The sequence below is a fragment of the Carassius carassius genome, chromosome 18 (assembly GCF_963082965.1).
Source record: "Carassius carassius chromosome 18, fCarCar2.1, whole genome shotgun sequence".
NCBI classification, from domain to species: domain Eukaryota; kingdom Metazoa; phylum Chordata; class Actinopteri; order Cypriniformes; family Cyprinidae; genus Carassius; species Carassius carassius.
The window spans coordinates 13,117,816-13,189,904 of NC_081772.1; the positions used below are offsets into that span (position 1 = coordinate 13,117,816).

Sequence of the window (72,089 nt, forward strand, 5' to 3'; positions counted from 1 at the left end):
TCAGGGAAGGCCTTGTTTATTTCAGCAGGACAATGCAAAACCACATACTGCAGCTATAACAACAGCATGGCTTCGTCGTAGAAGAGTCCGGGTGCTAACCTGGCCTGCCTGCAGTCCAGATCTTTCACCTATAGAGAACATTTGGCGCATCATTAAACGAAAAATACGTCAAAGACGACCACGAACTCTTCAGCAGCTGGAAATCTATATAAGGCAAGAATGGGACCAAATTCCAACAGCAAAACTCCAGCAACTCATAGCCTCAATGCCCAGACGTCTTCAAACTGTTTTGAAAAGAAAAGGAGATGCTACACCATGGTAAACATGCCCCGTCCCAACTATTTTGAGACCTGTAGCAGAAATCAAAATTGAAATGAGCTCATTTTGTGCATAAAATTGTAAACTTTCTCAGTTTAAACATTTGCTATGTTATCTATGTTCTATTGTGAACAAAATATTGGCTCATGTGATTTGAAAGTCTTTTAGTTTTCATTTTATTAAAATTTAAAAAACGTCCCAACTTTTCCGGAATTCGGGTTGTAGATGATAGATCGATAGATAGATACATAGAAGATAGATAGATAGATAGATAGATAGATAGATAGATAGATAGATAGATAGATAGATAGATAGAAACAATTAGAAGATAGATAGATAGATAGATAGATAGATAGATAGATAGATAGATAGATAGATAGATAGATAGATAGATTAGCATGTTGTTAACATGATTTTAGCATGATTAGCATGTTGCTAGCATGTTTCTAGCATGATTAGCATGCGACTCGCATGTTGCTATCATGTTTCTAGCATGATTAGCATGTTGCTAGCATGTTTCTAGCAGGATTAGCATGTTGCTAGCATGTTTCTAGCATGATTAGCATATTGCTAGCATGTCGCTAGCATGTTTTTAGCATGATTAGCATGTTGTTAGCATGTTTCTAGCATGACTAGCATGCGACTAGCATGTTGCTAGCATGATTAGCATGTTGCTAACATTTTTCTAGCATGATTAGCATATTGATAGCATTTCGCTAGCATGATTAGTATGTTTCTAGCATGTTGCTAGCATGATTAAAATATTGCTAGCATGTCGCTAGCATGTTTCTAGCATGATTAGCATGTTGCTAGCATGTTTCTAGCATGATTAGCATTATGCTAGCATGTTTCTAGCATGATTAGCATTATGCTAGCATGTTTCTAGCATGATTAGCATATTGCTAACATGTCGCTAGCATGATTAGCATGTTGCTAGCAAGATTAGCATATAGCTAGTATGTTGCTAACATGATTAGCATATTACTAGCATGTTTCTAGCATGATTAGCATGTTGCTAGCATGTTTCTAGCATGACTAGCATGCGACTAGCATGTTGGTAGCATGTTTCTAGCATGATTAGCATATTGCTAGCATGTCGCTAGCATGTTTCTAGCATGATTAGCATGTTGCTAGCATGTTTCTAGCATGACTAGCATGCGACTAGCATGTTTCTAGATAGATATTGACAATTGACAATAGACAATTGACACTGAGGCCGAGCTTCACGAGGTGATTGAGTAAAACGGCCCTGTGGTCCACGAGCTCCGCTCGTGATCGGGCCAGAACCAGCCAGTCGTCCAAATAATTCAGCACTCGTATGCCTCTGAGTCTGAGAGGAGCGAGCGCTGCATCCATGCACCTCGTAAACGTACGAGGAGCTACGGACAAGCCGAATGGCAGGACTGTAAACTGGTATGCCTGGCCCTCGAAGGCGAATCTCAAATATCGCCTGTGGTACTATCTGTATTTGAAAATACGCGTCCTTCAGATCTATTGACATGAACCAGTCCCCTCTGCGAACCTGCGCGAGGAGCTTCCTGGTCGTGAGCATTTTGAAACTGCGTTTCATCAATGCCTTGTTCAGCTGTCTTAGATCCAGTATGGGCCTGAGACCCCCGTCTCTCTTGGGAACCAGAAAGTATCTGCTGTACAGCCCCCCCTCGCTTTGAGCTTGAGACACAGGCTCTACAGCCCCTTTGCTCAACAGTTTTGATATTTCGGCCCGAAGTATGTGTGCTACTTCTGTTTTGACCGTAGTTTCGACGCGCGCTGAAAAGCGCGGTGGGCATCGAGAAAACTGTAGCGAGTAGCCTCTCTTTATAATGCCTAGCACCCAATCCGAAACCCCTGGAAGCGCTGACCATGCATCTGCATGAATAGCTAAGGGCTGGATGCGAAACGCGCTCTGTTGACTGGGCAACGGCGGCGCTCGATTGTGCTGCGTATCTGAGGCGGGGAGCGCGCTGATCACAGCGGGCAGATCGCTCTTCCTCGACCCCGTTCTGCCGCTTAACCGACTGGGGGGAGGCTGAGCGGGTCCTGTGGGACTCGACATATCTGCGAGTAACCGTGGGCTGCATGTGTGCACTTTTACCACTTTCAACTCGCTGTCTGCCTGTGCAGAATGTACGTGCACGGGCCTCGTTTTTACAGAAGCCCCGCGCCGTATGTGACATAGTGTATGTGGGCACTGGGAAGTGGGCACGTTTACTATGCGGCGCGCTCGACCGATCTGTGTCGATCTTATGCGCGCTAGCCCTGTGTGCAGGGCTGTGCTTACATGTGGAGATGGGCACTGGGTAGTGGGCATCGTCACTGCATTTATAGCACCATCGGCCGTGGCCGGACGAGCGTACACGGGTTTCGTTTTTACAGAAACCACATGACGCGTGTGACATAGTAATTGTGGGCACTGAGGGGTGGGCACGTTTACTATGCAGTGTGCGCGACCGACTTGAGTCGACATTATGGGCGCAGGCCCTGTGTGCAGGGCTGTGCTTACATGAGGAGATGGGCACTGAGGAGTGGGCATCGTCACAACATTTATAGCACCATCGGCCGTGGCCGGAACACCAGAAAAAACACTCTTTTTGTGAAACATCTGGGTAGCCGTGATAACGGCTTTTGTGTGCAGGCAAGCGGGCACTCGTGCAGGCTTGCGCATTGCAGAAGACACTGAGGCAGTCACAACTCTTGGAACTGCAACAGCGGCGCGCTTGGGTGAGAGCTCGGCCGCAGCGGAACTCGAACACCGGCGCTTTCCCAGCAGTGCTAGGATGCTTTCGGGGCTTCTGGCTTCACCGCAATCCTCTGCCGCGGCTCCCGCGGCACGGGGCGACTGCTTGAAGAGCGAGTACGGGGTCCCGAGCTGCGTTGCTGACGCTGTCGCGATGACGCAGCAGGAGGCGGTGGGCGTGACTGAGAGCTCTGTGGGGCCGGTCTAGAGCGGCTAGCTGCAGAACTGGAGCGCTTCGGCAAGAAGTGCTTGAACGCCTGCGAAGCTTTCTGGTCCTCGGCGAATCTCTCCACAAACTCGTTGACGGAAGATCCGAAGAGGCCGGCAGGAGTTAGCGGCGCGTCAAGGAACGCAGCGCGCTCAGACTCCTTGATGTCAGAAAGCGTCAGCCACAAATGCCTCTCAGCCACCGTAGCGGAAGCCATAACCCGTCCCATGGCCTGTGCAGCGGACTTAGTAGCGCGGAGGGAGAGATCTGAAGCACTCCTTAGATCCGTGAGACAGATCGCTTCAGGTCCCATCTCATCCAGCTTGCGGAGAAGATCGCCCTGGAAAATCTGTAGCGTAGCCATGGTGTGTAATGCAGACGCAGCCTGCCCAGCAGCAGAGAATATCCGTGCGAGCAGCGATGACGTCATGCGGCAGGCTTTGGATGGTAACGCTGCCTTAGTCCGCCGTCCAGCAGAGGGCGGGCAAAGGTGCGCTGCTATAGCCTGTTCCACCGGCGGAAGTGACCGGTAGCCTCTGTTCTTAGCACCGTCCAGTGTGGAGAATGCTGGCGAAACAGATGAGCGGATTCTCGCCGAGAATGGAACGTCCCAAGCTTTCGCCACTTCTTCGTGAAGCTCAGGAAGAAAAGGGGCATGCTTTGAGCTTGAGGAAGAGCGCTCATCTGGAAGATAGCTACCATCCAGCCGGGAAAGTGAAGGGGGCGCTTGTGCAGACCACTCGAGGCCGAGGCTCGCCGCGGCCAGCGAGAGTACATGCATCAGCTCCTTATCGATATCCCCCCGTCTGCTGGGCCTCTGAGCAGCGGGCGCGAGATCCACGGAGCTCGCCCAACCCTCACTGCCCGAAGCAAGCAGAGAGCACATGTCTTCTTCCTCCGACGCGGGCCTGAGATCCACTTCCTCAGATGACGCGTCGGCCAGCAGCGGACGCTGAGCATCTGGAAGCGATGCAGGGGAGGCCGGCGAAGCGGAGGGAACCGGCGAGCTCGGCCGAGCTGGAGGCGGTTCTGGTAGGTGCTGCGAGCGGCACTTCTTACGGCGCTGCGGCGCAGCGGATGATGCAGGCTTCGAGAAGGATGCCAGGCGAGTCCTCAGAGTCACCATAGGCATTAACTCGCAATGAGGGCATCTGCCGTCAGCGAGCGCGAGCGCTGCATTGTCCTCACCCAGAAAGGAGACGCAGATGACGTGACGATCTCCTTCGCTGAGCGGGGCTCTGCACGAGCCGCACGAGGGTATCTTTAAAAAGACACAGCTCTTTTGTGAATGTGCGTCGCAGGGCGAACACACACACAGGATATAACAGAATAAGGATGTAAAGGATATGGGCGCCGGATAGCGCAGCAGGAACGGCAGTGGAAGGCGGCGATGCCAGCGGCTTCAGGATGGCTCGTCCTGCTGATATGCTCTTCCAGACGGCACTTGCTTCCTCGTGATCCAGCAATGCGTGAGCTTCGCTGAAGAGATGAAAAATCAGGTGAGTCAGCCTTTTCGAGCTCCTTTTATAGGTTGGGCCACACCCGTTTCGGCGGGAAGTGGCAAGAAGGGCGCGAAGCGCCCTTATTGGTCTGATGTTGCATCAGCCTGCGCTCGATAGGCTGTGCAGTTGCCGCAGAACAAGCCAATGAGCGAACGAGCCGTCTCGCCTATGGCTGTGTACTGCTGCAAATGCGCTTTACAAAAATACAAAATTAAGGATAATTTTTTGCTTCAGTATTTCCTGAAAAGAGACTTTTCCCGTAGCGTCTTAGCTAAGACGCAGTACGAGAGAGCTCTCGTAAGAGAACTGCCACTGCTGCTGTTTTCTAGCAGCTCTTTACTATATACTTAGACTCGAAACGCTGGGCTGGAATTAACTCACAATATACAATGTAATCTGAGAACACATAAACCATCTATTACTTATTCAGTAGAAGAGTGCATTTTGACAGCCAAGCATACACATTAAGCTTCTCAAATGCATTCATGAGGCCAGTTCATAATGTGGTAATGGATGTTACAAACATACTGTAAGCATAAGCACAAAACAGCGCCACCAAGTGGATAATCAAAGAGTAACACGAAAGCGCATAAATAAGATCAGGTAGGCAGTGTGCTTTGCGCTTCCAACAAACAAGCAAGAAGAAATACATGCACACGGATAAAACATATTAGATTGATTTTCCATTTGCAAAATCAATTCCATTTCCTTAACAATTATAAGGTAGGTAGGCCTGTAATACAAAGAGTACAATCAATAAACCCAACAAAGTTTAGTACATTTTACATTAAATGAGCAAATCAATAAATTTGCAATATTTAAAGTAAGATTTGTTTCATTAAAAACATTCCTTGGTTCTAATGAAGGGCCCTTTTATTAAACAGCTTCTGATGTCTTAGTCAGGTAGACTGTTTACCCAATTTGAACGAAAAGTTCCTTCCATGCTAAAGTAATTTGGTTGGACAAATACAGAGCTTGTATGCGTCACAGTAAGCGCCACAAGAGGTTTCCAGGCATCTAGAGATGGTTTCCAAAACCACAAGCTCACTGGCTGCAAAGGCAGTCGAGCTGTTGGAACATGTAGGCATTAAAAGGATTTAACCAGACATAAACTAACTTGAGAGTCTGAGATAGGGGCTGTTTGGGCATTTTAAGAAAATAATTTGAGCAAAATACAGGCCATGTATGGGATGGATGATTCTGTGCTGATATTTAAAGTTCAGCATAGATGTGGCCTAACAGCATTTGTGCGCATTTCCTCTGTATAAATCCCTAAAACAATCTCCCCGGCACTTAATCTGATTCGCAGAGAGTGGTACATAAAAAGCTCCCCTAGAACTTTGGGTGAAATAATATGAGAAATGTCACCATCTAGAGGTTAGTGAGGGTACTATCCTTCAAACAAACAAACAAACACACACTGTTATTGTTAGGTCAATGTGTTTTGATTCTGTTTTCCTACAGACCTATACAGATCGCTTCTTGTTCCAACTTTGCAGCTCAATTTCAGAGAGCTTCTAGAGGGCATGATGATTATTATCAGTGCAGCTACTGAACATAATAATATATTTAACTGCCACTGCATTTCACATGATAACACAGGCTGAAGAAATCGTCAAAGCAATGCATTGTCACACACAATGCAGAAGCATGATGTTCAAGTTGACAAACTAATATTGCTTGCTAACTTTATTTTGACAAGTTAAATAAAACTATAGAAAACTAATTATTTAAATTAACTTTTTTATTATTGTTGTTATTATTAGTTTGTCAGGGGTTATATCCATGCAAGCTACTGTGTTTGATATGGTCGGATAAATATAGGGATAAAATATGGGATGGGTTTGTAATGATCATTTGCATGGCAAATATTACGCTGCCATTACCCAACAACCAGAAGGTTGTAATAATTCAGCAGGCAGCCTGTAGTCTGACCACAGAAAATACTTCATATGATAAATTTAAATTGTCAGATTAAACAGTTAACACACCTTAAAAGACATGTTTTGCATTCATGTTCATGAATTTTCCACGAATCTAGTTTCAAATGCATCACACAAATCACTAATTTTTGAAACTTTTATTTTTTCTTAAATCCAATAATGTATAAAACACTGAAGGATTTAAAAAAAATGTGATCAAAAAACAATATTTGCATATATTACTTGCAATATTTCTACCACACACAAAAAAATATTTTCACTAGGTTTAGATCACAACACAACCAAAATACATTGTTGAACAGCCAGTGTAAATGTCAAAGCTGTTTGTCTGTAAACTAAAATTACGTCCTTGCTTTGGTCCTTAATCATAATTATTTTTATTGAAAACTGATCACAAATGTAACTACCGATGAAGAATACAAGTAAGCCGCATAAACCTCACTGTAACACAGTCTTGATATACTTTTTATACAATCTATACATTAAGTCGTTAAGCTGTGTAAGCCTGAATAGGTCAGTTTACTTGAATGGGACAACTTATTTCAGAAAGAAGCGTAGAGCACCAACTGTCTTTTTAGCCAGATTGCCTGCTCTTAATCCAATCATTAACTGTGTTCAGATTAATCTGTATTATCTCATGGCCACGTTGATGGTTCATGGATCACAGCTCCAAAAATCTACTCTTTAGCCTGTATGAACATCACATGATTAAACATGAAAAACACAAAACCGTAAGAAAAAAACAATCCGACTTGGCTATTTCACAAGATACAGATCGACAAAGCAATTGTTTATTAATCCAAACGTTATAAATTACCCTACGCCCTTGTGCAAGCATTATATGGCATTTCCACATTCGCATCAAGCCACAATAATTCTATAAGGTGTGAAATATTTGAAATGTTAAGACCTCTTATAAACCCATTTAAGCTTTAAAAAAGATGGTCCCTAAACAAAAGCATATAGTTTGATTGCTCCGAACAAAAACTGCATAGGCTGATAAGAATTGTATACCATGTAATCCTTGTTAGAAACAGATAGCTTGTGTACAAACTGAAAAATTTTATAAATCTGTTTATATAACATGAATATCTTTGGGATATTGAAATAACTACACAATAAATGTTGTTTTACTCCATGAAACTGTTCACGTCAAACACACTAAATTAGGGCTGAATTTACAACAGTTTGCATAGATTTCTGGCTTTTGTAATAGTTACGATTTAGCAATTACAGCTAGCTGAAAGGCATCAACAAGAGTGTTTTTCTTTGTTATTACAGTATTTTTAGTGTTCTGGTGCAAGGAGGGAAAAGTGCCCGCATTCTATTAGCAATCTATTCTCGTTTATTATCTCAGTGCTTAAAAAGAATAGTTTGTCTAAAAATGTCATTTTCCCATGCTCATGTCATTCCAAACCTGGCTTTCTTTCTTTTGTGGAACAGAAGAAAATATATTTTAAATAATGATTTAACAGTCCCCCCCCCCCCCAAAAAAACAACACTGGACCACACTAACTTTCATTGTATGGAGAAAAGAAGTTTATAAAAAGCAGATATTTTTCAAAATAATCTTTTTTTTGTGTTCAACAAAAGAAAGTCAGTCATAAAGTTTCGTAACAACATAAGGGAGATTAAATTATGCTGGAATTTCCATTTGGGTGATCGATCCCTTTAAGGGCATTTGAACATGGAGGATTATGACAGGTAACGTCACCAGAGCTGCTTGAAATAATGAAAAAAATGGAAGCTGTATGTGCTTGTGTTCACTAAAAAAGCACCACCAATAACATAAACAAATGACCCCTCTGACAAAAGTTATCTTAAATACCAATGATAAACTTGTGTACCATCATTAAAGCTTCGTGAACAGATATTAATTATTGGATGTAAAACTATTAGCCTTGGGCCAGTTTCATAACTACAGACCTATATAGCATTTTCAACTGAAACACCACTGATAGTGTGATTTAGTCAATATCTAGACTTAACCAGTGTCTGGATATCCATCTCGAAGCATAAGAAAATGAAGACAAATGCTTGAGGCACTATATCCCACCAGAAACATCTAGCATCACATCCAGAATTTGCATACACATGGAAAGTGCAGTTGTAAAGGTTACAATTGGTGCATAGATTTGTTCTCACATTTACAGTATGGCTTATTTCAAAGAATCAAGGGCTGCCGAGAGAGAACTCTCATTGTCTCTTGGTGTGCTTGGAGTTGTAGTGGCTCCGCATGTCTTTGCGGAGACGGAACTTTTCTCCGCAAACGCCACAGATGTACAAATGCACATCCATGTGCTTCTCCAGATGTTCGCCGCTGGGGAAAATCTGGAAACACACCTGGCAGATAGTCTCTCCGGCAGACAGATGAGAGATCATGTGTCGCACGTGATCGTGTTTGAGAAATGTACCCTGATCACACACGGGGCAGACGTACCGCGCCATTCCCTTGTGCATGTCAGTGTGCAACCGCAGCTGCCGCTCGCGCAGAAACTGTTTCCCACAGGTCTGACAGGTGAACTGCTTTTCCTTGGTGTGCACAGTGTAGTGCTCCCGTAGATGACACCTTTGGTAAAAGCCTTTGCCGCAAATCGCACAAAAATGCTTGCGCCGATGGTCTGGATCACCACTGTCTTCCAATAGAACAGGCCGGAATGGCTCCTGCTCTGGACAAGTCAAAGTGTGCTCCACTGCAAGACTTTCACTTTCAAATATCATCCCACAGAGTGGACAGCGAAAGCCCAGGTCAGCGCCTTCCAGCAAGCTTTCCTCCATAGCCTCAGCATCTTCAAGTAGAAGCGAATCCTCACCTGGGGAGTCCATCTCGGCCCCCTGGGGTTCACCACATCGCTCTGCATGCTCTTGGAGCTGCCTGCCTTTAATGAGCACTTGGCCGCACCTTCCACAGGCACAGATATGTCCCATATGGCTGGATATGTAATGAGCAGACTGATCCTCCTCCGTCAACAGGGCTCCACACAACTCACATGGAATGCATGCGCCATCTTGCTTTTCTTCTTTGATCCGCTGCACCTTTGGATCAGAGATTAATAACCCTGTGCTTTGGTCCTCCATGGCAGATACTCTGGCCTCTTCCTCGCTGTCAAACTTCAGCTGGTCTGCAAGATTGTCTTTGTTCACTCTGGTACGAACTTTGCAGCTCCCTACATTATGGTTCCCTACCTTTACAACTTTTATAGTTTCCAAATCGGTCTCAGAATCGTTGTCTCGCTCCACTTTAATGGTTATATTCCTGGAGAAGGCAGCTTTATTGTCCATGCCAGTGGCAACAGACCTGATCACCGTCTCTGTGTCCGCCTTATTGTCTGGCCAGTCCTCTTCACCCTTGCCAATGGTTCCGTGCTCATCCGTACCCTCTGAGGTTGAGCTCTCATCTTTTCCGGCATCGCCGTAAACCTCTTTGCTAACTTTGGATGTCTGGAAAGCTTTACGATTGGTGCATGTGAGGATGTGTTCAATGAGAAGCTTTTCACAGCTAAACACAAAACCGCAATCGTCGCAAGTGTATGTACGGCCAAAGCGAGGACGTTCTTTCATGGCAGAGCTTCGGCCTGATGTTCTCTTCCTTAAGTCACATGGCTGGTCTACTACGGTCTCTGAGTGTGGCGGAGGGTGTGGTATGACCACATCTTCAGCAGGCCTGACAGTTGAGATGTTAATGGTCTGACGAGCAGTTGTGGTTGAGGCTTTGGGTGCGCATTCATTCTCAGAAGGGCTTGGTCGCTGCTGCTCAAACATTCGAACGCCGAACATCATCTTGCTTCCCATCACGCTGGATGAGGACGAGGAGCTGGTTGATGAAGAGGATGATGCAGAGGACGAGGGTGTCAGATTGGATGTTCGGATGTCTCTGAGGTCCTCAAGTGAGTCAGGGATGTAGTACATTTGTAGGTAGACCATAGATGATTTCAGCTCTTCAAATTCATAATGATCCATGACGATTCGGCCTAGGTACATGAGCTGCAGGATGAGATCGAAGCATTCTGCGGTGATCTGCATGTTGCTGAGATCAAAAAGCGCAGTCCCCTGCTGATCCCGGATGAACATCATTCTGAAGTAAGAGCTGCAGGCTGCCAGCACAGCCTTGTGGGCCCTGAAATAAATGTCCCCTATAGCAATGCAGCAGTCACAGAGGAAACCCCACTCCCTTTGGTTGTTGAGCTGCTGCAGGACATGCTCACTGTGGCTTGGTCTTGCCATTACCCTGTAAGGAATCGTAAAGAAAAACGTAATACATCAGCAAGACACAGGTTTGAGGAATCTTTTTTTTTTCCTTCTTACAGGCGCCCTTTGGCCATGACTATATCATGATAATATCATGACTATTATGTATTGATTTGCAAAATTAAGAGTTGGTCTAACTGTGGAATGGAATGGCATGCAAAGATCTCAAAATTAGGGATGTAATGATTCACTCAACTCACGATTCAATTCACAATTTTGATTTCACAATTCACGATTTTCTCACAATATTCTTTTTTTAACAAAATGACAAACAGAAAAAAAACTTTTTTTGTGAAATTAAAATATAATGAAACTAAATTAAAATTTTAAAACAAACTTCAAATCAAACAAGTTACACAAAATAAAAGAAATCTCTTAATATAAAATATTGTTTTTGTGTCGCCGTCCGAGCTGATAAACGGTCCGCACTGAGCAGCGCAAATGAGTAACACGATTTAGTTTCGCTTTCGTTTGCCATTTGATGTTTCTCATATTAAACAGAAATTGCAACACTTACGAGTTGAACAAATTGGTGGTCATGCCATTGCGACTATTCACAAAAATTACTCGCTCCGGAATAAAAAAATGGTCTCGAAATGGTCTTTGTCTGTGCTCTTTACATTTCCATACATGCAGCATGAGTAGTTTTCAATCTAAGTTATACTGTATAATTTTGAAACCTGAAGCAAAAACAAAATGGTCTGTCTTTAGTTTTGTGAAACTATACTACATAAAACATATCTGAATAAGACAAGCTGAACGAGATGCAGATTCACCCTCTGACAGCAGGTGGCGCTGCAATGAACAGCAATGATACAGTGTTTCCTGGGTTACCACTGTAAACAAAGCAGAGCTTATGAACACTACTTTAATATGCATTGTTCAGAGGCAAGATGAAAAGAAAATACCACGTATTTTTTCTAAAGATAGTAAGTTCCTCTCAGAGACACATTTATATAAACTTCTTCTCCAACTGTATCGTTTGGCATCTCAACTGATTTGAATGGTCACATATTTGAATCGATTTTCAATACATCCCTACTCAAGATACATTTTTTACAATTTTACTATTTTTAACTTAACATGTTGCTTTAAAAACACAACATTTCAGGACAGGACACCCAAAAGCAGCCAAAGATGTGTGAATGCATTTAAAGCACAATTAAAACAATATGGTAATATTGTGGAATATTATTGCAATTAAAAAAAAAAAAAACTATTTTCTACTTTATTATTTTATATTTTATTTATTTTTGTGATGAAAAAGCTAAATTTCCAGCAGCCGTTACTCTATTTTTTATTTTATTTTATTTATTTATTTTTGGCGATTTGGGGGTTCAATAAATGTTTCTTATTATTATAACAGATAAATACAGTTGTGCTGCTTAATATTATTATTTTTTTATTTGTGTGGAAACCATGATACTTTTTAGGTTATTTGATGAATACACAGTTCAAAAGAAAATAATTGATTTGAAATCTATTGTAACATTATACATTTCTTTACTGTTACATTTGATCAATTTAATTTTGCTGAATAAAATACATTTCTTTTTCTTTTCTTTTTTTATTTGTGTGGAAACCATGATACTTTTTAGGTTATTTGATGAATACACAGTTCAAAAGAAAATAATTGATTTGAAATCTATTGTAACATTATACATTTCTTTACTGTTACATTTGATCAATTTAATTTTGCTGAATAAAATACATTTCTTTTTCTTTTCTTTTTTTAAATCTTATTGACTCCAAACTTTTGAATGGTAGTTTATGGAAGAAAAATCTAGATAAAACAAAAAAAAAATAAAAAAATAAACGATATGTCTTGTCAGTATTGGATGTAACACAAGTCTACGTAATAGCCTTTTGCCAGTTAGCCAACAAATATAAGTGGAAGGTAAGACAATATTTTAATATATTAATAATGATAGGTTTAAATATTTTAGGTGTGATTATATTCCTTGCTTTATTATTAAAAAAAATTATTATTATTATTAAAAATATCATTCAGAATAAAATAATAAATATCAGACAGCAGAAGATAGAAATTGTGTTCATATAATCAATAAGCTTAGTAAGAGTTGGTTTAAATAGTACTTGTTTCCGTCGTTCAGCTCCATTATAAGGCCAAACAGAGAGGTTTACATCCCGCCCTCGCGTTCTCATTGGCCTATTTTAGAGACATAATCATGCGGGCGTTGTAGCTGTCAATCATACCGCACTTAAAAGTAAAATTAAACTACTTGGACAACATACAATAGATCTGACCATACGATTATCCTCAGTGACAACATTAAGTTTTTAAAGGATCTGTTACTTAAGAGACGGTAGAACAGAATATATCTAACCAATGTCGTATGGAGATCTCTCACGCAAGCATGCAGTGCCACCCCCGCGCAGCTTCCCGCACATACGCTATGAGCTTCACATTACTGCAGCTCGTGTTTACACGCAAAACACACTGAAAATACTCACCGGCGGTAATGGGCGCTAACTTGTAGCGAACGACAGAATTCAAGTTAAAACACAGAGCGAAGAAGTTCCACCTATTTTGCCTTCGTCCAAACGAAAACTTAGGACGAGAATAGCTAATCTCGAGGGCGAAGCCCCTTCTGTGTAGCGCGGATGAAAGAACTTCCGCACAGCCGCTCTGCGAGCTCTATCACCGCACTGAGATCCGGCCCCGCTCACGCAAATCCAGCCCGCCCCAGCACGCGCAGCACAGTGAAAATGCAACCAAACCATGTATGAAAATATGCTCTTCAAGACGAGCCCTCTCGGTAACATTCGTGCTGAAAACGAAATAGAATAATGTTACATTGCATACGTATAGCTCATTTTCCACAATAACTACTTTCAAATCTTTTTATGTGTAGGCCTATAGATTATATATATATATATATATATATATATACATATATATATATATATATATATTATATAAAAAAAAACAAAAACAAAAAAACATCGCTTTCCTCTGTATTGCTGGCATTACCATCATGCCAAGCATTTTAGAGAGCTGAATTTCTGCAACAACAACAACAAAAAAGGTTGTTGAGAATTGTCATTTCTTGTTTAAACATCAGAAATGTCACTATTTTTGTACTATTTTTTTTACATCACAGCTTTTATAGGTCATTAACATGTTTTAGTTTAAAATGTAAATTTTTACATAATTGCAATTCTCAAAATCCACCTGGTTAGATCTTTATTGCATATATGATAAATGTTGGGAAACAGATAAGTTTAATTATTATTTAAATTATAATTCAAATTGGTAAAGTTGTTCCTACATAGGTGTGTTACAATAAAACAAATTCACGAGCGCCTCAGAAGGTCTGTCAGACCATTTAGCAAAACTGACTCTGCTCTCTCGTCTAGCCTATGCACGTTGTCATACTTCATGCATTTCGGTTCAGTGACTTTTCCCACACTAGATAACTGCTATAGTCTATTTATATACATGCGCCTTAGTCTTCCTTCGACGTAAAAAAACAAAAACGCAACGAACGTGCATGTAAGTACGAGCAAAGCGTTTGCATCGCATGTTTCCACTATGAGTGTGTCTGGACCAGCTAATGTACAGTACGGTCACGTGACGGATAACAAGCTAAGCCGTAAATCGCTTTTAGGAAGAACCGCGAGTCCATAAGAGAATTTTTCTGCTGCAACAAACGCGAAACTATAGTTGGTAAGAACGCATTTTTTTTGGGACCGTGTTAATGCATTATGTCTGTGCGTTGGTGCATGCATGTTTTGTTGGCCAAGGTGCATGAAAACGTACACCGTTTCTTCGACAACACTTGATCGGTGTAGACCAGACGTGTGAAAATTATGATTCTGTCGTGGGACAAATCTGCTTGGATTCTGTACATGCAGATCACACAAGCATGAATTAGATACACCCTCTTTTGTGTATTATCCATCCATTTGTGACATTTTCCTATGCGACGAACAATTACTGTTTGTAAATGTCCTTTTGTGTAATAATTTTAAGAAATCGCTCTCAGGTATTGTGATCAGGTCGACATACAATGATTTTAAAATGTTGCACTGTAAACATTACATACAAGCCAGTCGTTGCTGTCTCTCCGTTCATATTATGGAAAAAAAATATAATAATACGATTCTGCTGTAGATTAAGTTCTACATTACGAAAAACGTACAATGTAGTTCTTACGGATTTTCTGAATAATATGTTTTATGGGGAATGTAAGAATGCCATTTACCAAAGCATTGTCATAGTAGGTTTCACTGAGAAAAAAGGGAAATCCTATCCAGATGTAAACAGCTGGGTAGTCTCAAAAATATTTAAAATATTATGTCTATTTTGATCGATAGAGGCCGCCAGTTACTCATACAACTAAGGCTCTTCAGAGACTCATTGGTTGATTCTGGCACTTGCTAGTTCATCATGTTAAGAGACATTTGGGACAAAAAAAAAATTGTCTGAGAAGACAAAAAGGAGAAATCTAGTTTAAAAGTATATGCCTTGGTATTCATAGTGGTTTCATGCATTTTTTTTTTTTGCAATTTATTTTAAAAATAAAAAAATTGTCAAATGTACAATATTAATATCAATAAGTTTTTCATAGAGTTGCTGTATTTCACCTGAACAAAACATGATATAGGTAAATGCTAGTATTATTAATACCTGCTTATAACATACAGCAGAGTAAGCTATTCAATTTATGCATAAGAATTCATTTGTTTTGTCTTTGATTTTGTAAAAGGTTGAGATGGACGTGTCTGGCCACAGTCTGTTCCTTCTGCAGCAGTTGAACGTCCAAAGGGAGTTTGGCTTTCTGTGTGACTGCACTGTTGCCATTGGTAACGTATACTTCAAGGCTCATCGTGCAGTCCTTGCTGCCTTCTCAAACTACTTCAAAATGATCTTCATCCACCAGTCCAGGTTAGTGAATGTTTCTTGAAGACTGAAGGGTCACCCATCATGCTTACATATTCTGATTATTAAGTAAGCATGGGGAGGAAGTCAAGATAGATTGATAAATATTAAAGGTTTCATAATAATAATACAGACCAAATGTTTGTTATTAACCATACTTTAAATGATTAATACATAGCTGATTTTATTTTTGATGACTTTCTTGCTTTTTCAGTGAGTGCATTAAGATCCAGCCCACAGATATTCAACCAGATGTCTTCAGCTACCTGTTACACATCATGTACACAGGCATGGGTCCCAAACAACCCGTAGACCAGGGCAGACTTCAAGAAGGTATCAAGTTCCTCCATGCATACCAGCTCTGCCACAAAACAGGTGAGGGTGGCCCTGATGCATCCTCTGAACCCATCCGTATGTCCAACCTGTATGGCATCCAGATCTCTTCACAGTTGGCCAGTAAAGAGAACTCGGGCCTGAAGGCTGGTGGTTCACGGGACCCTGAGGATGGCCGCTCCAGCACTAGGGCTGATCGCACACATGGCCGTTTAGCTCTCGCTGTAGGGCTGGAGGGAATTACATCTGAACAACAGCCTCAAAGCTTCCGTGCCGCATCCTCAGTGGCCTCGGGGGATGACTCTGACATTTCGGCACGGATAAAACAGGAAAGAGCAGAGGAGGAAGAACAGGAAGGTGACAAAGAGCCTTGCTCTCTCTCCCCAGCTCAGGTGAGCCCCTGTCAAACAGGTCTATTTAAAGATGGCCCTCTAGCCCTTTTATGCCCCCGGTGCGGTGAACGCTGTCTGTCACCTGAAGGCCTACAAGAGCACCTATTTACCCATGCAGCCTGTGCCCTCGAACCTAGTGGTCTAATGGAAGGCCCTTCAGAGGACAAAACCGGGGAGCAGAAGTCCCTAGAGGAGAGGCCTCCTCACAATGAGCGCATAGACTCTGGCAGTCTGGAGGAGGCCTTACGGCAGAGTCAGGTCCTGGCAGATGAGCTGGCCGTGGAACTCAGACGAGGTAGTGGGACTGGATGGAGCGGCAGCCCATTGGCAGCCTTCAAACGAAAACGAAAGATGGCCTGTGCCGTCTGCAACCTTCGCTTCTCGCAGAAGAGCCAGCTGCAGGAGCACATGTTCGCACATGTGGGCAAGCCACTGCGATACCATCGCTACAGCCGCTTCTGCGGGCAGGTGCTCCATGGCTGTGAGGGCCAGCCTGATATTACCACAACCACAGGAGAGGAGGCAGCCAAGGACACTCAGGATAACGGCAGTTCCTGCTACTCACTGGACTCTGAGGTGTCTCAGGAGAGTGTGGACGCAGTGACTGTGGAATGATGTAGTGTTTGACATATAGTCATGCAAACACACAATGACTGTTAAATGAATATTCTGGATTTAGTACAAGTTAAGCTCAGTCAACATTTGTTGATTACAACAAAAATTAATTTCCACCTGTCCCTGCTTTTCTTTTCTTTTCTTTTCTTTTTAAAAGAGCAAAAATCTGTTACAGTAAGGAATTTACAGTAGAAGTGAATGGGGATAATCCATAAATGTAAAAATACTCACTGGTTTAATAAGACATAAACAAAATATGTTAACATGATTTTAATTTCGGGAAAAATATATTACCTTTTCTGTGTAAAGTTGTATCTAATTTTACAACTTCCATCACAACATAAAGCCCAGTGTGTGGAACTTCCTCCAGAATTGGTCCCCATTATATTACATTCCAGTATGCCTCTCGGTTTTTGCTTTTCAAAATTGTCAAAATTTCTTTGTGTTAACAACATTATTCTTTAAATTATGTTGATTGAGCTGAACTTCTATTAAACCCAGAATTTTCCTTTAACAAATTTAGTTTTCTGCCTCAGCACTTCTGTCCTGTCACAAAAGTCCTTGTAAATGTTAAAACATAAGAATTTTGTTTAAAACTTAGTGTTGATGATTGTAGTGTTGTTGTATAATGATGTTGCTGACTCTTGGGTGACTGAACACTTTTGGATCAATTATATATTAAAAATAAGGATAAGATTGACAAGCATGTGCGTGTGAAACTCAAATAGCACTATTAAGTGCCACATTTGACCACAATCAAAATATTTATTTTCAGAGGCCTGCTTAAGATAATAATATGATTATTTTTGACCTAATGAGTGAAACTGAGCATAGATTCTAAACGATTTCTTCCCTAAATCGAATTTCCTATCCAAAACTGGTTCAGTGCCTTAGAATATTTTTGCCAAACATCTCTGTAAAGAAAAGCACTTAAACTATTGCTCAGCCAGTTGAACCAAATCCAGCAGTCTTTCATTTTTCAAGTTAACAGTGAACAGTGCCTATTTGTGCAAAGTTGTCCAAGACATCTACGCAATCATAAAAATCTATCAAATGAATGTGTGCAACTGGTGCTTTTCTAAAAGCTTTTTGATATGTTGAAAGACTTGTCACAAACACAAGAGTATAATACAAGTTTGCTAACAGTCTTACTACATAAATTGAGACATAACTAGAGAGATGGGACAATGCCACTGTAAATGTCTAATATATCACTTCCTGACAAACAAAACAATGGCACATTCAGTCATGTTTCAAAAGCAGACAGGTCATTTTCAAAAGCTGAGACATGACAAAATGTTTTATTTAGAATGATTTATCAATTTCAAGACATCACTGATGGTATACATGGTTTCTTTGTGCTGTATTCGAACTGTCAAAGCACCACTTTTTGCAGTTATATTCGTTGAATAATTGAGGCTGGTGTAATGTGATGAGTATATTAAATCAGCAAAACTTGCATTTGTGTTATTTGTGTGATGTGTGTAGTGTATTTAAATAGTCCCTTTCAATTTCATTCATTATCATCACTCCGTGCCACTGTGTGATAATGTGTTTGGGTATTTTTTTAAATAAATGGCACATTGAATAAACTGTGTTTTATAATGCATCTGCTTTGGTCACTTGTCATTGGTTTCATTGGCACTGATTAGGGATTGTGTACCCCAAATTAAAATTCTGTCATCATTTACTCACCCTCAAATCATTCCAAACCTGCTGTACGATTTTATACAGCTTAGAATGCAAAACATGATATTTTGAACAATGTTTAATGCTTCTGGTCTATACAATGAAAGTCAGTGGGGTTCGTTGTTGTTTTGGTCCCCACTGACTTTCATTGTATGGACAGTAACATTCTTCAGATTATCCTCTTTTGTGGTTTGCAGAAAGAATAAAGTCATACAGGTTTGTAATAACATGGGGATGAATAAATTATGACAATCATAACTGACCATCTTGTAGTAACATCTTATTGCCACAAGAGAGTAGCACATAGTCACAAAAGCAAACATTATCTCTGCTGCCAACTCTGAGTAATCATCTTTAAGCGTTTCTCCCAAGCTTGTTATGTACAGTATACAGTCACTTAACATAACATCTAACAATTTCACTGTAGGCTTCAGTCAGGACCTCATTTAAATATGAAAAGAACATCCAATGTGCACACCTGGGTTCTCAGACCACTTATTTTCATAAAAACATTGCCCTTAATGTTGACAGAATGGAAAGGAGTTTCACACAACATATCATTAGCATGTGGCTCAGTGCCTTCTCAGATTCATGTGTGGGATATTCATTGCTATAGAAACTAGACTGCAATGACATGGGAAATAATATTGCAGTATAAAAAATATGAACAATAGAAGGTAACATTAATGACAATATGAGGTTAATCATGCAAGTACAAATTTACAGCATTAAAATTACATAAAATTACAAACTTTTCCACAATCTGACATCAGTTATTTCAATTATCATAACAAACATTCCCAAAGTTTAAACAGACTGAAATGTCATCTGACATTTAATCATGTGAAATTCATCTTCTCTTTTTTTCAGGGTATACATAGCTTTATTTATAGCATCTTACAGAAACATGAAACTATTTGCTGAATAAAGAATATGAATGTGTGTTTACGCATGGTCCAAACTTATCTGATTATGCTGCTGTTCGATTGTGAGTTGCTCCACAGCACCACGAATGGCTGCTTGCACCATAGAAACTGCCGTCTGAATCAGTAAGGGCTCATTACACCGGCTGTGGTCCAGTTCAGGAGACACATTTACTTCAGAAGGATGTAGTGTGTTGTTTATTCTTAAATGTTGCCAGGACCCATTCATGGTAAGACCATCAAAATATGGTGCCTCATTCATGTTCTCTTCCTCTGATGAGTTTGCATGCTCTATAGTAATCACTGGCCTGCATTTGACACAAGTTTTACTAGGCTTCTCAATTAAGACTAGCAGTTCACCAACTGATGATGTGCCTGGAAACTCAGAGTCGAAATTACGGCCACTGGAACACAATGGAGGAACCTCAGAATCCAAAACACTAGATTTTAACACCTGCTTTTCATCTTCATTAAAACTAACATCTTGGTCAGGACGTGTTTCCTTCACATCCATGTGGCCAGAATCGATGTTTCTGTTAACGCTTACTTCTGCACTGAATGTAAATGTCTCTGGAACACTTTTCACTTTTATGTCTTGTTCTTCCTTTTGGTTCTCTTCTTTTGTGATACTGGAAATGTCCAAAGCAGCCGCAGGTGATTGATTCAGTTGATCGGTTACTTCTGTGTGTGACGCACTGGAAGCATTACACTCAAACTGATCAATAGGAGATGCTTTCTTCCTTCTTGGAAAGATTTGGTAGATCTTTTTAAATGTCAAACCTTTTGGTGCCGTTATCTCGTGAAAAACCATGCTATTGTCTTGCTCTCTACATCCCCTTCCTACATGTAGATTTACATTGGATGTGGTAGATCTCTTAGAAATGGGCCACACTGAGAAGAATGCCCTAGTTTTACTTTTCCCATTAGGAACTTCCTTGTTTGCACTCAGTTTATTCTCATCCATGGAGTTACACTTATTGTGTTGAGCTTTGTTTCTGTTCTTCTTTGTTTTTTGAGGATTCAAAGTCTCGTTTTCAGTTCTATCTGATTCCTCCATCTTTCCACACCTAAGGAGTGAGGAAAACGTCCTTTTAATGGATGATTTTGAAGTGCTTCTGGTTATTTTTGTTTTACTTTCCATATTTTCATCTTTGATTTCACTCTGCTCCAATGTTACAAGAATTCCTGAGGTATCTTCTGGAGCACCTGATCGGGATTCCTTCTCCTCTGAGGGTTTTTGTGGGCTGTGGTGGGTAACAAGTGAGGACTGATTTCCATCATTTTCTTTATAATTATTCTCTGCTGTGCCATCACAACTTTTAGCATGTCTTTGCCTTCTCTGAGATTTAACTTCCAGTTTCTCCGTTGATTTTGACTTCCCCAGCAAAAGTCTCGGGGGACCCGTCAGTTTTCTTTTCAAACCCACCCTCTCCTGACTACTGGATAATTCTGTCTCTTGTGTGGACATGGTTAATCAAAAAGAACCAAAGTCAATAATAGTCTACACTGGCAATACTGGATCAATTATACAAGTGGGTGTTTTCTCCGTTTACATACTGTCAGCTTAAAGATGTGGCGATGCTGCAAACCAACACAAAACATTGTTTTGGTGAAGTTAAAGGTTTTCTGTATTCCACTTGTTGGTTGAAACATATTTATTACTTGATTTGTCTTCAGTGATGAGCTTTTTGATATATTATTCATTTGAAATGTTAATCTTTGAGTATATTTTGATCATACTCATAGATGACACATGAGCTGTGCAATGTTTACAGCACAAACAACATGAATACACACTGGGTGTGACACCAGTGAAAAGTCTCTTTAAAAACATCCTTTATATAAAGAATTCAGTAGGCGTTTTGCTAACAGGTGCTAACAGTAAAAGTAAACTAAAAATATGATTAAGGGCAAATAATAACTTCATTTCCCAACACTTTTTTTTAAAATGATAGGCTACAGGAATAAATATAGCTATCTCAGTATAAGTAAAAATTCGAAGACTATTCGGATAACACCATATTTTGTTTGTGACGTTTGTAAATCTGTGACGAATGTAAACGGTCATTACTTTTACATCTTAATCTTTATGATGATAACATATAACTCATAACAGCAAGTTAACTTTGATTTAAAAAGTGCTACAACAACGTACGAATTCATGATAAGTTAAAACACCTACCTGTGAAGTGGAGAGCACGACGTAAACTATTTTCACTGATGAGATTCAAAGAGTGTTTATGAATCCCCTCACAGATCTGCGCGCTCAGAGACTTGAGCCAACACACAGCGTGTTACGCGCCTATTTGTTTCCATGACGACCAGCAGATTGATGGTTTATGTGAGCCAGAGCCGTGAGCGTGCAGAGCATCCATCCAATCAACACAGAGGAGCCTCTGCTAATGTGAACATATTATTGATATCCATCATTGCGACCATACACACTCGCCATATACAATTTACTAACAAAGTTATATTTTCTATGGATTTTTTCCCCTAACAAAATTCTAATTAAAATTAAATTCAATAAAGATCAAACAATAAATCAAACTCTCAAAACAACTGCTCAAATGAGAAACCAAATGCTCAAATGCAATTTCATTTCCTCATTCGTAGAAGCACGAACTGTATCAAAAATCAAATTAAAAATAATTTGTATTTGATGGGCTATATATTTTTTCATTATCAACCCAGTATAAACCTGTCATAATTAAATCTTTAATTCAGTTCTCAAATCATAAATCAAATGCGTTTACACTTTGTCTAGATGATATTTTATTTTATTTTTTAAATAATGATTGACATCAACAGAGAGAGACTACACTCTAAAGAATATGTTTTTTTAACATTCATGGAATCTTTCCATTCCACACAAGGTTCTTTGTAGCGGATATAAAATGTCCACTACAATGGTTAAAATGTTCTTCACACCAAGAAAATATTATTATTATTATTGCATCACTGCACAAACTTAAAAAATCTAAAAATCTGGGGAAATCGAATCTGGCTTTAAATGAAATGTCCGTAATGAGCAGATGGCACACAGAAATGAATTCTCATTTGGAGGCTTGCTTGATGTTTGCAAAAGACATATGTCCAAATATGACCTATGACCTGTTATACCCAGAGTCTAATTTATAGTAGATATATATACTGACATAGAGTCAGTAGCAGACATTTCCTTAGGGACCTTTTAGTCGTACAGCCTTTTTATCATTCAGGCATGTTTTAAACTTCTTCAGAAGAGGGATTGCCTCTTTCACTCAGGATATATATAACAAGTCTTGACATCTCATGTATGTAATGTTATTTCAAGCTCAAAGGCAAAAATGCTAATGCTCAGTGAAGTGAGGTCCCAGAGGTCTGAGGAAAATATGCCCTTGAAAACCCCACCAGAAAATAAAAAAATGTACTCAACAAAGCTACCACAAAAGTGTATTAAGGCCTGGCAGTGTTTACTCGGATTTCACTTGAATAGGCTGCCTCATACTGATAAACCTGGTGGCAATGTCCCGCTCCAACTAACCCCTGAATCAAACAGGCCAGATGCACACTCAGTATCCCACTTGGCAAATATGGCTCTATTTTCATGGTCACAGACAGACCCATTCAACATTCATTTTTCAACGCACAATGTGCTAAAATATGATAACACCTTTTATTTTAGGATTTTCTGTAAGTGTCTGGATACAATGGTGTTTAACATGTCTGTATGAATGTATTAACATTTTAAACCATATTAAAACATAAAAAAACAAGATGGCAATCATTTGTTAAAATAGGACCCCAAAATGTTGGGTTTCATTTTAGATTAGCTCGTATTCAATATCAGCACAGCAATTTATGTAGCATTTTTAATGGTATACACACGTTTTTTTCCCCATAGAAAGAAAAAAAGGTTTCCCAGTCACACAGCATCGGATAACTGTAAGAGACACATTGGCAGTGATCAATGACTAATGGACGGCAGCTATGGCTGTTGGGTAACATGTATTGAAGAAGAGGCTAAAAATAAACTGGACTAGCAAGCTGGACAAATATACAATTATCTATTTATAGACAACAATCAGGATGGCAGCTTAGTATCTATAGCAACTAGAAACTTCATTAAAAGCTAAGCCAAGATTTTATTTGACTCAGATAAGATAGCATATAGAGTAAACATATAGACATTACACAAGCTCATAGAATCAATCTGTCATTATCTATGAACTCAAATGTGGCTTTCAATAATACTGGCAACTTAGCATAAACAAGCTGATAAGAAAAATACTGACAGACAATTGGTTTTAAAGCGCAGTCATGGCTAAAAATATCTTATGGATCAAGAAGCACAGCATAATAACTGTGAGATCTGGAGATTTACACTTAACACATACAGTTAAAAAGACATTGATAATTAGTTTTCACTGTACATAAGACATTTTATAGCAAATAAAAAAAGCAGCTGTAGTACATGTAAAACATGAAAATATTCTACATTTTATCATATGGTGCTAAAATTTGGATGCCAATGATTTGACTGAAGAAACTTTAAAACTTGTTGGTTTTAAAAATCATTTAGCATGTTAAAAAGAAAACTGTTTCTTTCCAGTTATTAAAAGTTTGATTGACCATTAATCAAACCACTTTCAGCTTGCCCATCTTTGCAAGTAACCATTGAGCTACTTGCTGTCACTGTAAAGGTTGTTGCCATGGAAACAGGGCCACATGGGATCATCCATTTCTGTATTTGTCTGTTGGAGAGTTTGAAGAAATAAGTCAATCTGGTGTAATCACAAAGGAGTTATTTTAATGTCTTAATAATATAGCCCATTACAAATCAATCAAAAGCTAACTAAAACAATAAACAGAAAAAGAATATTAATACAACAGTCTGACAAGCTAAACAAAACCATGCTGAGCCAAGTTAACTACATATGGAAATTACTGCTACCCTGAAGAGCGGTTTAACAAACTGACTTACATTTGTAATCTGTAATGAACATAAATGTATAAGGTCACTTGGACCACCAGTGGATTTTGTTGAACAGCTCATGTTCAGCTCAGGCATGCAGCCTAGCAACGTGTCTGGATAAAAATATCCACAACATGTGTGACCAAATATTCTCTTTTTCTTGTTTGCACTGTAGACTTAACCGATGAGCGACTGACTGAAGAGTACAGAAATGAGTCGATGACATCATCTGACTAGAGGACATACACCTCAGTGTTCATGTAATCTCATCATTTTATCTTCCATAAGTGTGGTCAGCCAATAATCATAAATTCTTAATGAAATCAACAATCACTTTACTATTATGTTTTTTTCCTTCCTCAGGTTTGGGGAGACAGTGTAATTCCATTGGAGTCAGTAAAATATTTTTGAAAGAAGTCTCTTACGCTCACCAAATCTGCTTTTACCAGATCAGAATATTGTGAAATATGATTACAATTTAAATTGTCTGTTTGCTATTTTAATCCATTTTAAAATGCAGTTTTTTCCAGTGATGGCAAAGCTGATTTTTCAGCATCATTACTCCAGTCTTCAGTGTCACATGATCCTTCAGCAATCATTACAATGCTCAAGAAACATTTCTTATTATTATCAATGTCTAAAACTGTTGTGCTGCTTCATATTTTCTCAGGATTAGAGTTCAAAAGTTTAAAATATTTTTTTTTTGCAACAGTGTTGTCTTTAAAGCATGATTCCTTGCTAAAACCATGCTGACCCCAAATTTAGAACTGTAGTATATCTAGCTCTAATATTATAGATACAGGAGTATAAAGCTCACCGATTCAGTCATACAGCAGAGGAAACCTGCTCCAACATGGGCCTTGATATCAGTTATGGGCAGCATGAAGTTGGTGGGCACTCCCTTCAGCATGGGGTCATTACTCAAGGACAGGTGTGTCTTAGCTATGCAAACCGGCAGATTCCCAAAGCCCTTTAAGAGAGGAAAAACATAAGAAATAGGGATGTAACGATGCACCCAGTTGAAAATTGAAACAAATATGCTTAAAAACTGCTCATGCTGCATGTATGTAGCATCTTTGTTTGGATCATGATTAAAATACAGTTGTTGCCTTTAATTTTAAATGGAAAGAGCACAGGTTTGTTTATATGAAGATATTTCTTTTATTTATGTTATTTATTTGATTTGGTGTTTATATTAATTATTAATTATATTATTTAACATACTTGAATTTACCAAAGAATTATGAAGCATTTTGTCTAAGCAATAATAAAAGGACACCTTTTTATTTATAATTTGTCTTAAATTTCATTTTGTTAAAAAAAATTTGAGAATATTGTATTGTGAAATCAATATTGTGAATCGTATCGCATTTTGAGGTGAGTGAATCGTTACATCCCTTAAAAGAAGTGGAATAAGAGAGAATGTTACACTCCACCTGAGGCAGAGCGGCATACATATAATGTTAAACAGTCAAACTAATTTCTTCAAAATTGCACAACTCAAATCATCAACAATATGAAATACAGTATGTTTTTTTTTGTCCTCTCAGTAACTTCCTCAGCTGCTTCCACTAATAAGTCCAACCCAAATCAATTAACATTCAGTATTAGTATATAAACTGTATTTGATAAAGAATGTCTCCTTAATAAAGTACATTTTGTAAATATGCAAATATCTGAGCTTTATGTAAATAGCTATTTCTTAACCTGTTGCATTATATAAATTAAACAGCCTTATTGTGAAAAGGAAGCTTACCTGTTTTGTATAAAGTGCAAGCTTTTCTTTTGATTTTGGAGAGAGATCAATGTCTTTTGCACCATACATCTTTTGTGCCACAGTCCTTAACTTATCAGCAGCTGGAATCTGAAAACAGCCATTTATCTGTGTTTAATAATGTATTAGTATGAGTAATGGACTTTGGCTTCATACAGAAGCCAAAGTCCATTGGCTTCATTGGCTTCATACTTCATACAGACTTCCTTCTAGCCTTAATTGGCTATGAACAGTTTTCATGCTTGTTATATTTAGGCCTTGTCAATTAAAAAGATTTCAAGCATTGAAAGTTACTGGCTGGTAATGAAACAGCTCTATATATAAAGTGTTAATTGATCTCAGAATATTTGTGGGAAAGAAGAGCACAAAGGCACTGGGTAATGAAGTGAAAGTAAAAATGCTCCACTGTGTACTTGTATAAGGAATTTAATGATCCCGCAAGCAAATATACTTTCACTTCCTCTACTACATAATATTTCAGCTGATGCTTTTACACAAAGCAAAGTACAGTACATTTAATATCAGTTTCAGTTCGATTTAAAACTACACTTATCCCCACTATGCCATTTCTCACCTGTGTGTCGTAGAGGAAACTGAACTGTCCAGGTAGTTTTGCAGCTCTCTGAACAGCTTCTGCCAGAGCCAGCGCTCCAGCGCCCCCCTCAGACCAGTTAGTGCACTGCACTGCATCAAAGGCTCCAGCCTCCCTCGCCTGGCCACACACCAGCTCCAGCTCAGGGTCAGTATCACCGCTATGCCAAATACAATCAGACCCCGTATTCATTCAGAGTGGCAGTACTGTGTGTGGTTCGGATTGGCTCGTACAGTTAGTGTACAAATGATAATATATAAATATTACATTATAATTAGACATATATAAGTGCTAAAGACTAAAACGGTATAAATATTGAAAATAATCATTGTGACCCTGCAGAGGGTATGGAAAATGGATGGCTGGATATGTATAATAATGTTTAAATAGTAACAAATAGACAGACAGCTCTTTTTGTTTGCTGTTTGATATCATACCTGAATTTGTTGACAGCTACGATCACTGGTAAACCAAATGCTTGTGCATTTTCAATCTGTCTCTTCAGGTGACAGCAGCCTCCCTCCAGCTGCTTGAGGTTCTGCATTACAGAAAACACATCAAGTGAAATACACTAAACCCATCCCTCACTTTCATAATGCCATTCAAATTTTCTATTGTTTTCATTCAGTAATATGGCTTAACCCTGGCAAATATGAATATTCAGAATAGTACATAAAACTATTGCACAACTTGAAATAGTGTACAACCTCCTGGGAATACTCTTTTGGAAGGGGCAAACCTGCTTGAACCTATGAACAAGAATATATAGAAAGTATAAAGTCATTGTGAGATATTGCCTCTCTCAGAACAAGCACAACTGATGTGTTATAGGCTCAAGTGAATGCATAATGAAAAGATGTCTATAAATTCTTACAGGTGGGGCACCACCATGCATCTTCAAGGTACGAACAGTGGCCACTATCACGACCACATCTGGCCGCAGGCCTGAGTAGCGACATTTAATGTTGAAGAACTTCTCCAAGCCAATGTCAGCCCCGTGACCAGACTCAGTGACTGCAGAGACAAGAAAGAGCTTTAGATTAGCCAAGGTTTGAATGTGGAAGTTTTTGTTGTTTATATTACACTAATCTAGACCATGTGATTTATACTCATTATCATTGTACATACACTACTGTTCAAAAGTTTAGGATTGGTAAGTCTCTTACACCCACCAAGATTGCACACAAAGGCTCAAAAATACAGTTAAAACAGCAGTATTGTAAATTATACAAATCAAATCTGTATTTAAAAACGGTTTCTATCTGAATACAATTTAAAATGCAATTTTTCCTGTGACGGCAAAATTGAATTTTCAGCAGCCATTACTCCAGTCTTCAGTCACATGATCCTACAGAAATGATTCCAATATGCTGATTTGCTGCTCCTGAAGCTTTTCATTTATTTTTATTTTTTATAAATTTTTCAAATGGTTGTGCTGCTTCATATTTTAGCAGAAACTGATTTTTAAGGCTATTTTGTTAAACAGAAAGTTCAAATAAAACCTTTTTTTGAAACATTGTAAAAGTCCTTTACTATCAGTTTTGGTCAATTTAATATGTCATTGCTGGAAAAAAATAAAAATAAATACTAACCCTAAACTTTTGAATGGTAGTGTATTGGTGCAGAATTTTTACCAAAAAGAATGTGCAGTAAAAATTATTAGAAAACTTGTTAATGATTTAATTTATATAATATATGCAGATGAACCGGATTGCTTTTTCACCTACAAATCCTTCGGATCCGACCATTTTTAAAGCCAGTTTGTCTGCCAGAATGGAAGGACTGCCTTGGGCAATATCAGCTAATGGGCTGGTGTGAAGAAACGCCGGTGTACCCTAGAGAGTAAGACTGAGATGTGCTGAGACAGAATCTGACATTGTTTAGAAGGATTCTGTATGCAGTGATTCTAAAATATTTATACTGAAAAAATGACTTTGACAATTTTAGTGGTCATGTAACATTTTGCGCGATTAAATCTTACCTCCACAGTCTGCATCAAGACAGGTTTCAGGGCATCTTTCAATAGCATGGCCAGTGGACCACTGACATCCTGTGATGAGAAGATTGTGTAGATTAGATCACACATATATAGTACAGACATAATCAAGCAAGTGAAAACACATACCAAATCCTCTGTGGTGACAGGGTCTCCAGATTTGTTTGTAGCCACTACTATCTTGGCCAGCCTCTGCTGCATCTCCTCTTCACTGCTGCTGAGTGACAGTATAGCCATGATCTCGTTTTCTAAAGAGCCAGAATCCTGAACACCACAGACAACAATTGAAATCAACAAATAACCCCAAAATACATGATCAAAAAAAGGCACTAAGTCAAAATTAAATGATTATATTGATACATACTGTTGCAGTGTCTGGGTCAATGTCCAGTTTGACAAAACGTCTTATCTCAGTCCTGGTCAAGGGGTCAGATTTCTCAATGCCCAGTTTCTATAGGTCATGAAGGACATCATGACCATGTCATCATACTACTGCAATGGTTTTGAAATGAATATCTTACTATAGACTGTGTTTTCTATGACTTACCGTCAGTCGATTAAGCTGGGCTGGAGAAACGGACCTTTGCCCCTCTCTGAGAGGAACCAATAAGTCAAATAAAGCCTGCAAGATATAAACGTGTGAGATCATACCAAATGCAAACTGTACAAACACACATATCAAACACAATCTGACCTTCTCAGAGAGCTTGGACTCATAGTGAGCATGTGCTTTAATAGTGTCCATCACAACTCTACTGGCAGCAGAGATGAGCGCATTCTGGCCTAAAGACTGAAGGCTGACCTGGGATCAATGTTTTGGAAGATATTCATGTTCCATTTGATGAAATATATTCTTTCAAATCTCAGCTACAAGGTCTCAAACATACCTCCTCCAACGGGATAATCTGAGAGTACCCACCTCCAACAGCAATCCCTGTGAACAAAATGAAACCATGACCTCAAGAGAGAAAAAAACCCAGAATAATTTGCTCCACTTTTGTTTTAAAGGTCTGTTTTTCATCTCAGAGTGTAAAATAAAATGGGTAATTGCTAGTTTTGTGGAAAAAGTTTAAAATAAGAAATATGAAACATTGTCAGATATAAAGCTGCACTGCAAGAAATAAAGTCACATTTATGAGAAATTCACGAATGTTTGAAACGTTCCACAAACATTTCACAAAATCGAAACTGGCTTTCAAGCAAATGACTTTATAGCATAATTACGATTTAGTGCCTCATAAATTAGATTTTTAAAATCTTTTTATCACAATTTCAACAGTTGTTTTTATACCATAATTTTGTATTTGTATGACTATCGACTTTTATCATCATTGTAACTTTTAATCTCTATTTATCTAACTTTATGTCACAGATATGAGATCTAATAATTTCAGACTTTTATTGACTTTCAACTTTGCAAGTCATAATTATGAATTTTGTGTTGTTGTTTTGACTTTTTGTTATCTCATACTTATGACTTAGTAGTAGTAGTATGGGTGGGGGGGGGGGGGGGTCACTTACCCCTAGCACCAAAAAAGGATCCTGGGGAAGGCTCTTGCACACAGGCAAAAGTGTTGATATTCAGGTGAGCCCCTAAAGCCTGAGCCAGTCCGAGAGCGGTGGTCCGCTTTCCCTCACCCAATGGAGTAGAAGTAATTCTGGTCACAGTAACACAAAATGATTGACTTTGAAAGCATTATGTTTGTTTGGCGAATCGTTTGACGACAGAGCTTGAGCTGGGTGTGAATGCAGTATGTGAACCAGGCTTAATAAAGTGTTGTAAGGTTCCATTTGGTGCTTGTGGAAAGTTACTACACTATAAGATTATGCTAATGCACATAATTATATTTCAGGATGTATCCTACCCAGTGACAACCACATATTTCCCATCAGGCTGTTTCTCCATGCGTTTCAGAGCATCCAGTCGTATCTTAGCCCTGCTCCTACCATATGGCTCCACTTCCTCAGAAAACAAGCCCACCTCTCTTGCAAGCTGACCAATTGTTTTGCTTTGGCATGAACAGGAGATTTCAGCATCACTGAGAAAATGAAATATGCATCAGCACGAATGGGTCAGCAAGAGTCACTAAAGTGTCATGATGCACTTTTCAGTATATTCTTAAATTAAACAATCTTTATAAGCATGCAAGCCACAACAGTACCTCAGCTGAGGCTCTAGGGGATTCTTCTTTGTGTACTCTATGTTCCATTTTCCTGGAGTGTATTTCTGCAGAAACCGCTTTGCACTTTCCACTGTATTCTGGTCAAAATCCAAATGAGAAAGCATAAATATTTGTAAAAAAAACAAGCCTTTTCATATTGTACAGTATTGTTATAAGTACGTTATTTTTATGTTTGAAAGAAGTCTCTTAAGGTCAATCTATCTGGCAAAATTCAGTAAAAACAGTGATATTGTGAAATATTATTTCCACTTATATGAAGTTTTCTTTTCAAGTATATTTTAAAATGTAATTTACTCTCATGATGACAAACAATAATGTTCAGCAGTCATTACTCTGTGTGTTTGTTTTTTTCTTTCTTTCAGAATTTTGTGATAAATATGAAGTTCAAAAGAACAGGATTTATTTGAAATGGAAATATGTTCTAACATGTTACTTTTGATCAATTTAATGCATCTTCGCTGAATAAAAGTATTCTTTCAAAATGTACTGTACTGACTCCAAACCTTTGAAATGTAGTGAATACAATTACGGTGCATATATTATAGTATATATAAATAGTGTTTTGATGCATAAATTCAATCGTAGCATTTAAAATAATTGTTATTAGTCTTATCTTGTAATTTAAATATACAAAACAAAAAAGCTTTTCAATATCTGCCATAAATTGAAAATAATTATCAGCTTATTTGTATTGGCCAAATTTTATATCAGTACAGCATCAACTGTTACAGTTCTAAAAACTGTATTTGCGACATTAACATCTTTCAGTTTTTTACTGAAAGCTTGTTCAAAGGAATGCAGTTCAAACTTTCCACTGATTTCAGCTTGTGAGGGTGAAATAAATAAGACTCAGTGTTACAGTGATTATACACAAGTCTGTAAATGCAAAGCAGCTTACAGCATTCATTTGTCAGTAAGAGTTGTCATTTGCTCTTGATATGATACCTTCATCAGCATGGCTACAGTCATGGGTCCGACTCCACCAGGCACTGGGGTGATGTATCCAGCTCGCTCTGTTGCTGAAGGGTAGTGCACATCCCCCACCACCCGTTTCCCACTGGCTTTGCTGCTGTCTGTGAGTCAAAGGTAAACATGTGAGCTAAAACCAGGAGCTATTTGATCATCCATGACTGTTTCAAACATATAGATAGAGTCAAGCAGAGAGACCTGGTATATGATTGATACCACAGTCTATGACCACCGCCCCCTCCTTCACCCACTCTCCTTTCACCATCTCAGCTCTGCCAGCACCCACAACCAAGATGTCTGCTCTGCCCACCTAAAGAAAACAAGAAACTGAAAGTTTCAACATTCACCTACTCCTTTTGTTAAACCAAACTGCATGCCAGGTCAAGGTCTGTACCAAATATCGATAAAGCAAACATTAAATTCATTTTTACTTTTTTAAGAACAGAGTCATGAGCTATTCTTTGTTGTAAAATCTAGCTGAAGAATTGCTCATATTCAAAACTGGGAACAGGGTTTTAAAACAGAGCCTGAGAGAAGCAGATGCAACCAACCTGTTCAGCAAGGTCAAGGGTCTTTGAGTGACAGGTGGTCACTGTGGCATGATTCCATAAGAGCAGATCGTGCATTGGAGCTCCAACGATCTTACTGCGGCCGATCACGACAGCATTCTTCCCCATCACACTCAAACCTGCACACATGAATCACACTTGCTCTGTTCCAAAACCAAGTGAGCATTTTAACATGCACTATTGACACAAAGCTTGTTCTAAAGGTCTCATTTTAATTTTGCTGCCTTGTTTGAGCCAAAATGTAAAGCAGTATCAGATCCAGCCTTTGTGGAGAAGGCAGAATGCATTGGAAAAAGCTCAGCTTTAAAAATACAAGACTGTTGACGCGGTGACAAAAATTTAGGTTGTGCATTACAATATACTGTTCATATATACATATACTCTGGATGCACAATGACACCCCTGACCAAAAGTTATTTTTAATTATTTATTTTTTTGAAATTAATACTTTTATTTAACAAGGATGCATTAAATGGACAGTAAAGATGTTTATCCTGAAAGAAAAAGTATCATGGTCTTAAGAATAATTTTTGAAGGATCATGTGACTGTAATGGCTGCTAAAAAAAAATTATGTTTGCCGCCAAAGGAATAAATTACATTTAAATATATTTTTAAAACAAAAAGACGTTATTGTAAATTGTAATATTTCACAATATGACTGTTTTATTGTAGTTTTTGATCAAATACATGCAGCCTTAATGAACATAGAAAACTTTAAAAACATATTCCAATATTTTAGCAACTTCAAACTTTGAAATATTAGTGAATTTCCATTAAAACCAAAGTACCAATAAAAACATTCAATATATAAAAAACATTTAATTATAATAAATGTTACATAATTAAAATGAAGTATTGTAAACTTATTAGAGATGAAGCCCATGTAGTCAGTAGACAGCAAGGAAGCTCACTGGGTATTAAATCAGAGCTCTTTTCTTTATCTTTGTGTGATGTGCCCTTTTCTGACGCACATACGTTTGTTACTAAAAAAAGATCCTTCTTTTCTTTCCTTAGGGTGACGTCTCATTCACCACCCAGTCATCAGCCTGCACCACTCCAACTGTGTGTGTGTGTATAGATTTTGCACCTATCCAATCACACTGCACACTGATTATGCTGTAGTATGAAGACCCCCTAGATAATCGCGCTATGATTCTGACTGATGAGAGCTAGAGCTCATGGGTAGCACTTTACAAGATTTCTACCCACCGGTCTGACTGATGAGCTCCATACAGCCATTAGGAGTGCATGGAATGAAACAATCTCCCAGATCTCCACGAGACAGTTTTCCTGCATTTATACTGGTCAGGCTGAGAGAAAGACACATTAAATAATATACAGTTAAAATGTTTTGTGGAGATAAAAAAAAAAATAGCCATGCATTTAGGGAGTTTTTCTGAAAAATAAGCATATTATCAGATCTATATATAGAACAACTGTAATAACTAAAGAGTATTTTTTAAACCAGGATATATATATATATATATCCAGTCGGAGTTATATAAAAAATTGTCTTGGCTATTCCAAGCTCTATTGTTGCAGTCAGCGGGTTTTGCAGTTGAACAGTTCACAAGTCATCAAATAAAGCACACGATTCATAATAAAACCTGCCTCTGGGGGTTGAATAAAGGCCTCTTGTAGTAAATCCATGCATTTTTGTAAGAAAATTAATCATATTTCACACGTAATAAACATTTTTCTCTAACTTCAGTTATCTGACGTATGCGGAAGCCGTTCCGACTGATGATGTAGGATTAATGCGCAGCACGCGCACCTCTGAGATATGCTAATTTCGTGACTAGGACAGCAAAGGAAGAAAAGTTACATTACTTTAGCAAAGGAAAACCAGTCTCATATATATTTTATTTAGTTTATATCAAAATCCTCCGACATTCTTCTTTACAAATCCTTGGTTTGTACTTCTAATTCATGACCGGTATTTTGTTTTGTTCTCTCTCCGATTTCATCACTAATCACACAACAACGACGTCTTACGTTATCCGCCGGAACGCCTTCATTTTTGGGTGAACTAACACTTTAAAGAATCAAATAGATAGTATTGATTTGAGATTGTGTTACTGATTTTGAAATATATTACTATAAATATATTACAATCCTGACAAACAGTTTTGGAGATTTCAGTCTTTCTGCATCACATTTCCTATTAGAATTTTCCTATAAAAAATGATAACAAGCAGTTTCCAGTCCTAAAACCTCAATATAGCTTAGTTCTCCTGTGAGTAATTACAATAAACAGGTTAAATCACATTAACACAAGTGAAGTGACGTGTAGCCAAGTATGGTCACCCATACTCAGATTCTGTACTCTGCATTTAGCCCATCCAAGTGCACACACACACACAGTAGTGTAAAAACACAGTGAACACACATCCAGAGCAGTGGGAAGCCATATTGTTGCGGTGCCCGGAGAGCAGAGTGAGTTCGGTGCCTTGCCTAAGGGTCTCACCTCAGTCGTGGTATTGAAGGTAGAAGAGAGCACTGGTTATTCACTCCCCCCACCAGCAATACCTGCCGGACCTGAGACTCGGACCCGCATCCTTCGGGTTACAAGTCTGACTCTCTAACCATTAGGCCATCATGTACAAATCATCTATGCAAGAGCCTGCAGGTTGATATTGCTTATTTGTGCAGATTTTAGTCTCAGTTGCTTAGATAACTCATCTGAAATCAGTAAAAAAGAGCCAATTTTCACACACATCAACAAAAAAGGCATTTGGCCTTCTGACTCTGAGTGGAAAAAACAGATAAGAGAGCCACACAGAGTGATAAGACCTGGAAACCAGAGCTACTGTAGCAGGGGCCTAATGGATAAAACAATAAGAAAAAAAATGTGTAAAATGCAACTTGACTTTGTGAAAAAAAGGCTGCAGTCTGCACTACCTGTCTATTTCAGTAAGTTTAGTAACAATAAATCCACTGTCAGGCTCGTTTTCTCCATATTGTTCCTCAAACATACATTTCAAGCAAATAACAGAATTCCACCCACCCGTCAACATCTTTCTCTGGGGCCACAGCATTGGTTACTTTCTCTGTGTTCATCGGGTTGATAGAGTCAAGCGGTAGCTGTACGATGAGGCCATGGACCGCAGGATTCTCATTCACTGCAACTATCCTTTGCAGGACCTTAAGAAAATCAGTGGGATCAGCCTTCAGAATCAAATCCTGAATTATAAGCAATGCCTCATGGACATATGAAGGGAGAAAGGACAAAAAACAAGACGAGGTGAATCACACTGTTGTTATTGCTTGGGGCATGTTTCTCTTACTTCATCCTCTGTGGCTGTCTCGGGAAGCCTAATGTGGTTCGCATTGATTCCAATCTACGCAAGAGAGGGAGACAGTGTCAGTGACAGGTTTATGATGCACATGATTTCTGCTTATTAAATCAGCTCACTGAACCTCAGCTGCTGCCTTGAGCTTCATGCTGATGTAGAGGTTTGAGTCATCTCTGTCCCCAACCTACAACAAAACACAGGGTACATGAGAGTGTGCAGAGACAAAAAGTAAAACATTTAATTGATCTAATTTGTAGAAATGATATATTTGTTAGTCTAATAATAATAATAACTAATAGACATTTTATATCCTATAAAAGCAGAATCAGCAGAAAACTCACTGAGATGTATAATTTAAACCAGAATTACAAAATATTAGTGTATTACCTAAATATCTTATATTGTAATATTTCAGATAATTTTTTTTCTTAAAATGTGTAAATGAATAATATATATATATATATATATATATATATATATATATATATATATATATATATATATATATATCTTTGTGTAAATCTAAGTATGCTTTATATATAAAATATATATATATTTATGAAATGTTATGAATACTGTACATAAACATTATAAAAATAATTATAATGTTGCATTTTGATATTGAAATTGAAATGTATTTTTTGTTTAAAGTTTTTAATCTGGTTATTTAAATGTAATGGTCAAAAGTGTTTTGATCAAAACAGATCAAAATCATTTAAAAGAACAACAAAACAACACAGTTCAAGCAGTGAGAATATTATGAAACAAGATGCGAGTCACACACCATGTCAATGTTATCTTATCATGGTGACCTTAAACTAACACACCTTTCTTTCATGTTGCAGACTTTTGCATTTATCAACACATGACCATGAAGCGGAGATTATATATTTTACCACAGCACCCACAACCGTGAGAGAAAAGAAAATGGCATATTACCAAATGACCATCTGCAGTAGAGCGAAAGGAGAAAGAAGAATAAAGAAGAAAGATGAGTCAGATTGTCAAGAGGGATAAAAAATATACAGCTAGCTACCACCACAAGGTTTATTATACGGGCCAATATAATGAGCGAGAGGTCCAGACCGACCTGCAGCACAACCAAGCCAGGCCTGAATCCTGGGAACTGATCCTTCATCGCTGCTACCTCCTTCTTCAGTCGATCCTTCACCAGTCTGGACATAAAGAGAAGAATGCCATCTAACTTAAGTGTCTTACAAAAGGGGTATTTTCAATTATTGCTTGATCTCAAAAGTACTACATTAAGTTGCAATCTTAAAGCTGAACTTCACTTAAATGTTTCAATGTCCTTCTCATAAGATGTATTAAGTACAATTAAACATAATATACATTGCTAATGATTAACAACATTAGAGATGTAAAGTATGTAAACAATAATATTAAAAAATTGTTATATATTTTATACGAAAGTTTTGAGTTTGTAAGATTTTTAAATGCTTTAGAAGTCCTTACGCTTACCAAGGCTATACATTTTATTAAAAATACAGTAAAAACAGAAATATTATGAAATATATTATTACAATAAAAAAAATCTTATCTTAATATAAGTTATCTGTTCCAAAGGTGAATTTTCATCAGCCATCACTATAGTCATCAGTGTCACATCATTCTAATATGCTGATTTGAAACATTTCTTATTACTTTCAATGTTGAAAACATTTGTGCTGCTAAACATTTTTGGCAGAAACCGTGACAACTTTTTTTCAGGATATTAATTTTGCAATAATGTAAAAGTCTTAAGTGTCATGTTTGATCAATTTCATGCATCCTTGCTGAATGGAAGATTTCTTTTAAAACATTTCAAAGGCAGTATCTACTTAATAACACAATATAATATCATTTAATATATTTGTATAGAACAGGTGCAACACTGGTGTGTAAAAATGCAACACTCAATTTTATACAATTTGTAACATCTCTATATCCAAAAAAGGGGGTCCCTAGCACCCGATTCCTACATCTGCAGGGGCCCTCAAATACACTCAAACTCACTTTGCAGTCTTGTTTCCAGATACAATGGTTGCCATGGTACGCTGGCTGTCTCGGTATCTCAAAGCTCCTCGCCGGAGCACAGAGGCAGTGACGGCAAACATCTCCAGCAACTGAGCACAACACAATGGAAAAGTTAGTAAGAAAACATAATAGAGAGAAAAAGCACCTGAAAATAGAGCTGCTTCAGTATTCTGCATATATCAACACCTGTCCAGCGTGAAAACAAAGCCTGCACAGCCACTCCTCCCTTTCTGTTTTCTGCAAGCGTCTCCTCTGCTGTCACAGGAAACTCTGCAGTGTGCAACTCCAAAACCAGAGTGTTATCACTGGATCCAGCTGCAGCATTCCAGAATATTCCAATACGAGTGTGCAAGCAAGCTGATAAAGGAGCCCTGTCAAGGCTGCAAAGCTTAGACCAACTCAAGCAATCACATGGTTTGCGTAAAAAGCGTGCACAGGGCCAAAGAGGTTAAAATACAACTGCTGGGCTGTGGAGGAAGTGGGCTGTTCCATAGCGAAGAGCCAGGCAGCCAATCAGGGATACTCTGAGCTGGGACAGGAACATTCTTGGAACTCTGAGCTCTGTCTCCTCCTCTTCATTCTGCCTGTGAAAAAAACTCAAGCATGTGACCTCCAAATCAGAGTACCTCCCCGCCTCTGTAAGCAGTCCAAACGCCTTCAAAACAGCTGTCAATCAAACAACCTCTGGGAAGAGTCTGGTGCATTTTTGTTCATGTGCTGCCTGCAAACAAACGCATAAGCATTTGTTTGTTTTAAGGCATTTCTGCCATGATGCTAAAAATGATATAGACAATGTCTTAAAACTCAAAGTTTGCATGCAGTGTTATAGATTTCATGGACAGTCTTTATAATGCTTTTCTGGCACAACCAAAGAAAACAAACTGACTTAAAACATATGCATATGATAATACATATCTCACACATGTATTCAGATTGGAGAAAATATAGACAACAAAAAACACCAAGAACATCATGACACGTATCTCCACCAGCTTTCTAAAAAAAAATAAAAAAAAATTATTGTTGTTAACTTTAGCTCCCTCTAGTGAAAAATTGTTACATAATAACTTTGAGAATTCCATCTGTAGACTCATTTATTTATTAGTCTTAGCCTGCTGTATTCAGTATGTGGGTAGTTGGCAATTTCGTCTTTGTAACACTTCTCACACGATGCCTTCAGACTAAACAAATCAGACTAAACTTAACAGAGTGTAAATATACAAAGACATTTTTACTTATTTAGATATTAGCTGGATATTAGCTTCTGGGCCAAATCCTTACTGATGCCGATCCATTATTGTCTTATTAGTTCTCAGAGTTGATCACAATTTGTAAGCTTCTGCTTGTCCACTCGCCTTTTGAGGACAGATTGAGATCTGGGGAGTTGCCTGGCACGGATCCAAAATTTCAAAACTTCAAGCCACTTTATGAACTTCTTCCATCCTTTTATATCAATCAGTCTGCTCTTACAATCTATTTAGTGTGATAGTGATTTTACCTGACTAGTGCTCATTCACACTTTCACATGGGCTGCTGATATGATTAGTCAATTAATGTGAGCTGGTCATTTTGTGTCATGATCAAAAAACTGTGAAATTATTATTATTATTATATGTAATTTTTTTTGGACAATGAAGCTTTTGGCAATTATTTACAACTCATCTGATCACTGTACACAATAATCTAGAAATAATGTAAATGAACACCACCACTGTTTAAGCAGCAAACTTTGCAAAACACAAAATTTATTTCACTGCCAAAACTTTTGGCCATAACACTCTAAAAGCTAAGACTTCTATGACCACTAGGAGGCAATATCGTGTTAGGGTTCAATGTAAGTTTTAGGTTATCTGCTCTAGAACATTTAGTGGCTTATTAAATATAAACCCAGACAATAACACGTTTTAAAATAATAACAATAAATTAAATTCTGTTTTCTTAACCGAATGTTGAATGCCACTGACACAGAGCTCCTGGACTGATGATCAAACCGGGGTGGAAACTGCACACAGACATCATTAATACAGTTAATTACAATCACACAGTTAATCCATAGCAAGAGGTGTAAATAAGCTGTAATGCCTTTGCATTGGCTACCAGTTAGTATCAGTTTCAAAACCCAGTTCAATGTTTTCATTGATTTTGTACTTCGTATTTGTCTTCAAATCCTGCTGAAAAGGCTGCTCAAATCCTTTGAGACCCACACAAGATCTCTGGCAGTGGTAGGTTATAAGTTCATGAAAGCAAGACAAGATAAAATAGTTTTGCAGCTTCAACATACAGTGAACAGCTGCCATAAAACACATGTTTTTGAACACATTGCATTTGTCATTGCAACAATTCTTGTTGCTTTTTCTATTATTTCTATAGAAAACTAATTGCCTTCGTGGGAATAAATTGTGAACTCTGTTAAAATAGAAAACAATTTTAAAATTGTAATATGATTTCACAATATTATTTTTCTACTGTATTTTTAAAGAAACATTTGCAGCCTTGGCTCGCATAAAACTCTTCTAAAACATTTAAAATCCTTAATCTTAAATGGTATGCCATGATGTTATGTACAGTACAAACATTATTTTAATCATTTTATTATTCTTTTATTATTGATTTTTCTGTAAGAAAGAAAGAAAAAAAAAGAAAGAAATGTGATTCCACCTGACCTTATGCTTAAAATTAAGAGCTGAAATGGCATTTTTCTCAAAATATAATTATACATCTTCAGTTGTTTAAAATGACCTGATTCCTGATTCAATCACATTAATTCATTCTGAAGGCACTGCATGTGATCTTGATTCACAAAGGGGCTTCCTCCACCCATGTGATGAAGGATACTCTCAGAGTTTAGTGACACTCCTCCACCACCTCTTCCTCTTGAGCCTGAACCTTTTCTCGCACACACACCTTTGCTGACAAGTTCAAACTTGCATATGGCATAAGGCTAACAGTACTAAAAACTGTGTGGGCGTATATGCGGGAAGCTTACTTGTTTAGCAGATTGGCCTGTATGAAAAAGATGTCCTTATCAGGGTGGAAACATTCTCCAGAGACACATGAGCTAGCCAAAACCCAGACAAAGAGAGAAAGTTGAAGAGACTGGTACATGTTTTACATATATACAGTAGTTAATGTGATTTCAGTGTTTGGAGACACACAGACATGCACATAATGTCTGCAATATGCAAAGATGGTCCAATTATCCGAGTTCTTTTGGCCTTTTATAACATTTTCTTTCTTTTTTTCCTTTAAAGTAATGGACTGGAAATCTCAAAGCACTTTATTTGCACTCTGCTCTTACATTTTAATTCACTAAGGACAGAGACCATTTCACTACTCAGATTGCTAATTTCAGAACCTAGGGGTGTGAAAGCAAATTTACTTTGTGCTTGCTTCTGGGGAGGTGAAAATCACATTCATTCCTGAACAAATTTGCTCGGTCACCTCTGTCACACTTATGTCATACTGAAGTCTTTATCCTCATAAAACAGAGCAAGCAAGACATAGAGCAATAAATCAACTGTGGTGATCACCAGTGGAAATTAAGAGATGAGACATGGTGATTTAGAGGTATCGCTGTGCTTTTTTCTCCCTGGATGGCAGCCTGGACACACTTGTCTCAATTTGCATGTAAAGGTAAGATAGCACGTCCCTAAATGGGTCACTGAACTGGGACAGTGTGGAATATTTACAGGGTAAAAAAAACTGCAATCGAGATCAACCTAAATGCAGATTCACATAAATCGGATTTATATGCTTATGAGAAAGTTAAAGGAATAGTTTACCCCAAAATGACAATTTGATGAATTACAGTACAAAATTTAAAAAATTGAAATTTAGCATCATGTCAACTCCTTACCAATGAATCTTCTATAGTGAATGGGTGCCATCAGAATTAGAGTCGTAGCAGCTGATTAAAGCATCAAAATAATTCACATATTATTAAATAACAACTTGACTTATTTCAAGTCGTGGCCCAAAGGTTGCGGGTTCAAATTTCTGAACCACAGGGATTTTAGGTGGGTGGAGTGAATGTACAGTGCTCTCTCCACCTTCAATACCACGACTGAGGTGCCCTTGAGCAAGGCACCCAAACCCCCAACTGCTTCACGGATGCAGCAGCAAAAATGGCTGCCCACTGCTGTGTGGTGTGTTCACAGTGTGTGTGTGTTCACTGCTGTGTGTGTGCACTTAGGATGGGATAAATGCAAAGCACGCATTCAGAGTATAGGATACTATACTTGCCCTCATGTCTCAATCACTTTCACTTTTTCACTTTCATTTTTTAAAATGAAAAGCTGCTACTTGTAAGAAACAGATCCAAACTGTTGCTTTTGTTTACAAGCCCTTCACAATAAATAAAAAAAATTTATTTTGTTTAATAAATTATTTATATAAACTATACAACATTCCATAAAAACTGTCAATTTTGATTTTATGGTAGCTATTAAATTTGAATTGTAATTTTCCTTAAAAATAAGTTGCCTGTCCAGCAGATGGCGATAAAGTTAATTATATTAGTGTGCTGTGGAAAGTCCAGCAAGCTTCATTAAAAACGAAAACATTGAGCGCCACAGGTTTCCATCAACAGGCTTTAATGTGACAGAATAAACCGAAATATTGCACTTTATAATTCATAAAATGGTACATTCAAAGATGCACCCAAAACTATCAAAAGCTGAGCCTCAGCCCCCTTTGGAGTGTAACAAACTATTGGCTGACAGTAGATGGGCTAAAAAACATTTGAGGCCTGACTCACACTGTGTGTGATTTATCACCCACTGAGCACAGCAAAACATGGGAATGTTCATTTTAGCAGACAGTACTGTGTTTCAGATTTCAACTACAAACCCATTTAACATGGAAATGAATGGTTGGAATTACCTTGCTGTATTAGCAATTTCTAGATGTTAAAGACATGATCCCAAGTTGCTTGACAAAAATGTACACTTGGTCTATTTGAGCTTTGTATACAATTTTAAAATGAAAAAGGGAGTAATGCTACATTGCATTACGGAATATTGTAACCTACAAACTTGATTTAAGATGACGACAAAAATAAAATCTGACCATTTAAAGCTATACTTAAAGTTATTTCGTAATTTTTTTTTTCATTTTCTTTAAAAATATAAAAAGTAGAGGCTGAATGGGCACTGACAAAGCCTGAAAGAATTGTCCAAAGCCTGTTTGAAGTCACTGCACTTTAAAAACTTAAAGGTTTTCAAGCTGTATTTAATGAGAGCTTCAGTTTGTGAGGAGTGAGATACAATCCCTGAATACATTTAGGACACTTATGCACCTCTCTGTACATTTTTCTACCATTTTTTTTGTGGGGGATGGGGTGATGCACTCTTTCCTTTCTTCTTTAATTACATATTCTACTTGATAAACCCTTGATACAGAGGAGCTTTTGAAACCCATCGCAGAAGAGGGTCATAGGGTGGTCCTTTACCATTAGCACCGAAATTAATTATTGACAATCTGAGAAAAAAGAAAAGAAAAAAATTACGGCTTAGTTAGTGAAGTGAGATGAATATATTGAGGTTTGATTACCATCAGTACAGAGTCCTCTTCCTCTTGGTTTGTATTTTTATTATTTATTTTGTTATTTAAAAAAAAAAAAATCAGCACTCACTATATCAGGCATCAGCTCTGTATCATCTCAGCTAATGTATATTTGTAGGGCAGCTAGGGCTAAAACCCAGCAGTTAGTTTTAGTACATCTGGTATTTTTTATAAATGCCTGAAATAAGGTCTGCTGTGATTAACACAAAGTTCAAGATATTTTCACATTTTATGCTATGACATAAAATCCATTAATAATACACCTTGTGATTTTTAAAGCTGTGTATATATATATATATATGTTAGTGTCTGAGGAAAATCCATTTACTTATCTGGCTATTTCACTATACTTTAAGCATTATCTGATAATATTCGACAAGCTAAAGCTTCTTCAATAATACTTGTATAAATCTGGAAGAGGAATTACATTTACTCTCCAAAACACCTGAAGGTTCTGCCTCAAATAAGAGTTTTTTTTTTTTTCATTTTCAAGATTATCAAATTAGGATTTATTTGAATTAGAGGTGCTGTGACTTGATCAGATAATATGGCTTTGAGTGAAGCTTTACATTTCAGTAAAAGCATGATAGCAGGGCTAGATGTAATACCTCTGACTTTCTCATAGGGGGAAGAAATGCCTATTTTTTTTAGTTACCCCGCTACTGAATAAACAGGTATTTTTGCCCATTACTGAAACAAAATTACACATAATATAACCAAATATCTTCCCATGGAAACTGGGCTACTAAAATGGTTGAATCTTCTAACAAATGCATGAAGTTCCACACCTACTCCACTGTGATTATTAGGGATTCCCTTGCTAATGGACAGGCGCTTTACTTTACCCCGGTATCCTCATCTGCGGTGGTTTCGAGGCGATTGGCTAAAAATGGATGTAACTCATAATGATTCCACCATCAAACTCTCAGTCAACGGTACAGCACTTTTGGTCCCTTAAATTCTATGAATATACCCATATATATAAAAAGTGGATGAATGTTTTCTACACTAGCTTATTCCAATGCTGTTTCTATTCTGGGAGCAGGTTCATTTTAAGATTCTCTCTTAAAATAATGAACATATCGTGAAGCTCTATGAATTTCTGAGTTGTTGGCTAACTTTGAAATGTGTCAAGTAGCACGAGAGGCAGCATTAAGTTCAAAGCTGTAATCTATAGAGACTCAGAGAGACAATGTGAGCTCCATGCCCTAATGGCTTTCCATTTGAGCCTATGTACTGCAAAATTCAGGAACAGAGAAAATTGAAAATAAATTCTATTCATAAGAATGTGCACAAAAAGAAGACAGAAACATTAGTGTAGGCTATCCTGAAGCACTGGCAAGTCTGTTCTCATTTAATTGGATATGAATAGTTAATATCATTTTGGTGAAGGTGGGCTTGGGAGCAAAATAGTGAAAAGATTTCATCAATATTGCATGGCAGGACCCAAGAGGTTAAAGGAATGGAAAGAAACACCAGTGAACTGTGGAACAAGTGATGGAGCCCTTCACAACCTCTATATGAAAGGGATAACACAGAACATAAAGAGAGACAATACACATACACACACACACACACACACACACAATTAATACAATCGAAAGAAAGAAAATTTTATTCATCTTTTTAACTGGTAAATACTCTTTTTAAAAGTGTGAACAAGGCACAATAAAGCATGCTTTTAGCTGTTATGTGCAAGATATACTCATTAATAAAATAATAAGTTCAAAGGTGAATATGAGTTTTGCTCTAGGCAGAGTTACAGTGCATGTAATCCACTAATTAGCACAATGAGTAGACAACAAGGCCTTAACATCTATAATTCAAAACCAGAACATTAAACAAAATCTATATTTTAATATCTTGACTGACAAAATATAATTTAGCCATAGACTGTTGCCAAAAGCTTAATTGTGCATGTAATTATCAACATCTTACACGACTGGAAAACTTGATTCTGATTGGTCAATAGCTCATCTGCGGACACTTTCGCTTTATACAAACACTGTTGCCATCGAATGTAGTGAAAATGACCTCAGGCAAATTCAGTATTAATATTGCTGTAATATCATTGCAGTGTTCATCTCGTTTGCTACACAGATTGTTTTGTATTTAGACTATTTTTTCTTAACAGAAGGAGTAAAACAATATACAGAAAAAAATATAAATTAATTCTAACTCATATCAACATTTCATGTACATGCATTTATTTATTTCCTTGGCAACTAAATGTGCCATATTTCATAATAATTATGAACAAAATTGTTGATAGCTCTACAGCAGCTCTACAGAACACAGAGTCATTAATCAGCTCAATTCAGTTTAAGAGTTGTTCTCATCCGATAGTGTCAGTGTTGTCTAATTGATAATATTGCCGAATATTAAGTGTCTTTCAAACCCCAAACTAAGCAAACAAAAGGAACCCAGACTCCAGATGACCGAAACTGACAAATAAACCTTGTGAAGACCAAGGCTCAGTTTTTGAACAAACACACTATTGATTCCACACTGGAACACATTCACATCAGATTTGGAGATTAATATTATTTTAAACATTTTACATCCAGCAAAATTATCACAAAATAAACTTCCATTTACTGTTTGAATTAATTCTGTTTGGGCTATAACTAAATATATGGAAATGTTGTTTATATGTATGAATGAGCTCCGATATATTTCCAGACTTTCACACTTAACACATTTAATGGCATTGTTCACAATTAACAATAAAAGTGTTTTATTAGGAACATTAATTCATTTCAACATGAGGGGCAAGATCATTACTTTTATGTGAATTCACAAAACAAGTGGTTGTTTGTGAAGGGTCCCCTGAAGGGAGTTATTACCAGTTCCTGTTCTGTTTGCAGCAGATAGCACTGCTTGAGACTGCAGGTAAGAACAGCCTATGAAAACCTTGATCCTCAGATTTCTGAACCTAATGAAGAATTCATGAATGTACCCAATGGAACCGGACTGAAGTCAAGTGTAAGAACACACAATACTCCTGCCACCTGAGGCTGAGCAGTTAATATTCTCAGTCTATTATCACACATGGGGTCTGATCTACTTTCTATCGAGCTCAAGTTCCTTGTCTCTTATGGCTTTGACCCCACTGAATAATGCAGGTTATATTAACATCTTCAGACCCAACAGTGTTTGTTTGCTGTGATATCCCTGTTCTCTTTTTGATCTCTTCCCCTTTCTCACTTCACCCCTTGGATAAAGATTTTTTTAAAGAAATTCTAGCACCATCTCCATAATTCCTCCATTTGTGGGAGAACTATGGCTATTTGGTAGAAAATTGGTTTTAAAGGTGCCAGTACTCAGAGGGCAGCTCACAGTTTTACTGTGATTCTGTAATGGACTCTGTCACATGTGCTATGATGTAGACACATCCAAAAAGGTTTTCACAGTTTCATGTTCACTTACCCCTCTGTCTTCAAAATCAATACTTTGCCATTCTCCAACTAAGACACCTCGATATTTTCAGTTTAGTTCACAACTAAAATAACAGTTTTCAGTTCTTACAGCTCCTGGGAAGACTGCTGGAGTCTGATATTGGTTTTTATTTCAGTGCTATAGCTATAGAGAAAACTGCAGCTAATCTATACAAACCAAGTTCTTAGAAATGTATGATTTGTTTTCAGGTTGATTTCATAAGGATTTGATATGACTCATACCATTTATGTACAATTGTATAACATTTAAAATAAAACATATAGAATTTAAATAAAATAAAATTAATATCAATTAAATAAATATCAGTTTCCAAAAAAAAAAAAAACCCCTATTTTCAACATAGATAATGATAAGAAATGTTTCTTGAGCACTAAATTAGTATAATCAAATCAATGTTTTCTAAAGGATCATGTGCCACTTAAAATTCAGTTTGGCCATTACGGGGAAATATTACATTTTGAAATATATATTAACATGGAAAACAGTTTACAAATATCAATAATTATTCTTTCAGAAATGGCATTATAAAACATCATGTTATTGACCAATATACTTCTTGAACATATGTGGGAATTTAATCTAATAAAATGCACAAACACTACTTGTTTCAACCACACAGTAGGTAATGAGTAGTGTTTAGAGGTCTGACACTGATGCTTGTAAAGGCCCTTAGGGTTAAGCAGTTCGTGTCCACATGAACCCTTTGCTGACCCTGTCCTTTGCCTGTGATTAAGTTCATACACTCAGAAAATCCATGAGTAATTACTGAGATGATATTGCTAAATACTGAAAATGTGGGATACTTTTCATCCATAACAAACCTATTAATATTTGAATGTTATAAAACGCGCTCACAGAACAATCAATAGAAGATGCATCTCCACACCCACTTGCGATCAAATATTGGCTTGTAAATTACATCAAAAGAGACCGCGTGCGAGGCACAAAGAAATAAATGGTCTGTGTCTTCAAACTCATTCAGTAACATGTATTTTCAGCAAATATCCAAATGTCATTACTCAAAAGCTCATTCAAACCAGTCAAAGGACTTATCACGTTCATAAAGCATGCCTTTTTCATTTATTTTCATCTTTCTTGGATTTAGCTCATTTCACTGGGCATTTCAAAGCATGTGCAACATAACAAAGGACACATAATCAATGAAATAATGTGTTGGACATGGCATAGTGCACATCAACAGCTGTGTACTAATGTACTGCTCTTGGATTAAGTAAAACAACATGGCTGTATGAAAGAAAATTCTGCAAATGGACAGATCCAGCGAGGCATTTTACGATCCTCATCCTCATTCACTTTCACTCTTACACAAATTCAAGTCATTTTCCTTAAAAAAAAATGCACATCACTCGTGGATTGACAGAGTCTATCCAGGAAAACACAGAGTAATTTGTCTGCAAACACGTGTATCTGACAACTTGGCTAATAAAACATAGCTAACATAAAAGTTTCAATGATATAAAATATATTATTATAGAATTTTTACTAAATATTTTAAGGAAAAAAAAAAAGTTTAAATGTTTAAGGGACTTAAAGGGTATAAGAATATATGTGTTATGGAATACACTTTAGCCTAAATACATTATTAATACAAGCATATTAATAACAAACAAAAATGCATTTATTATTATTATTAATAATAATAACAATAATAAAACTAAGACTAAGCTATATTACAGCTGAAGTATATTGTTAATATTGAAATTACACTCAAATAACTCCCAATTAAAAATTAATAAAAAGCTAAGTGACAGGGTCTTAGAAGGTATAAGTCTATTATGTTTATGTTATATTAAGATAATTTTAAAATAATTAATACAAATATTATGAATAATAAATCATCAAAAACATACTTTATTACTATTGATTTTATGATTAATGATTAATATCGTTTAATACATCAACCTAAAACTAAAATATATTAAAGCTAGGTTATAATATTAACATGATAATAAAATGATTTTTAATAAAATGTTTAATGCCTTAAAACTTAGGAAGGGTTTACCCAAGACACTTTGACAATTTCCTTTCTCCCTTTTTTTAGGAGAGGTGAAAGGTTTACATCCTGGCCTGTGTGTGTCCTATCAAATTTAGACTAAATGCATCTTTTATTATTCCATGCTTACTCTTTCATTTAAGACCAACTGCACATTTTCTCCATCATATGATGCTAATATCTCTCAGTGAGTGTTCTGTCAGTGATTTAGAGAAGCTGTTTGACATGTCTGAATATCCCAAAACAGTCATGACTAATGAGCTCATGTGATGAGCACAATTACCAGTGTCAGAGCTCAGAAGCACACTGAACTGACTGACACAACAGGCTTTAAGCTCATACTGAGATGAGCCCTGCCCTTTGAAGAGGAAGGTGGAGGAGGGTCACCCTGTTTACAGCAGCTGATGGAACAGCTGAACCTCTGAATTTATGATTAAGATTAATGAGAATAGCAGTTAGGTAGCATCTCCTACCAAAAACCTGTCATGCCTGCTGATGAACGTGATGGTCTAAGCTGCTCATCATGATCTAGTCTGTCTATTTGTTCGGTATAACATGTTAGACAAGAAATAAACCAACTACTAGCTGATGGTAATACCAATTTAAGGTGGCCAAGCTGTTTTTTTTAGAACATTGTGCCTAGGTTACCAGTCTAAACTAATCATTGGCTGGCCACCAAGTGAGCTGCCAGTTAGTAGAGCTGGTTTGTTAATAGTCTAAGATGATCTACCAGCTAATAACCAACTTGGACCATTGTATGAACACCATAGCCCATCTAAAGACCACTTTAGACCAGCTACAATGCTGCTCCAAAACAATGTTACCAATCACCATTTTTGCCTGGATTTTCAAGCAGGATTTTCATTTTCAGGATGATGATATGTGAAATTCTATATTTCAAGATATGAAAGATATGAAGGCTTTGAAATGTAACATGGCGATATATGATTAGGCCCATATGAATGCCATAATATATATATATATATATATATATATACATATATATATATATATATATACATATATATATATATATATATATACATATATATATATATATATATATATATATATATATATATATATATATATATATATATATATATATATATATATATATATATATATATATATATATATATATTATGGCATTCATATGGGCCTAATCATATATCGCCATGTTATATATATATATATATATATATATATATATATCCACACAGTATATTGTTATTTACTATATTATCAATCATTTTATTTTACTTTTGAATCCAATATTTTAAATCATTTAGCACAAAAACACCCTAATATTGCCTGGTCAACACTTTCCATTTTCCCTATTAAGAAGATTCCTAGATAGCAATGAACTTTAATTTTTAAGATTATAACTAGGGAAGATGGATTTTCACAGAAACAATGATTGACACAAACAATTCACTTGCTTCAATCAAAAATAATGAACCTCTCAGCCTCTCTGACCCTCTTCTTCATCACCATTTCATTCTATCCATGGGGTGGTTGCACATGGTAATTAAAGAAAATGGGGCTATTATTATCATTACACCTTGATAAATAAATGACATAGCATATGTATTCCCCCACACTCTTTCTATCGCTCCCGTCCTGCTCTCATCTCAGAGCTGCAGGAATAAATGCTATGCTGTCGTTAGCATGATGATGCATCTGCTTGCAAACATGGACTTTAGAAAGCATTCAAGAGGCAAAGCCAAAACAACAGCTTTTCGCACTAGCTGGTTCTCATAACATGGCTGTTATTTGACAAAGATAATCACATTAGCTCAATTCAATGACTGCACAATCCTATTTTTAAGTGCTTACAGCACTGATGCTAATGAATGTCTTAGGCTGTATGCTCAGTCTAAGAAACCTCAGGAGAGCTGCTTATTCCCTTCTATTCAATTCAAAGTCAGCTTTCATCATGGGTTCCCTCGTAGGTTGGTAAATAGCAAAAAATCGCAGGCTGTTCTCATTATTCAGCAACCCCACCACCATTCTGACAATCAAGACGCCCATAAACAGCTGTCCATGCATATATACATGCACAACTGTGGGTAGGTGCAACCAGGACTGGTTCCCCAGTTGCACCAAAGCCAAAGATTTGTTATTATACCCCTGGGCAATCAGCATTGCAAATTATTGGTAGAGTGTGAACAGTGGATGTGTGCTGGCAGGGCCGACAGATCAATATCTCTGCCATTGATTCCCGTGTTGAGAATGCAAAACAGGTGGTAATCATGGGCACCACAACAGCATCATTAAAGACAGTGGAAATGTTTGGTGAGGGGCTGGGGTTATTCAGATTTACGGTGGCTGTGTTCTGACAATGTGTTACTAATGTGCAAAGCTATCATGGGTATCTCTTTTGACCCATAGAGGAGAAAGATACAGAGCACTCATAACTGACAGAGCTGCAGGGGGATGTGACTTTATCAATACCCCATCCCCGTTCATCTTTTGTGCCACTGTCATATTTGTTTGAGACTCATTTTTAACAGGTACAGAGCCGAGCGGGTCAGAGAAGAAAAGGCCATTGTAGTCACACAACTGAAGGCTGATTGTAATACACAGTTGATCTGACTTGATTTTAATCAGAACTGTTCAAATTTGTGAAGACTGAAAGGCTCCAAATTTGAGCAGAATATATTTTCACCAAAGTAACTACATTAAAAAGAAATAGCAAACAAGAGGACAATATGGAAAAAAATTCTAATAAATTCAAAGCCTGCATTATTTTCAGATTATCAACAATTTCCTTTATTTTCCCAAAAAAAAATGGAGTTGACAGGAGTCTTTCAAGTACTTGTTGCTTGTATAAAACATTATGAATAGTTGTATTCAGCTATCCAGTATGCTTGAATTTTTGCAAGAAAAATACTGAAGTTCATAATTCATCATGTTTTATATACAATTACATCAACAAATCATAGACATAGTTTTTGTCATTTGTAATTAATTCCATAACACTTACTTTCTATTCACATAAGTCAGCCAGTCGCTTCACATTTGCTGGTGCTATTTATCAATGATTGGGTGAAAGGCAGCGATTAGTGAGACTGATCAACCATATGGTGTTTCATACTATGTTGAGCTGAACTTCTGTTTACCGTTTCCCATTGATCAGCTCTGCAAATGCAGTGTTGAAGTCTGCGAGTGTGTGTCCATGAGCTGAAAGCCAGTAGCACATACAGTAGATGAGAAAATGGGCTTATGAAGGATTTTGAAGGGCAGATGGAAAGTTAAGTTCTTTACACATAAAAATGGCCCACAGTCGGCTTTTCCAGCAGGTAAAGACTCCATCAAGATGGCGTAGAGTACAACAGTTTCAGCAGTGATTGATAATTCACTAAAATAAGAAGACATAACTAATGCAAATAAACAAGACTACATATACTAACAAAAATAAAGCTTTTTATCACTAATAAAAATAATAAATAATAGTGGATATATTTGGCTCTGAAATTAGTATTTTAGAGATATCATGTTGTTATACTATATTTGGCTCAAATGATACTTTGTTCAAAAATAATTATGGGCTGTCATTAATCTCCCAGTTTAGGACTCATGTCCGCTGCTGCGGGACACAACAAAGGGGAAGCAGTGATTGACAAAGAAACGATTGAGATAGTGGCAAACCGCCTGGTGTTCTTTCTCTCTGGCTTTGTATGATGTGTGATTAAATCCCTCTTTGTCTCTTCATAGCCTCTCACTCACTCACTCTCACACACACTTATACACATAGCCCTGTTCCATAGCAACACAAAATTGAATTAGATCTCTTGGACCCAATCTGAAAATGATTAAAGCTATCTCTGGGAGGCCGGAAATAACATTTTATCCTAACGCACCTCGCACAAGCACATAATTTGTCTCTTGAATCACAGAGTGAAGAACTAACATTTCCTCCCTCACAGGCTTTCAATATTTATGCTTTGTTTTTTATATAATTTATTGTTTACAGTCTTTTCTTCCTAAGTCCAAGCATTTTTTAAGACTTTCCTTTAACGTCCTCAGAATAGACGTTCGTATATGACCTTAGAGGCTATCATTAGTGAAAGTGATGAGATTTATTTTTTTTCATGTGTCAGTCAATGTAAAATATAGGGCTCTCTGGAATATTTCATTCTGATTGGTCACATCACAACATTTAAAGGTCTGATTTTACATCAATATTATATCAGTATTTATTGAACACCATTTTATGATGATGACTAACTGACCAATCAAATAAATACATGGACATTTTACCTGTAAAGCTAAGAAAATTGAAGTTCATTACAATGTAGAAAACAAATGGCAGAGTAGCAAGACATAACTGCAGCAATATTAATACTGAGGTCCTAGGTGGCCATTTTCACCACGAGAGAAAGTGAGGCCGCAGTGTTATACGAAACATGAAAGTAGCACATTCCTATAATTATAACTATGGAATTTTAATAATCCATCTAATTCTATCAAACTCCACAAAACAACTATATCAATAACACTGAAATCAATTTCTGAATATTTTCCATGCAGCTGATCAACCATAAAAACAACAACAGCTATTCAAAGAGCTTGAGCGATATCTGTAGCATAACATTAAAAATACATATACAGTATCTATAACAGAAAGAGAATGAAAACTGCAGAGATGAAAAATGCTTCTTCCTCACAGTGCACCTCTAGTGCCTAATTTAGCAATCATATCAGCTTTGAGGATATACCTAATGTGACCATACACAAATATCAGGGATACAGAGATACTACCAGACTCAATTATCTTTTGAAGCGATACAGCCACTCCAGAGACTCCAGCCTGGTTTTTGAGCCTTTTAGCAAACTGTCAATATCAATATGACGCCCCTGTTTGTTTCCACTACAGTATTCCATGAATAAAAAACACAGATTTTCACGGACTTCATGCATAATCTTTTTCTGGCACTTTTCCCCTCTTTGAATAACTGAAGCTACAGTATGTATGTATGTATGTCCCCTTCCTGTAGTGCTTCTCTTTTCAAGCCTCCCTCATGTTTTAAATTGTATGCAGGAGTGAGATGGCCCCTCTCATCCTAGTGTGTGTCTCATATCAGAAGGGCATCAGGCATCCAGATCATTAAACCATGTGCAAGACTACTTTTACATTGTACATTCTAACAATGCATCTCTGGTGTATTAACTGCAGAAGGATGTAAATCAAGGGTACAACGTGTATCTTATTCTGTCCTCAATGACATTGCTGAAGTGTAAAGGGTTTTCTGAGGCAGTGGCTATACATTTATGAGGTCACTCAGGGAGCAAGCATGCTAGATCCGGTACAATACAGCAATTTTCTGTCCTCATAGTTTCAGGTTCTCTATTTCCTTCACTCTCAGTTCAAATTAACTCTTTATATATTTTTCATTTTTATGTGGCTGCTGTATGCCGACCAGTGGCTATGCTGTATTATTAGTGTCTGACATGACTTCAGCCTCTTACCCACAATGCTCTATTTCTGTCGCAATTGCTGCTTTACATGCAAGATTCCCTCTAACTGATCTACTCTAAGCTCAATGTTCTATTAGACCGCCATATCATTCATACACACATGATAAACAAGCAAAGAAAAAGAGCAACTATCTGTTCTGGTCTTACATAATATAAAAAGTGCTGATGACATTAGAGCTAATTTGCTCTTGAGGTGGATATTTGCTTCATTAACAGCCTAAATCTCTTCTGGTATCGCTGATAGCATTTTAATTAGTTGCTATGTTTCAACTCGTTAAGCTCTGAAGATCAATGCTGACTCCTATTTTGCATCATTTAAGTCAGCATTGCAGTATCAATGGTGCAGATCACTGGTGCTGTTTGTTTTACATCCTTTGATTTGGTTTAACTTGAATGTTTATGCTTTTATATAATCTGTCTGTAATACACCGTGTTTTCAGCTCATACAATTTTCTGTGTATCAAACAACAGTATAATTATTTCTTTAATTGATATCGTATTTTAAAAAGTAAATGGGGTAAGATTTTTAAGAAATCAATATTTGTATTCAGCAAGGCTGCTTTTAACTGATCAAAAATCACAGCAGACAAATACGTATAAATACATACACGTCTATACATATACAAGCACTTTTTAATGTGTAACTAGTACACTAACTGATCTTGATTGACAGGTGATGACCAATCATTTGTGACTTAAATGTGAAAAATGGTGTGTATTGACGTCTTTCCTCAGTTAATATAAAATACTTTCTGATGTTGATTCAAGTTTATTTTGTGCTATAACTAGTAAACATTAAAATATAATCTGTTCAAATGCCACTTGAACTGATGTGCTATTTGTCACAACACATTAAAGAACCACCAAATGGTATTTAATGTTTAAATTTCCTAAAAAATGACAAATTTGAAAGCTGAGACTTTCCTTTATACCAAAAGTAATCTGCTCTGTCTTCTCTGTCAGCATGTTGTCAGTGTCCTCTTTGCTCTGTCATGTATTTTCCACTGCATGAGAACATAATGTGTGGTGTGACAGCACCATGGCTTGTCAGACATAGTAACAGTAACTAAGAGGGTCGGGTCTTTGTGATGGGTCAGTTGATCCAGTGCTGCTTTAACAAACACACATCTTAGAAAGGAAAACCATAGATCATGCCATATGCCAAATGAATCCATTATAAGCTTGTTCAGACATTCATAATGTGATGTAAAGATGAAGCTGATGCAACAGATAATCCTAGAGTAATCTGGTAGATATTGATTTAGCAAGCCCTTGATAAAAATACAATCAAGTGGGCGACAGAGTGTGTTCTGCTTGGACATGTGATGGATGTGTTTCTGCCTTAATGACAGATCTCCAGCAGAAATATAAGGTTGATACTTTTTCATAATTTTAATGCATTAATATTATGATCTTGGTTGGTCTCCCATGGCATGTTTGCTGTAAGCTGTAGGTTAGGGGTGCCACTCACTTTGTTGCTTTAACTGTAATGGAGTAGGGACATTTCAAAATAGGTTTTAAAGTCATGCCATGAATATAACAAATGTAAACATTGTGCACAAACTTGACCCACTAAATTTGAACTAAATATGATGGGTACTGCTCATTACTTATACCAATGCTGCTAATAAAAAACTGTACAGCACCAGGAGCACTTGATTTATAAAAAGTCAGCTCCATATCTGTTCTCTCAAAATTGCTCATATAATCTGTAAAGATATAAGTGCTAAGTAATTTTCAGTGAGAAAATGATAAGATAAACCCCTTTTGTAAGGGCCTGATAGAAATGATATGTGATGGGTTATCTGCACTGGAAATAGACATTAAGAAGGTTATGAATGAAAAGCATGCTCTGGTGATGGATATTAAAAAAAGGGTGCTTTCACACTAGCACTTTTGGTGCGCACCCGGATTCGATTGATGTCAGAGTTCGGTTCGTTTGGATGATGTGAACGCTGTCTTCCGTACTCGGATGCGCACCCGCGAACCGTACCCGAGTCCGCTTAAAAACGGTACGCTTCATGTGAACTCTGGTACGGTTCACTGCTTATGTGAACGCAATCGTACCAAATCGCGGAAGTGAACCGCTTTTAATGAAAAATTATTTGATGAAAATGTGTGTTTGTGTGTGTGTTTCACTCACTTTCCTGATGAGCGTGACTGACGCACTGCAAGCAGAGAGCTGTACATCTCATTTATGTTCGCCTTCAACGTTCTTTAGAGCATTTTCAGTACATTCGTAAGACAGACGCAAGTGCCGTTATGTACCGAAGCTTTATAAACAAAACGAACAGTTCAAAAACGTAATACATAAAAGTGCAGAGAGTAATGTTATGCATTTGCTGCCTTCTCCTGCGTTGTCGTTACCAAGCAATGGAGTAAACAGCTGCTGGCTTGATGACGCAAGCGAACCGCGGTTCGGACTCAAATATTATAATATGAACACAGTCTAGCGGGGGCAGGGGGAGGAGGGAGCAACCGACCTCGGGTTCAGACCAGGCAAGTGAACCAAGTGTGAAAGCACCCTAAGTGTTCGGAGACTGGAAATCTAAAACTAAACTGTAGAAAAAAATATGTAGTTTTTACAGAAAAAATTTGGTAGCTGTGGTTGCCAGAATAATTGTAAAAAAAAAATTTTTGAGTGTAATAAAGCAATTTACATAAAGTCTGCTACTAAAATCTGTTTTGTATGTTTAAAGTAAATTGACAACCACCATAACAACTCAGGTAAAAGAGACAGCAATATGAAGAATTAGTTCATTACAAGTAGCTTTTCAACAAACTGAAGTATATACTAATACATAGAAGGCACATAGAGTATTTCATGCAAACACCAAACACCATCATGGTAACACATGACACTTTAATAATGCAATAAACATTCATTAAACAACAGAAGATGTAACATAAACCCACATGTACAGTACATAACTGATAACAAACATGACAAAACTATAAAGAAACGTGAATATTTCAACAAAATACTTTCAAATGTGAAGTGTCATGCAGGGAATTCTATAAATATCCAATTACATTTTTTTAAATGTAAATTATACGTTGATTTGTTCTTTTTTTAATTCTAAGAATTTTACAATTAACAGCATTTTACTGTAAAATTACATGAAATGTCTGGTTAGATGTTTTAAAGTTTTTCTCTCTATATAGTATGGGATTTAAAATTAACCTATTAACAGTTTTTTTTCCCCATAACGTATATTACAATACAGTTAAAATTTCACTAATTTTTTTTTTTACAGCGTAGTCTATAAAACAAAATGTTGTGCATTTCATTCTTAAATGTTATACAGAAAGCTTCTTCTTCTGGATTAATGGTTATGAGTAAATGAAAAATAAAAACGTGTTTGTGCTTGTCCATGAGCATGAAAACCGTACGGTGTATTTTTGCTGGACTATTCCCATATGTCTATGGTTACATGTGGAAATAGGCCCCCTGGTTCCCACTGAGGCAGGTGAGTAATGTTTTAAACTTGGCAATGGACCAATCACTTTTATTGCAGTTGTATGGTGCTTTGCATTTGTGGGCACTTACAGCTTGCAACATGAATAATGCAAACTGGTTATCATTTTAGTAAAACGTTGTGTGGGAGCACTTTAGATGATTCACGTACTGAGAGATTGTGCATTCATGGAACAAGATTAGACTGCCTGATGAATACTTGAGAAATTACAAAGAAAAGGGACTGCAATGATTGATCTTTTAGGTTGCAACCTAATATCTTCAACATAAATATGCAGAGTTAGAATCTTATCACAAAATAGAGATGCTTTAAGTATTGCATTTGTTTAATTAAAACAACCAAGACTTGAATGTTGGCAGGGGAGTGTTGTTCACAAAGTTTATTTGCAATTGTTGGTGCTTGCTTTGATATGTGCATCACTATGTAAAATACGACTACATTTTTAAGTCTGTTTACTAATCCAAGGCAACAGACAGCAACAATGACTTTTACAGAAGTATAATTAAATCATTAGACAAAATTTTTATTAATTTACTAGAGCCATTAGAGGAGACTGTAATACCACATAGAAGAAGTTCTCTTGGGCAGTCTACATTTCCCTATAGAGCAGTACATGCTTGTAATATTATACTGTACCTAAAGAACTAAGAAATATTGCATCTTTTGCTTTTCTTTCTGAATGGATAAATGGGTGGTTACTGGATAATCAAACATGTCTTCGTAATTTGAATTAGTGATTTCTTGCACGATTCTGTTTTTTATATGTAAAGTTCTCTTACGAGAGCTCTCTTGTACTGCGTCTTAGATAAGACGCTACGGGAAAAGTCTCTTTTCACGAAATACTGAAGCAAAAAATTATCCTTAATTTTGTATTTTTGTAAAGCGCATTTGCAGCAGTACACAGCCATAGGCGAGACGGCTCGTTCGCTCATTGGCTTGTTCTGCGGCAACTGCACAGCCTATCGAGCGCAGGCTGATGCAACATCAGACCAATAAGGGCGCTTTGCGCCCTTCTTGCCACTCGTAGTAACTCGTAGTCTTGAACACAAATGGAGAAAAACTAACTTGGAAGTTTTTAGAATTGCATGGAAAAACAGTATGTCCAGCTATAGACAGGCTCTAAAAACTGCTAGGGCAGAGCATATCCACAAACTCATTGAAAATAACCAAAACAATCCAAGGTTTTTATTTAGCACAGTGGCTAAATTAACAAATTACCAGACGCCACCTGATTCAAATATTCCACCAACGTTAAATAGTAATGACTTTATGAATTTCTTCACTGATAAAATAGATAACATTAGAAATACAATAGCGAATGTAGATTCTACAGCGTCTAACACTTCAGTTTCATCCATCGCACCCAAAGATAAACTGCAGTGCTTTACAAATATAGGACAGGAAGAGCTAAATAAACTTATCACTGTATCTAAACCAACAACATGTTTATTAGATCCTGTACCCACTAAATTACTAAAAGAGCTGTTACCTGTAGCCGAAGAACCGCTTCTCAATATCATTAACTCGTCGTTATCTTTAGGTCACGTCCCAAAACCATTCAAGCTGGCGGTTATCAAGCCTCTTATTAAGAAACCAAAACTAGATCCTAGTGTACTGGCAAATTATTGGCCTATTTCAAATCTTCCATTTATGTCTAAAATTTTAGAAAAAGTTGTGTCTGCTCAATTGAGCACCTTCCTGCATAAAAATGATCTGTATGAAGAATTTCAGTCAGGTTTTAGGCCCCACCATAGCACAGAAACTGCACTTGTTAAAATTACAAATGACCTGCTCCTTGCGTCAGATCAAGGCTGCATCTCATTTCTAGTCTTACTTGATCTTAGTGCTGCGTTCGACACCATAGATCATGACATACTCATAGATCGATTACAAAACTATACAGGTATTCAAGGGCAGGCTCTAAGATGGTTTAGATCCTACCTGTCCGATCGCTACCATTTTGTTTACCTAAATGGGGTGTCATCTCATTTATCATCAGTAAAATATGGAGTGCCACAAGGATCCGTCCTAGGTCCCCTTCTATTTTCAATATACATGTTGCCCCTTGGTAATATTATTAGAAAATACGGAATTAGCTTCCACTGTTATGCTGATGATACTCAGCTATATATCTCAACGAGACCAGATGAAACTTCCCAATTATCTAAGTTAACAGAGTGTGTTAAAAATGTAAAAGATTGGATGACAAATAATTTTCTCCAATTAAATTCGGATAAGACAGAGATATTAATTATTGGACCAAAAAACACCACACAGAATCTTGTAGATTACAATCTGCAGCTAGACGGATGTACTGTTACTTCCTCTACAGTCAGAAATCTGGGTGTTATATTGGACAGCAATTTGTCTTTTGAAAATCATATTTCCAATGTTACAAAAACTGCATTCTTCCATCTTAGAAACATTGCCAAGCTACGAAACATGTTATCTGTTTCTGATGCAGAAAAGCTAGTTCATGCATTCATGACCTCTAGACTAGACTATTGTAATGCACTTCTAGGTGGTTGTCCTGCTTCGTCAATAAACAAGCTACAGGTAGTCCAAAATGCAGCAGCTAGAGTCCTTACGAGGTCAAGAAAATATGATCATATTACCCCAATTTTACAGTCTCTGCACTGGCTACCTATTAAGTTCCGTATCAGTTACAAATTATCATTACTTACCTATAAGGCCCTAAATGGTTTAGCTCCTGCGTACCTAACTAGCCTTCTACCACGCTACAACCCATCACGCACCCTAAGGTCACAAAACGCTGGACTTTTGGTAGTTCCTAGGATAGCAAAGTCCACTAAAGGAGGTAGAGCTTTCTCAGATTTGGCTCCCAAACTCTGGAATAGCCTTCCTGATAATGTTCGGGGTTCAGACACACTCTCTCTGTTTAAATCTAGATTAAAAACGCATCTCTTTCGCCAAGCATTCGAATAATGTATCTCTTAAATTGTGAGTGTAGTTGCATCTGCATTTTTATTCTTTAGCTTGGGTTAAACTAATTTTACTTTGTTGGATCAGCAGCTATGCTAATGATGTCTCTATTTTGTTTCTATGTTTTGCCACGGGATTTACATCCAGTGGTAACTAGGATTTACACAAGCTCCAGTCTGGATCCAGAACACCTGAGAAGAGATGATGCTGACCCTCAGAGGACCCCAGATGATGCTAACCTTGAATCAACAAATAGAACTAACAATTATTGCTACATGTGTGACTGCATCATATAATTACTATTAATTAATAATATTGATAGTTCATTGTCTAGCTGACTACGTCTTATTATTATTATTTTTTTATTTTTTCTAAAATCCTGTCAAACGTGCACAAACTACTAGTTACTACTAAATATTGTAGAAACATAATTTTCTGTAAAGTTGCTTTGTAATGATTTGTATTGTAAAAAGCGCTATACAAATAAACAAATAAAAAAAATTGAATTGAATTGAAAAAACTTCCCGCCGAAACGGGTGTGGCCCAACCTATAAAAGGAGCTCGAAAAGGCTTGACTCACCTGATTTTTCATCTCTTCAGCAAAGCTGAAGCAATGCCGTCTGCTTTGCAGTGAGTAGATAAGATTCTTGTTACGGTGAGGCCGGGAGCCCCGAAGCCATCCTCGGAAAGCCATCTATGCCTGCTGCATGACGCTGCATCTGCAATACACACGATGGCTGCTTCATCGAAGCGCCTGTGTACGAGTTCCGCTGTGGCCGGGCTCTCACCTAAGCGTGCTGCTGTTTCAGTTCCAGGGATTGTGACTGTTTCAGCGTCTTTTGCAATGCGCAAGCCTGTACGGTTGCCCGCTTTCCTGCACACAAAAACCGTTATCACGGCTACCCAGATATTTCCTGAAAAATGTGTCATTTCTGGTGTCCCGGCCACGGCCGATGGTGCTATAAATGTAGTGACGATGCCCACTGCTCAGTGCCCATCTCCACATATAAGCACAGCCCTTCACACAGGGCTCGCACCCATAAAAGTGACTCAAGTCGATCGATCTGCCCGCTGTGATCAGCGCGCTCCCCGCCTCAAATGCCACAGGCGTAACGCCCATGGTGCAGCGCACCCAAGCGCCGCCGTTGCCCAGTCAACAGAGCGCGCTTCACATCAAGCCTTTAGCCATTCATGCAGATGCATGGTCAGCGCTTCCAGGGGTTTCGGATTGGGTGCTAGGCATTATAAAGAGAGGCTACTCGCTACAGTTTTTTTCGACGCCCTCCGCGCTTTTTAGAGCGCGCCGAAACTACGGTCAAAACAGAAGTAGCACACATACTTCGGGCCGAAATATCAAAACTGTTGAGCAAAGGGGCTATAGAGCCTGTGTCTCGAGCTCAAAGCAAGGGGGGGCTGTACAGCAGATACTTTCTGGTGCCCAAGAGAGACGGGGGTCTCAGGCCCATACTGGATCTAAGACAGCTGAACAAGGCATTGATGAAACGCAGTTTCAGAATGTTTACGACCAGGAAGCTCCTCACGCAGATTCGCAGAGGGGACTGGTTCATGTCAATAGATCTGAAGGACGCGTATTTTCAAGTACAGATAGCGTCAAGTCACAGGCGATATTTGAGATTCGCCTTGGAGGGCCAGGCATATCAGTTTACAGTCCTGCCGTTCGGCTTGTCCGCGGCTCCTCGTACGTTTACGAGGTGCATGGATGCAGCGCTCGCTCCTCTCAGACTCAGAGGCATGCGAGTGCTGAATTATTTGGACGACTGGCTGATTCTGGCTTGATCACGAGCGGAGCTCGTGGAGCCCAGGGCCGTTTTACTCGATCACCTCGAGAAGCTCGGTCTCAGTGTCAATTGGGCGAAGAGTTCGCTGAACCCCAGTCAGACGATTCTGTTTTTGGGTATAGTTCTGAACTCGTGTTCCATGACGGCGCGACTGTCACCACAGCGCGCGTTGGGCATTCGGCGCGCAGTGAGTTCTCTCCGCTGCGGCGCGACCGTTTTGCTCAAACACTGTCATAAGGTGCTGGGCCTCATGGCCTCAGCATCTCCGGTTCTGCAGCTGGGCCTGCTCCGCATGCGCCCCCTGCAGCTCTGGCTGAAGGCGCGGGTGCCGCGCAGAGCGTGGGTGTCTGGCCGACTGCATCTCAAGGTCAATCAGAGCTGTGTCACAGCCCTGAAACCCTGGACAGCAAACGGCTGGTACCAATCAGGTGTAAGCCTGGGGACTTCCCCGAATGTGAAGATGGTGTCGACGGACGCCTCCACTTCGGGATGGGGAACGCTGCTCGAGGGCAGAACGTCCTTTGGCCTGTGGTCAGAACGGGAAAAAAGCTCCATCATATCAACTGTCTGGAAATGGAGAACGCGCTGATGCGCTTTTGTCCCCAAATCAAGGACCACCACATCTTAGTCCATTCGGACAACATGTCTGTGGTGTCCTACATAAATCGCCAGGGCGGTCTCGGGTCCCGAAACCTGTACAGGCTGGCGGAACGCCTCCTGGTTTGGGCTCAGCGCAACGTGCGTTCGCTGAGGGCAGTGCGTGTGCCTGGGCTACAGAATCTGGGTCCAGACAGGCTGTCCAAAGGCAATGTTCCTACGGGCGAATGGTCTCTACACCCGCAAACAGTCCGGCTGTTGTGGGAGAGATTTGGCAGGGCAGAGGTGGACCTCTTCGCGTCCCACGAAAACGCTAACTGCCCCGCGTTCTTTTCCAAGAACGAAAGCGCGCTGTCACGGAAATGGCCGTGCTGCCCGCTTTATGTTTTCCCTCCCGTCTCCCTCCTTCCGCAGGTGATAGAATGGGTGAGAGAAACGAGATGTTCAATACTGCTTGTAGCACCTCTTTGGAAGAACCAGCCATGATTCCCAGATTTGATGAAGTTAGCAGATGTCGCCCCGTGGCCAGTACCGTTGAGGAGGGACCTCCTCTCGCAGGCCAGGGGTTCGATTTGGCACCCTCAACCGGAGTTGTGGTCCCTCCATGTGTGGGCGCTCAACGGTTGCCCGCTGATCTCGCAGTGGGAGTGCTAAATACCATCACTCAGGCTCCGTCAACACGACGTCTGTATGCCTAAAAGTGGTCGGTGTTCTCCAGCTGGTGCACAGCTCGAGGATGTTCACCCCTTAGTTGTGAGGTGACAGAGGTTCTCTCCTTCCTACAGGAGCTGTTGGATAAGGGCAGAGGCCCATCCACGCTCAAAGTTTATGTGGCGGCCATCGCAGCGTTTTCTGACACAGCGCTCGGTCAGTCAATAGGAAGGAATGATTTGGTCATCCGCTTCCTTAGAGGAGCTAGGAGGCTGAATCCTCCCAGACCTCCGTCAGTCCCTATGTGGGACCTTGCGGCAGTTTTGGAGGCCATGAAGGGTCCCCCTTTTGAGCCTATCCAATCAATTAGCCTTCAGCATCTGTTGTTCAAGACAGTATTCTTGTTGGCTCTCGCTTCAGTGAAGCGTGTGGGTGATCTGCACGCGCTCTCGGTGAGCCAGTCGTGCTTGGAGTTTGGGACTAATGACTCAAAGGTCATACTCGAACCCAGGCACGGTTATGTGCCGAAATCCCTCAACACGCCGTTTCGGGCTCAGGTTATTGCCCTGTCTGCCCTGCCGGTGTTAGGAGAGGATAGAGACTCGAGTCTTCTTTGCCCTGTCAGGGTTTTAAGAGCTTATGTGTCTCGCTCTGCTGCCTTTCGACAGACTGAGCAGCTGTTTGTCTCGTCCGGTGGACGTTCCAAGGGAATGGCTGTTTCGAGACAGACTCTATCCAGATGGATAGTTGACGCTATAGCGTTAGCTTACGCTTCCAGGGGCCTTCAGTGCCCGCTGGGCATCAGAGCACACTCCACAAGGGGCGTCGCCTCGTCGTGGGCGTGGTCTACTGGGATCTCCTTGCAGGATATATGTATGGCGGCAGGTTGGGCCTCGCCGTCTACATTTATCAGGTTCTATAACCTGGAGGTTCCCGCCTTGCAAGCAAGGCTGCTGTCGGTATAGTCGAATCAGGGCCCTGAAGGGAAGTTCGTGAGTGTTATGCGCTGCCGACTGTTATATGGGCAGTATTGCGTAAGACCCGCATTGCCACATTGGTCAGGCCTTGCCTCGGCTGTGTGATGTCATATTGCCGCATCTACGGATGCTGCTAGATATGGGATGGAGGGCTTCCCCCCTTCCTGTCCTGGACTCTCTGTGAGTCCCTCAGGTGACTGTGCACTGTAAATCCTGGGCGTTGCTTCAGGTTTATTGGTGTGGGATCCCTGCGCGCATGGCGTTTTACATTGGGTTCCCGTAGCGTCTTAGCTAAGACGCAGTACGAGAGAGCTCTCGTAAGAGAATGTACTCGGTTACTAAACGTAACCTCGGTTCTCTCTAGAAGAGCGAACGAGTACTGCGTTTTCTGCCGTGCGTACGATTCACTCTGGTTCGCTTCGGCGATGAAATAAATCAGGTGAGTCAGCCTTTTCGAGCTCCTTTTATAGGTTGGGCCAAACCATAATTCGGCAGGAAGTGGCAAGAAGGGCGTGAAGCGCCTTTATTGGTCTGATGTTGCATCAGCCTGCGCTCGATAGGCTGTGCAGTTGCCGCAGAACAAGCCAATGAGCGAACGAGCCGTCTCGCCTATGGCTGTGTACTGCTGTGTAATGCGCTTTACAAAAATACAAAATTAAGGATAATTTTTTGCTTCAGTATTTCGTGAAAAGAGACTTTTCCCGTAGCGTCTTAGCTAAGATGCAGTACTCGTTCGCTCTTCTAGAGAGAACCGAGGTTACGTTAAGTAACCGAGTACATTTTTTTTTCGTTTTTTTTGTTCGTGAATATGTTTGTTTTTTATCAACCTTCCAGGTACTGCAGATGAAAATTAGCCTGTATGGCTAAGTCTTGCATATTTCCGTGATGGACCTGAGTGCTCATGTTAATTAATATATGTCAAATGTGGAACATCTGTCTGTCTATAGTATTGAACCCTTTTGTGTGTTGTTTATTTCACCCATGTAATTGATTTGGTTTGTGTGTGTATTTTGATTATTTAATGCTGTGTCACGGGTTGCTTATGTGTGGGTCTAAATACTTCCGAACAGTTATGATTGACAGACCCAACCCTCTTGCTGTGACATTGGTGGCATTTGACAGCCTGCCCGGACTAATGGAGTAATTAAGGACAGGTGCGGCAGTTGATATAAGAGAAGGCAAGCGAGAAACAAGGGGGGGGGGGGGGGGGGGGCAGAGTGAAGGGGTACGGAGGAACGCACGCATACCGCGAGCTGAACGTACGGGAAAGGAACACAGATCGCTGCGATTGATTTCAGGAAGTCACAGCCAGACGAACAGTGGGCACGGATCTGAGTACAACGCCTACTGGAGATAAGTGAAAGGAAAGTGCTCAGCTTACCGGTGTCTTGAGTGCGGGTGATCCATGTCTGTGTGTGTTACGATTTGAGGATTTTGTATATTTTTCTACAGCGGATCAGAAGAGGAACGCAGAGGTTCATGCGGTGGATTCAACGCCTGATCTGAGCTAAGTAAAGGAAAGTTGTCCTGCCTATCAACTTATGTGTGTGTGCGAGAGCTGTACTATAAATTTGCGTGAGACTAAGGGCTACGTTTATTCCTCCTCAGTGCTGCCGCCGTTTGCATTGGAATCACGGAGCTGCGTAAAGGGACAGACTATTTAGACCACGGTACCTCATCTGAATCAGCACTCTCTTCCGTGGTCCGCTCATCTGGCGGATTTCCATATAAGGCCCATAGACCTTGAATGTGGTTTGGGATTTGACTACAGACTGACGAACTCTTTTTTTTATTCATTTCATTTTTATGCTTTGATTTTATATATTGATGTAGGATGGAATTTGGAGTATAGATTTAAGCTGATGAATTGTGGTGAATTGTGTTGCAGCATTAACTGACCAGTGAGTTGTTTTTTTACCTTTTTTTTCTATTGCCTATTTTATTATTGTGAGTAAATTGTTATATAAATAAACTGTATAAATTCAAGAAGTGGTTGTTGTCCTTTTCCTATCAGTGGAGAAACCAAACGCTGGTATAAACTAAGAACTTCACATTTTAGTGTGACATTATTTGGCGTAGTCGGCAGGATTACCAGCTCCACTGATAGGTAATGGACTCGACTCCAGGTAATAGCGGTAACTTGTCAGTAGGTGGTAGCAATAATCCAGCCATTATGGCTCAGTTTGTTATGCCATGGTTTATGGGGGCTGCATGGATTCCGAAATTTGATGGCAATAGAGCTAAATTTGGAGAATGGAGGGTTCAGGTGGAGGCCATGTTGAGGGCCCAAGGATTGAGTGAACAACAGCAAGCAGACTTTTTGCTGGGGGCTCTGGAAGGCGATGCCAAGCGTGAGCTGCATCTTGTGCAACCTTCAAGTAAGAACACAGGAGCAAAAGTATTGCAACAGTTACAGACACTGTATGCTAAACCAACCACTAAGGCGCAGTTGAGAGCAAGTTTTTTTAATTGTAGACAGCGTGCAGAAGAAACTGTGAGTGCTTATATACTAAGGCTGAGAGAATTCTTTTCCAGATGGCAGGAGCGAGATGCAGGTGGTACTGAGGATGGAGAGGACCTACTGTTGGACCAACTGATGGTGGGCCTAGGCGCAGGGCCCATTAAACAGGAGTTAAGCCGCCAGCTCCGGCGAGATGAACGCCTGACTTTCAGTACAGCTTGCAAAGAAGCGCGGGCTCTGGAACAGGAGTTACAGGAGGGGGAGGAGGTTGCCATCTCCCAGAGGGTCACAGCCCCACCACCAAGAAACGACAGATCCCATCTAGAACAACTGAAAAGTCAGTTAAGAGAAGAACTGCAGCAGGACCTAATAGGGGAGATGCGAGAGCAGATGATGGCCCTTTCGGCCAGTTTAATGGAAGAGGTCAGGGTGCAACTAGCAACGAGAGAAGCACCGCCAGCCCCCAGCACTCGACCCACGAGCAGTTCTGCGGCCCCAACAAAGGTGCCCCAGGTGAGGCAACGACAAACGCCCATGTCGGCTTACCAGTGGGACGCAGAGGGCCGGCCCATTTGCTTAGGCTGTGGCGAAGCTGGACATGTGCAACGCTGGTGCCCGCATAGACCGTCCAGGCGGCGGGATTTTTAATTTCCCCTACAGCTGAGGGCCAAGTAGTGGGGGCTGTTGGCCAGGATGAGGGGCCCATGTCGCAAAAGAAATCCGCTTTGATCGGTGAGTGTCTTGATGTTGTTATAAAGATGAATGAAATGTCGGTGCCATTTGTGCTGGATACGGGGTCACAGGTTACCCTTTTGAGCCAAAGTTTGTTTAACAAATACTTGGGAAGTACCTGTTTGACCAATATTGAGGAGACTCCCTGGTTGACCCTACGTGCAGCCAATGGTTTGAAGATTCCATATATTGGCTATGCTCTGGTCGATTGCAGAGTAGGAAGTATCTATGTGCCTGCAAAGGGGGTAATAATTGTGAACGATGAATGCTTGGGGCCAGATAAGGGCATACTTGGTATGAATATTATTAATTCTGTCTGGTCTGCTCTCACTCAAGGGAACCACCCAGGGTTGGCTGCTTTTAAGACGACCATACCGCTGGTCCAAGGCCAGGCTTGGGTTCGAGCGTTTACAGAGTGCCATTGCATTTCCACTAGAGGGTCACTCCCCCCTTACCAAGGCATGGCCAAATTACTACGCCAGCAACCAGTGGTCATTCCACCCCAGACAGAGATGCTTGTGTGGACACAGGTATCTGAAGGTGCCCCCAAACAGGCATGTAATGTAATCATAGAACCCCTCCCTGATAGTGACTCAGAGTGGTGTGTGGGCCGCACACTGGCCGTGCTACATGGTGGGAGAGTTCCATTGCGGCTGTGCAACCCTAACCCATACCCTGTGGAGGTCCCCCAGCGACAGCCATTGGCTCAAGTGACTGAAGTGGCTATGACTGATATCCAAGGGGAACAAGAGCTTGTCCTCAACAGCGTGGCAGCGGATGTGGTGGAGGTAGAGGTGAGACACATTGGGACGGTGGGGGGTACGGACGCAACTGAAACACATCCAGCACTGGCTCTACAGGGAGACGGCCTGACTCCAGACCAGCAGAGGGATATGACAAACCTGTTGCATAAGTGGTCAAAAGCATTTGCCAACCATAATGAAGACTTTGGCTGTACTGGAGTGGTGAAACACCAAATACCCACGGGCTCAGCACCCCCCAGTCGCGAGCGGTACCGTCCCATTCCCCCAAGTTTGTATACCGAACTGAGATCTTTGTTACAGAATATGCTGACAAGTGGCGTGGTAAGAGAGAGCGCAAGCCCTTGGGCAGCCCCAATAGTGCTTGTGAAGAAAAAAGATGGAAATTGGAGATTCTGTGTGGACTACAGAAAACTTAATGCTCTCACCCATAAAGACGCCTATCCGCTGCCCCGTATTGAGGAGGCTTTGACTGGACTTAAATCTGCCAGGTGGTATTCTACATTAGATCTTGCAAGTGGATATTGGCAAGTGGAAATGCATCCCATAGATAGAGAGAAGACCGCATTCACAACTCCTTTTGGGCTGTATGAATTCAATCGGATGCCATTTGGATTATGTAATGCTCCTGCTACATTCCAAAGACTAATGCAACGCTGCTTAGGCAACTTAGTCAATGATTCATTACTGATATATTTGGATGATGTAGTGGTATTTTCCTCAGATTTTAGTAGTCACCTGCAACACCTCGAAGAGGTCTTTCAGTGCCTCCACAACCACGGGCTGAAACTCCAGCCTGCAAAATGCCACTTGTTTCAGCGCAGAGTGACATATCTGGGGCACGTTATCAGTGAGCAGGGGGTGGCAACCGATCCAGAAAAGACCGCTGCGGTAAGGGATTGGCCAATTCCCCAGACCGTGAAACAGGTAAAATCCTTCCTTGGATTTGCAGGGTATTATCGACGGTTTATACCTGCCTTCTCCACAATAGCCACTCCATTGAATGCACTGACACGTGGCACGGCGGCACAGAGTAAGACTGCCACGATTACATGGGCACCTGAATGCCAGCAGGCCTTTGATTTACTTAAGGAAGCGTTACTTACCACACCCATATTGGCTTATGCAGACTTTTCCCAACCATTTAGGCTATATACTGATGCCAGCTTAGAGGGTCTGGGGGCAGTATTGGCTCAAGTACAAGAGGGAAAAGAGAGAGTGATTGCTTATGCTAGCCGTAGTCTCCAGCCAACGGAAAGAAATGATCAGAACTATAGTTCTTTTAAGTTAGAATTGTTAGCCCTGAAATGGGCTGTAACCGAGAAATTCAAAGATTATCTGTATGGAGCTGAATTTACTGTGTTCACAGATAATAACCCATTGGTTCATCTTAACACTGCCCGTCTTGGTACTGTGGAACAGCGGTGGGTGGCCCAGCTGGCAAACTTCAAGTACGTCGTCAAGTACAGGCCAGGTACCCAAAATAAAAATGCAGATGCTCTCTCCAGGTTACCAGAACCGCAAGATCCAAGGCCATCTCTTGCCAGGAGGGTGATAGTAGGGGAACCATCTTGGGCGGACCTGCAGGCCAAGGACCCAGAGCTAGTGCAGATACGGCAGAGGAAGGAACAGGGACTTCCACCCCGGGAGGTTAGTAGCCCTTTGTCCTCGCATGCAAAACAACTACGACGAGAATGGGATCGGATTGTGCTGCGAGACGGCATTTTGGGACGACTGTACCAGCAAGCAGAGTCTGGAGAAGAGATCTTCCAGGCGGTAGTCCCCAAGCAAGAAGCTAGGAAGGTCTGGGAGACTTACCATGGGGAGATGGGACACCCAAGTAGTGAAAGGACCCTTACTATCCTGCGGCAGCGCTGCTATTGGCCAAGGATGACTGAGGATGTAAAGCAGTGGACGACTACCTGCCCTCAATGTGTCTGTGCCAAGGCTGGGCCAGAGGTGAGGGTTCCTCTTGTATCCATTCTAACTAGTTACCCATTTGAGGTGGTTGGGGTAGACTATCTGTCCCTGGGGCGGCCTGAGGACAGGTACCCCTACATCCTAGTTGTAACTGACCTGTTCTCCAAGTATGCCCTTGCAGTGCCCACGGGAGACCAGTCTGCCAACACAACAGCTCAAGCCTTATACAACAACCTAATCCAGACCTTTGGCTGTCCTGAACGGATCCTGACAGACCGGGGGGCATCATTCGAGTCATCACTGATGAAGGAACTTTGCCAACTTTACGGTTGCCAGAAGAGCCGCACCACAGCCTATCACCCCCAAGGGAATGGAGCTTGTGAAAGGTTCAATCAGACCCTGTTGGGGCTGTTAAACTCCCTGGATGAAACCAGCCAAGCCCAGTGGCCAAACCGGCTTCCCGCTCTTGTCCAGGCATATAACAACACCATTCACAGCACCACCGGAATGACCCCTCACTACGTTGTGTTTGGGAGGCATGCCAGATTGCCTGTCGACTGGGTAACTGGCCTGAAACCTGAAACCGAGTCCCATACCCTGTCGGGGTGGGTAAAGAGGCACCAGGAAGCTTTGAACCATGCCTATCAGACAGTAACCAGGCATACTCAACAACGACAGGACCGAGACCAGGCCAGATACAACAGAAGAGTCAAGCTGGCATCCCTGCTCCCAGGGGAACGAGTGCTTGTCCGCAACTTCCGCAGGAGGGCCAAAGGAAAGTTGAACCTGAGGTGGGCACCAGAACCGTATGTGGTGGTCAAGCAGCTCCGGGAAAACCACCCAGTCTATGTACTTCGACCAGAGGGTAAGGAAGCACCCACCCGCACAGTACATAGGAATAACCTCCAACCATGCCCCTTGGATATGTTGCAGCCTAGTCAGGAACCAGAGGAATCACAACCTCCAGCATGCCGCCCGATAGAATTAATGCCCCCTCCAACCTGGTGGCTTCCTGGCCTAGTGGTGACGTATAATCATCAGCCACCTATTGAAGAGCGAGATCTA

General features: G+C 39.4%; 4 protein-coding genes across 7 annotated transcripts; 1 reads left to right on the forward strand and 3 right to left on the reverse strand.

Annotated features, from left to right (window-relative positions):
- Positions 1–6,830: 6,830 nt before the first annotated feature.
- LOC132092430 (zinc finger and BTB domain-containing protein 1-like) lies at positions 6,831–13,710 on the reverse strand. The gene is made up of 2 exons (XM_059498663.1): positions 13,432–13,710; positions 6,831–10,936 (listed from the first exon to the last, which is right to left on the reverse strand). The coding sequence occupies exon 2, from the start codon at positions 10,930–10,932 to the stop codon at positions 8,905–8,907; it is 2,028 nt and encodes a 675-aa protein (XP_059354646.1). The 5' UTR covers positions 10,933–10,936; positions 13,432–13,710; the 3' UTR covers positions 6,831–8,904.
- A 531-nt stretch (positions 13,711–14,241) lies between these two features.
- Positions 14,242–17,343, forward strand: zbtb25 (zinc finger and BTB domain containing 25). Of its 2 annotated transcripts, none has more exons than XM_059498666.1 (3): positions 14,242–14,473; positions 15,690–15,868; positions 16,077–17,343. In XM_059498666.1, the coding sequence occupies exons 2-3, from the start codon at positions 15,696–15,698 to the stop codon at positions 17,200–17,202; spliced, it is 1,299 nt and encodes a 432-aa protein (XP_059354649.1). In that variant the 5' UTR covers positions 14,242–14,473; positions 15,690–15,695; the 3' UTR covers positions 17,203–17,343. The 2 variants fall into 2 exon arrangements, with proteins under 2 accessions (XP_059354649.1, XP_059354648.1); XM_059498665.1 differs by lacking the exon at positions 14,242–14,473 and adding an exon at positions 14,489–14,647.
- Positions 17,344–18,525: 1,182 nt separating this feature from the next.
- LOC132092432 (uncharacterized) lies at positions 18,526–22,088 on the reverse strand. The gene is made up of 2 exons (XM_059498664.1): positions 21,997–22,088; positions 18,526–21,395 (listed from the first exon to the last, which is right to left on the reverse strand). The coding sequence occupies exon 2, from the start codon at positions 21,280–21,282 to the stop codon at positions 19,837–19,839; it is 1,446 nt and encodes a 481-aa protein (XP_059354647.1). The 5' UTR covers positions 21,283–21,395; positions 21,997–22,088; the 3' UTR covers positions 18,526–19,836.
- A 2,109-nt stretch (positions 22,089–24,197) lies between these two features.
- Positions 24,198–38,668, reverse strand: mthfd1a (methylenetetrahydrofolate dehydrogenase (NADP+ dependent) 1a, methenyltetrahydrofolate cyclohydrolase, formyltetrahydrofolate synthetase). Of its 3 annotated transcripts, none has more exons than XM_059498668.1 (27): positions 38,372–38,668; positions 38,165–38,271; positions 37,242–37,326; positions 36,276–36,335; positions 36,143–36,196; positions 35,863–35,999; positions 34,065–34,165; positions 32,837–32,973; positions 32,484–32,595; positions 32,262–32,389; positions 31,296–31,393; positions 30,999–31,172; positions 30,655–30,791; positions 30,021–30,067; positions 29,828–29,935; positions 29,681–29,755; positions 29,498–29,584; positions 29,263–29,397; positions 29,119–29,187; positions 28,861–28,972; positions 28,012–28,151; positions 27,845–27,886; positions 27,575–27,675; positions 27,120–27,297; positions 26,528–26,635; positions 25,589–25,741; positions 24,198–24,550 (listed from the first exon to the last, which is right to left on the reverse strand). In XM_059498668.1, exons 2-27 carry the CDS (start codon positions 38,263–38,265, stop codon positions 24,479–24,481), a joined length of 2,751 nt encoding a protein of 916 aa, XP_059354651.1. In that variant the 5' UTR covers positions 38,266–38,271; positions 38,372–38,668; the 3' UTR covers positions 24,198–24,478. The 3 variants fall into 3 exon arrangements, with proteins under 3 accessions (XP_059354651.1, XP_059354652.1, XP_059354650.1); XM_059498667.1 differs by having other exon boundaries at positions 24,199–24,550; positions 38,165–38,274; positions 38,372–38,667; XM_059498669.1 differs by lacking the exon at positions 29,828–29,935 and having other exon boundaries at positions 38,165–38,274.
- Positions 38,669–72,089: the final 33,421 nt, after the last annotated feature.

Coding starts and splice junctions, on each gene's coding strand:
- mthfd1a (XM_059498668.1), bottom strand. CDS start 38,265: ATGTTTGCCGTCACTGCCTCTGTGCTCCGGCGAGGAGCTTTGAGATAC. Junction 31,173..31,295: donor CCCCTAGAGCCTCAGCTGAG/GTACTGTTGTGG, acceptor TCATTTTCTCAG/TGATGCTGAAATCTCCTGTT. Junction 24,551..25,588: donor TCTGCTGTATGACTGAATCG/GTGAGCTTTATA, acceptor ACTCTCCAACAG/ACAAATACAGAAATGGATGA.
- LOC132092430 (XM_059498663.1), bottom strand. CDS start 10,932: ATGGCAAGACCAAGCCACAGTGAGCATGTCCTGCAGCAGCTCAACAAC.
- LOC132092432 (XM_059498664.1), bottom strand. CDS start 21,282: ATGTCCACACAAGAGACAGAATTATCCAGTAGTCAGGAGAGGGTGGGT.
- zbtb25 (XM_059498666.1), top strand. CDS start 15,696: ATGGACGTGTCTGGCCACAGTCTGTTCCTTCTGCAGCAGTTGAACGTC. Junction 15,869..16,076: donor ATCTTCATCCACCAGTCCAG/GTTAGTGAATGT, acceptor TTGCTTTTTCAG/TGAGTGCATTAAGATCCAGC.